Below are 69,106 nucleotides of genomic sequence, written 5' to 3' on the forward strand. Positions count from 1 at the left end.
CTGGCTTCCCATCACAGCCCGTATCAGATTCAAGGAAGTCGCTTTGGATAAATGCGTCCGCTAAATGCATAAATGTAACCTTTCAGAAATTTTTTGGAAAAAATATTTAACCTTTTAAAGAGAAAAGACATTCTCCAAAAAGGTTGAACAAATATTAAAAAAAAAAAATTTGCAAACCTTTTATTTTTTGCAAATATCTTTTCAACCTTTCAAAATGTTTTTGTATTTTTTTTTGAAGGGTTGAAAAAATATTTGCAAAAAAAAGGTTTGAAAGGTTAAAGATATAACACCATAAAAATATAGCACCATGTTGTGACTTAACTCTAAACGTGAGACAGGTTTACTTCCCAACATTTAGAATCCATAACTATGTCTCCCTTGCGCTTGTCTGTTCTGGGGGACTTATGGAAGAAATGGGAGGATTTATCATTTCATGAAATATCATTAAACAGACAATTTTTTTTCCAAGTTAGTCAATCTGTAGAAAAAGTCATACTTCATCAGAATTCATTGTTGTTTTCCTAGTTTTGGGACTGTGATTGAGTCTCTCAATCACTTGTGGCATTCGAAACCCACACCCCACCCCCCCCCCCCCCTCCTCAACCACACACACCCCCCTCCTCTCGCCGGGCACAAATCAACTATGAAGTGGCGATCGCAGTGACAGATGAACAAAGCTTCTACTTTCCCAGCGCCTGGGAACACCCCCGGCCGTCACACGAGGGCAGATTCATTCATTCATCGGAGGCTCGCAGGGCTCCCCGACGACCTCATGACCCCTGACCTCCCACAGCTCCCTCGAGACCTGCTGTAGGACACCAGTGCATCGCCCGCTCACAGCCAAACAACAACATGACCATCACATCTGAACAGAAGCAGGTTCAGCCCCAACACTGCTCTGGAGAACATGGGGAGGAGGCCGCTCTGGAGGACATGGGGAGGAGACCGCTCTGGAGAACATGGGGAGGAGGCTGGGGGAGGAGAAGACTGGTTAGGTCTTAACAGCTGGTCGTCACACAGCAATACAAGACTATCTTTAGACACAAGATGGTTCAAAGAAGACTCTCCAAAACTATCATATCATCTTTCCTGTCCTGTAATAGTTGTGTAAAAATCTGAATCAAGTTTATACGTGTTTCCTGGTGCTATAATGCTGGCATTGGAATCTGCCCTTTCCATTAAAACACTCCAAACAGCCGGTATGAACTGAAGTAGTTTGCTCTGGTGGTTTTTTTATTTAAAAAATTAGGCAAGATATGAAACACCTCACAGTGGTTGCCTGGGTGGGGGTCAGCATGATTCCAGGCTCGTAGGATTACCCACTGCGATGAAACTCTGAACACTGCCTCTCCAGTCCTCTGCTGCAGTCAAGTCCGTCTCACTTACAGCACTCATCCTCGCTGTGCATGTCAAGGTTACAGCACCCTCTTGTGGATGAATCATATAAATATCCTTTTGTAAGAGATGAACACGACTCCAAAAGTTAGCCAGAAAGTCATAGGTTTATTAGTTAGATTGTGAGGAGGATCTATGTTTTGAACAGCAGATCTCGTTGCGCTGTGTACCCCATCCTCCCCCCCCTCCACACACACATGTAGTAAGCTACCGCCACCGCCGACATGACAACCAGCAGCACCATGGGAACTGCGAGGAAGAGGAGCCAGACCGGAGACTCACTCACACCTGCGGGAGAGATACAGTTACAGAGAGACAGGTACCTGGGAGAGATACAGTTACAGAGAGACAGGTACCTGGGAGAGATACAGTTACAGAGAGACAGGTACCTGGGAGAGATACAGTTACAGAGAGACAGGTACCTGGGAGAGATAGTTACAGAGAGACAGGTACCTGGGAGACATGGGTAGAGAGAGACAGGTACAGGTACCTGGGAGAGAGTTACAGAGACAGGTAGTGAGACAGGTACCTGGGAGAGACCAATCACGTGATTGACTCAATCTAAAAAAGTGTAAGGGGTTGTGATGAACTTAGACCCCCCACCTCACCTCAGGAACCCTGACCCCAGTGACATCATGCCACGGACGCAGGGGCGAGGCACACTTACCATGGTCCTCCATGATGGACAGGGGAGAGACGGAGGTCATCCAGGTCTCCTCGTCCCCTTCAGGCTGGCCAGCCCCATACTCCAGGTCACTCGGGGAATAATCTCTATACAGCTGGTCTCCTGGAGTCTCCACCTGGTCTCCCGGAGTCTCCACCTGGTCTCCCGGAGTCTCCACCTGGTCTCCCGGAGTCTCCACCTGGTCTCCTGGACCGCCCCGTCCATACAGCTGCTCTCCTGGGGAATCACCTCCATCCTGCTGGTCTCCCAGCCCGTCAGTCTCCACCTCGTACAAGATGGAGTGGAGAAGTTCTGAGGGGAACATGGAGTCGTTTGAATACAACTGTAGGCTTGGAGTGTTGATTCTAGGGCTGCAACAACGAATCGATTAAATCGATTATTTAAAGCGTTGGCAACGAATTTCATCGATTCGTTGTGTTGCGCGATTATTACGCCACTCAATATGTCGGAGATGTTTGAGTATTAAAAAAAGTTTCGTTGAGTGCGGAGCGGAGGTAGAGGAAAGGCCATCGGAGAGACGTTGTTGAGTAACGTTGTTCTGAAACACATGGCGGAGGCAGAGAAATCAGTACGACCCAAGTCATCCAAGGTGTGGGAGCATTTCACACTAAATACATCGAAACAGTGTGTTAATTGACCGAGGTGAAGTTAGTTTCATATTCGATATTCGTCTCACATTCGGAAGACGCTACTTTGCAGCATCTCGTTAGGGACCGGGTGAAAACAACCCATACCATTTTGAAAAACTTCATTTCAATGAAGTTTCAAATAAAATGATAGAAAATCACTTATCTTTGAAAATAGCTTAATCCACGCAAATTAAACTTTTTCAAAATTGTGTCAAAATCTAAAATATACACCAGATTATTCTAATAAAGTCTGGCCTACATCCACAACCTTTCAATTTTCAATAGTTTTAAACAACTCAAATAAATTGCTCATCTTGGAAAATAGTATTAAATCCACGCTAATATTAATAACTTTTTCAAAATGTTGTCCCTGTTGGTGCACATTCTGAAGATTTTTAGCACTGTGAATTTGCACTGTCAGTTCTGTTTTTGAATAAAGGGTTGGAAATGTATGCTTTTTTAACCGATTCATTGATTAATCGAAAAAATAATCGACAGATTAATCGATTATTAAAATAATAGTTAGTTGCAGCCATAGTTGATTCATTTGTATTCATATAGTGGATTCGTCACTTACATTATGATAGATCGATAGGAAACAGAAACAAGAATTCCATGAGTTCTGAGTTAAGCCTTGAATTGATATTCTCACCACCGTCTCAACATTAAGATGAGTAGTACAGTTGACGTTGAACCCTGGCCTTGGCCTATCATTCTGAAAGTCAGCTTAATTTTTCGGCCGTGGAGGTTGTACAATTTCGGTCAAAATTGGTGTGATACAGATCACCCGGATATCGCAGGAAAAAATTGCTAGCTACATACGAAATGTACACCCTGTGGCGTTTGTTCTGCAGCTAGTTCTTTGGAGCTAGCGACTAGCGAAACTAAGCTAACCAAAACTAGCGCTAGCTAACCAAAACTACTAGCTACGCTAGATAGCTGCACAACAAACACGCTCAAGGTGATTTCGCAGGCGTCGACTAGCTAGCCAGCCCTGGGCTGCGTTGCAACCATCTATATTTCTTACGTGCGTTTCCCAAACATGCTCGTAAGGAGTAGGCTAATCTATGCACTTTCAAGAGTTACGATTTTTTTTTTCAAGAGACACTTTAGCTACGATGTCTTTAGGAACGGCCCGTAAAACTAAGATTCGTCGTACGATGGATTCTCAACTTAGGTTTACGACGCTGTCGGGAAACGCACCCCAGGTCTGTTTGGGCGGGAGGGGGAACCAATGACAAGAGAATTCGATACAACACCGGTTTGTAACGTCATGCAAGCAGTGGCTAACTAGCGCTTGTGGAAGCCTACTTTCCGCCACAAAAACTACAATGTTTCCTAAATTAATGTAACCCGTGCAACGGAACCTTCCACTAGCCTACAAGCATTCCTTTCTGGAATGAAACGCACATTTTGACACCTTCCATGCTAGCACGCTAGAGCTAATAAATTCATTTTGCAGACGCTTTAAAAAGCGACTCGGTTATATTGAGGAATTATAACCGAGCCCAAACCACACCATTTACCAACCGCTTGCCTTACACTTGGGGGGGGCGCAGAATATTAATACCGTGGTGGTTATTTAACAGCATTATATCTCATAGGTGTGCTGGCCAATGCTTACCTGACTGGGCCAAGACTGTGCTCAACACCAGCAAAAACACACCACTATGAAGAAACATGTTTAGTCCCTCTCACACACACACCTCCTCTGCCCTCTTACATCGAGGTACAGCACTTCTGGGAAACAGCTGTCAGCTCATCATCAATCAACCAATCAAGATCAACTATTGCTACTTGAGACGTCATCCTCTCTATCTGCTGTTCTCTCTGTGCCGCTGATGGAGGTCAGAGGTGAGGTCGTTAGTGTGATCTGATACACCTGGAACAGGAGCGCGTTTCCCCCATAGATATATATAAAGGCCTTTATATCTATGGTTTCCCCTTCAAGACCTGTGGCTCCTCAGGTCAGACGCCTGCCCGGGTCAGACGCCTGCCCGGGTCAGACGCCTGCCCGGGTCAGACGCCTGCCCGGGTCAGACGCCTGCCCGGGTCGATCGTAAGAAATGAAAGTGTCAAAAATCAAACAGTCTGAGGAAAAATATATTTTAATATTTTATTCCTGTACTTGTGCACAGATATACAGGTTTCTTTCCTCCATGTTAAAACCCGTCTGAGAGAAAGAGGGAAGACCGCAGCTGCCCATTACAGTATATAGATCTCACATTTAACACGTTTACATTTAAAAAATATGTTAAAATTTCTCTGTGGTTCTTTCGACAGTAAATTAAGGCTGAAAAAGAAACGTATGCTTAGTGTGTAGACTGAGTATATGGTGTGTAAACAACAACTGAAAACATTAATTTTATATTTTCAGCATGAAAAAAGTATTAAGGTCGTAACAATAAAATGTTGCATAAAATGTTAATATGTCCTTCAAAGAAATGACTCACAAACACGTTACACTGGCTTTCCCTTGTCCTAACCTACATAAACAAAAGTAATGATTACAAGTAATAAGCTGAATCAAGGTTTTATTGCTAATTGTAATTTCTGGTGCAACAATGTTGGCACTGAAATCTGTTCTGTCCATTAAAACATTCCCTTCAACACAGAAGATGTGAGTTTAGAACCAGAAGGTTCCTTGGGTATATAAAAAATATTTCAAGAATTATTAATAAAAAGGTTTCCCTTTACTCATCTGAAGTATTAAATGAAATATTGAAAAACGAGGTGTGAATCTGAAATTCTAAAGAGTGAATATTTAATGTAGGCCCTAACAGACAGAACCTTTTCACTCTGAACTCACTTCCTGTTTCCCTTGCATAGTGCAGAGTTACACAGAGGACATACCCCACCTACAATCCAAACTACTGTTTCATTCTGAGTTCCCAGAGTATCTGAAAACCCTGGCACCACAGTCCAACAAGCCCAGCCCATCCCTCTCTCCTGTGGCCTGGCTAGGATGTTGATCTCCTGCTAGGATGTTGCTCATGTCGAGCTCCTGTGCTTCTGTGCGTTTCTGCTACAGCAGAATGGCTGGGATAGTTCTATGTACAGCATGGCTTTTAGAGTTGATCTCTGTCCCTCAATACCAACGACCTTCGACATGCAAACATGTATTCCTACAGACGGACAAATTAACAACGTGGGAAAAGAGGGGCTGGGGGGCACAGGGGCTGGGCGGCAGAGGGGCTGGGGGGCAGAGGGGCTGGGACATGAGCTGGAGAAGGAAACAGGTGGATGAATGGAGGGTAAACTATAGGTGAATAAGACAGGATGACGGACAGAGGGAGGGGAGGGCAGGGGGGGAGAGAGAGAAGGAGGGAGGGAGTCCCACTCCTAAACTGCCCTGGGAGGGGCACTAAGACCAGGGAGACGAGCTGACACGATTCTCCCTCCTCAGTCGTGCTTCTCTCCATGTCCATACACCTTCCTGAGGCTGGAGTCTAGCACGTAGTCCACACCCCTGGAGAGAGAGAGATGGAGAGAGAGAGTCTCAGTCTGGAGTTACACCTGTACCAGGACACCTTAACCACACCTGTACCCCAAACACACCTGTACCACACCTCAACCACAACCATACTAGGACCCTCAACTGGTGCGTTGCAACACTTAGAGACATGAATCTAATAACCCTAAACCCCTCCCACACACACAGCCAAACATCTAGCCAGACCTGTCTATGGGTGTGATGATGAAGGGGATGGTGGAGAGGCCGATGGCCGTGGTGGTCCACTTGCGTACGGGAAGGGGCCAGCGCGTGGCGCGGCCCAGCAGGAAGTGGGAGGCGGCACACACGCGGTTGATGGTGAACCCTGGCACTGCCACAGAGGCTAGGGCCTGCCAGACAAACGTGTCCACCACCGCCACCGCCACCCGCGTTGTCCGGCCTGGGGCATCGCCATGAGCCTGGGGGGGGGGGGTCAGAGGTCAGGGAATCGACAGACAGGAAGGAGCATGAAGGATGTGTGTGTGTGAGTGTACGTGTGTATACTGAGTGTGTGTGTGTGTGTGTGTACAGTATGTGCATCTCCTCACCTCAGCAGCCTTCCTGCCCTTGTCGACGGCATCCGTGGTAACATAGGCCGTTGCCACGGCGTAGCTCCCCCACACTGCGCTGATGGGCACCAGCGCACGGAACGCCTCACCCACCTCGTTAGCATAGCCTGGGACACACACACACACCAGGGTGAGTTCCGGCTAGCTTGTTTTGGTCTGGTCTAGGGGCCTAGTTTGTTAGGAATGCAGTAGGGAGAGATACTGTTTCATGTGACAGTGAGGGATAAAGATTCAGATTTCTTCCTGTCATTCAAATACTCTACTCAGCAATGTGTCAAGGTGAGTGTGTGTGTTTGTTTGTGACGGTGAGAGCGAATGAAGGGCAGAGATCAACAGAAAGAGAGAGAGGGAGACAGAAAGAGAGAGAGGGGGGGTTAGACACACACACACAGAGAGAGAGAGAGAGAGAGAGAGAGAGAGAGAGAGAGAGAGAGAGAGAGAGAGAGAGAGAGAGAGAGAGAGAGAGAGAGAGAGAGAGAGACAGCTGTGAGGGGGATGTCAGCATAGATCTACAGCTGGCCCTGGTCTGCATGGTTTAATATAGTAACAGCAGGTCTGAAAGTGACCCTGGCCCAGACCACTTTACTCTGCCCACAGAAAATGTCAATATGTTCTATAACTGGCACTGGTTTTTCCCTGTGCCAGTACAACTAGGGGGCTGACATCAATCCTACAAAATAACCAATATCAATATACTTTTGACCAGGCTGAGAAACTAGGCTAAAGATTTCCTAGCCAACTGATTACATCTGCTTGGCGTGGCTGGTTGTGACAGGGTAGGCTACTTCCTGGTTAGGCTCAATAACTCCTCAGTCAACACTTCACCTTACAGTTGTATCCGCGTAAAAACATCAACCAAGTAAACATATATACGTAGCCAACATAAAACTAGTCTGGTTATACGCATTAACCAAAGTTACGGGTGCTGCGCTACATTCATCAGAAAGCAAGCTAGGATATCGGAGATCGTGCCTCTGAATACAGGAGTATTCCCTGCTTGGCGTTCGCTTCAAGGGTGTCAACCCAGCCGGCCTTGAATTGCTCTAGGTGTTGACTTAGCTAGCTAGTTTCGTCAGAGTCCATAGCGTGGGGCACCATAGACGCTTGGTCTCCCAGTTCCTACAGTCAGTGCCAGTGGCAACTGTAGGATGTCATATTACAAGCACTAATACTAATGTTGCTATCCCATTTCGATTATTTTACCCTGGATTTTAAATGCTATAGATATTTTACAACCAAGTCAAACTGACTTTCCAGCTTGCTTCCTCTCTTCGCTAGGAAAGCTCAAGCTATGTCCTTCGAGTTCCGCTCAGCAAACCAAGGACAACATCTCGATTCCGACAAACGAAAACAGACTACAGCATACATCAACATACCTAGGAAGCGGACCCATGTGTCACGATAAATATCCACCTCCTTGCTGGTTTTTATTTCAACTGGCTCCATGCTTTCTCTTTACTCCATCACCGTAGTACAGACTAGTTCAATTCCAGTGCATTGACTGATCGTCCCACAACTACAGATTGTGGGAGCGTCTGCAAGTTGTTTAACTGTTTCACAGAGAGATCTTCAAAATTAGCCAAGAGAAACCTACTTTTTCTTGAATTATTATAATAAACATTCATTATGATAGGTTCTAAAATATTACTAGTAATTTTGCTGTAATTTTCGATGTAAGAAGGCACGAGGTTGAAACTTAACGTCCCAAGAACGTAATTGTGAGAGAGTCTCTAATAATTTGACGAATCCATAGTCTGAGCACCCGGTAGTTTGCGGATAGAAAAATGTGATTTAGCGGTCATTCTGCTTTGATTAGATTATGATATGGTTAATAACACTATCCAGTGCAAATTAAACATGACGATTTATGTTAATATACTTGCCTGTGTTTTCATGAATTACATGTTAACTGTTATATCAGCTTGATTACGCGGACATTTAGTCTAATATGTATGTGATGCGAAACTGGTTTATCGGTTAGGAATTGTTCTGCTTGCTAGGAAATATTGGGCTACCAGTTGTCCTTGAAAAGCCTAGCACGTCCAAAAAAAAGAACAAAAATATATAATAAATAACTGCATCAGTGGCCATACATAGCCTACTTCACAACAGCATATTTGTCTAGAAAGATTTCATGAAGATGAATGTGTCTCTCATCATCTGCTGGAATAAATAAAATGCGGACAAGCGTGTCAATTTGAGTGGCAGTCGAATAAGCAAACGATAGGACGCCAAACCGATAAACCAATGGCAAGGATGCGAACATGTTATGGGTGGGATTATAGATAACGATGGCCGCCTCCACAAGCAAATTTTGCAGAGAAATCAGAGTACTGCATTTGATCTGTGTTCATCAAACCATGGCTTCAAAAATACTTTGGATGCTTGTCTTGTTTTCTCTTGCTTTAGGTCAGTGTTTTGCCGACGATGGTCATCATGAAATGGAGGAGTTTCTTAAAAGGGAACACTCGCTGTCCAAGCCCTACCAAGGTATGTTGGCTATCTGTATTGTCCAACTGAATGAGAATGTTCGAGAGCTTCAATGCATTCCCGCTAGTGTTTCCTGAAAACTATATTTCCTACCCATGCAAAATATTGCAGTCTGACTTTTGTGTTGCGTATACAAGCGTACACTCATTGACGAAATTAAGATTTAAATTAGTGATTCCAAGTCAGTTTATAGTTGTGTTGAAGACTGCTGTCAATGTCAGCTTACCCAACGGTCCCGAGAGAACAGCTACACACTATGGACTCCTCCGCCTTTAATACCTCGTCCGTTATCAGAGCTATTTATGACTTTATGAGTTTCACGTCAGTTTTATTTTTCTTCAAGACTCCCCGCCTTGTTGACAGCTGTCAATGTGATGATTTGTTTGTTGAGGCGTGGGGTCTTTTGGCTCTTCCCACTGGGAGTTGATGGGCGATGCCATGGTTACCACGGATCAGGTGCGGTTAACACCTGACCTCCAGAGCCGACAGGGGGCGGTGTGGAGCCGCATTGTGAGTACATTACTACACTCATGCTGTCGAGAAACACAGGTACAGCCAGGCAAAAACAATAATAAAAGTAATCCATAAAACGGTTAAGTTACAGATAAGATAATGAACATATGAAACATTATGATATTGTTTGGCTGATGAAATAGAAACCTCCCTCCTTTGTCTCTCTCTGCGCGTGTTCCGTCTGTCTCCAGCCCTGCCGTCTCAGAGACTGGGAGCTACAGGTGCACTTCAAGATTCACGGCCAAGGAAAGAAGAATCTGAATGGGGATGGCCTGGCTATTTGGTACACCAAGGAACGCATGCAGAACGGTAAAGACATTTACACTTCTGACTGAAACACAGTCCTCTACCCGGGACACATGTTCCGTAATGGCCACCACATCACCTGACCCTACAAGAGGAAAGACAGGCATGTGTGTTCTGCACAGGTCCTGTGTTTGGGAACAAGGATAACTTCACGGGTCTGGGTGTGTTTGTGGATACGTACCCCAACGAGGAGAAGCACCTGGAGGTAGGAGATTACCAGCACACTCATAACACTGATATATTATATTATAAAGTCATATATTTACACACTTTCATCCAAAGATGGTGCATGTGGAGAGTGCAGCTGAAAATCAAGGATCAGAAGTGCACAGTTCTCGAAGGGCTTTTGGTGAATCAAGGAAGAGTCTTGTTTACCAGACACCGTTTAAAGTACCATCTCAGCTACCAAGTGTGGTTCCACAGAGAGATAATACCACAGAGTAGTATTCAGTTGTAGAAGATTAGAGTTCTTTCATCAGGGGACATAACTCTCCATAGCATGTCTTTATTTCTGCCTGTGATATTCATGATATTCTAGATGTTCAGGACTCTTGCATAAAGTGCTGAGGTGTTGCATGTGTCACTTCCTGTCTAATCTAAGTCAACATGTCCTGTGGTGAATAGAGCAGGGTCTTGAGTTCAGTAAAACCACATCCCCCACCACTCAGACACACACACACACTTACACACTCACAGACAGACACACACAGACACACACACACACACACACACACACACTGCAGCCGGAGAGGTAGAACAGCCAGCCTGCCCCAGACCAGGTTAGTTTCCCAGCTGAAGTTGCCATAGTAACTGAGCTCCAGCCATGTTGAAATTGCTTTGTGGAGCCGAACCATGACACGTGTAAATGAGACTAACCGACACAAGCCTGGCTCGTTTGGTAAACCAGCTTCATGGAACAGCCAGGCTAGACTTGTGTAAACATGTTTTGAGTTGTGCTCCTTGTCTTTCTTACGCAACCTCATGGAAACAGGCGCAGAAGAAGAGATACACCCCTCGCACACAGGTACCACATCTGTAAACCCCCTGTCCCTAGACCTTACCCCCTGTCCCCACGGGCCCTACCCTTTGAGGCCCTCCAATCAGCATGCTGCCTCTTCCCTCCCAGTCTAGTGGGCTCATGTTGTGGTTTTGTGGTTGCTGTTATTGTTTATTACTAATTATTCACTGGTTACGTCTTGATGCTGTGTGGTTAGAGGTATTCCATCTGATTGGTATGTGTGGTGATTATCAGACATGCATAGAAAGTTTGTTGCTTGCTTTGTTCATAAAAATGTGAATTCCCCCCCCCCCCCCCCCCCCCCCCCCTCCCTCCAGAGGATCTTCCCCTTTGTGCTGGCCATGGTAGGAAACGGCAGTGTGAGTTATGACCACGAGCATGACGGTCGTCCTACAGAGCTGGGTGGCTGTAACGCCATGGTGCGCAACCTCAATCACGACACCTTCCTCTTCATCAGATACGTACGCAGGAGGCTCACGGTGAGAGCTCACACACACACACACACACACGCTCTCACACACATGGTACAATCACACACTGACACACAAGATACACAACTTTCATTTATCCTATAACTAAAATAACCCAACACGGGGATTAGCTGTCATGCAGTGTAGGGGTGTTTATCCTGGAGAGCGGTCCTGAAATAGATGCTAGCTTCTTTACACACACGACATGCAGCAAACAGGCCAGAACTCTCACACGCGTGTCAGCTGTATAGTGAACCAGACATGGCAACTAGTCAACAAGTACTGGACTCACGCTGCACTGAGATGTTCCTATGTACTCCAACTCTCTTTGTCTCCCTCTCTTTCTCTCCCTTCACTCCTTCTCTCTTCCTCGCTCCCTCTCTCTTCCTTTATCTCTACACCCTCCTCTCTCCTTCCTCCTTCTGTGTCTTCTTCTGTCTCTCTCTCTCTCTCTCCATCCCCCCTCCCCCCTCCCGTAGATCATGATTGACATCGAGGGCCAGCATGACTGGAGAGACTGTCTGGATGTGCCGGGGGTCAACTTGCCTCAGGGTTACTACTTCGGAGCGTCCGCCATGACTGGAGACCTGTCAGGTGATGATCACCCTCCTCCCTCATGATCTCATCATCATGATGTCACTTCCTTGACAGATAATCATGATGTTGTTTCCTTTACAGACAATCACAATGTCACTTCCTTTACAGACAATCACAATGTCACTTCCTTTACAGACAATCACAATGTCACTTCCTTTACAGACAATCACAATGTCACTTCCTTTACAGACAATCACAATGTCACTTCCTTTACAGACAATCATGATATCATTTCCTTGAAGCTGTACCAGCTGACCGTGGTTCGCAGCCTGAAGGAGGAAGAGGAGGAGGAAGAGGAGATCACCATACCCAGTGTAGACAACATGGATCTGTTACGATGTACGACTCACTCAGACCCACCCCTGGGAGGAAGGGCTCGAAGATCTCACATGAGTCTCTGTGACTCCCGCTTCATTATTTTTGTATTTCTCTCCATATTTTATCTTTTTGTGTTTGTATCCCCCTCTCGCTTTGTCTCTCTCTCTCTCTCTCTCTCCCTGCTCCAGTGGGTCAGGAAGAAGAAGGGATGAGCAGTGTGGCCATGTTCTTCATGATCCTGTTCTCCCTGCTGGGGGTGTTCCTGCTGGTGGTTGTGAGCCTGGTGGTGTACAGCCACTGGAGCGAGAGCCGACGCAAGCGCTTCTACTGAGGAGGGAGAGAGAGAGATGGAGGAAGAGAGAGATGGAGGAAGAGAGATGGAGAACGAGAGAGATGGAGGACGAGAGAGATGGCGGACGAGAGAGATGGAGGATGAGAGAGATGGAGGAAGAGAGAGATGGAGGAAGAGAGGGGTGACCTTCCTCCACCACTACAGCTGGGTCAGATCTGGACGGAGATGTTGAATGAGTGAGCGGTCTCCAGAGGAGTCCTCCAGACAGACTCACCCTGAGAGACCTGCTCCCCCACACCATGCGGTGTCCAGAGGAGGCCTCCAGACAGACTCACCCTGAGAGACCTGCTCCCCCACACCATGCGGTCTCCAGAGGAGGCCTCCAGACAGACTCACCCTGAGAGACCTGCTCCCCCACACCATGCGGTCTCCAGAGGAGGCCTCCAGACAGACTCACCCTGACAGACCTGCTCCCCCACACCATGCGGTTTCTCCAGCCCACAGAACAGCCACGGTCTGCAGTCTCTAACGATTCCTGTTCCCACCCTCCACCAACCAGGCCTTATACTCCACACTTACACACGCAGACAGATGAAGCGTTTACAGCTGGTTGACTTTGTGTTCAGGAGCCTCCAGGGCACCAGGGCCCCAGGGCCCCAGGGCACCAGGGCCCCAGGGCACCAGGGCTGGCTAGATACCGTCTCTAGCCTCTTTGACAAATCTCTCCTCTGCCTTCATTTGTAAAGCTGACTGGTGAGCCAGGAGACTCCTGGCACACCTGGCTCCTGGTCTGTAAGGATCCGTGTGTCATGGATACATGTTCATCACAGACCTGCCAGGTGGTTTGTTATATATTCATTCAGCAGATGCTGAGGGGGGGGGGGGGGGCGGGGGGGCTCAACCCGTGACCTCTTGATCTGTAAATGTTCGACCACTGAGCTACACCCACCGTAGTCTCAATGATCCTACAGTGCTGGGGTCAATCTGAATGTACATTGTTAGTGTAGTGTGCATGAAGGTCATCTTTTGGCATCCTGTGTTCCGGTGAGACTTTGATTAATTTATTCAATTTTAAGTTTATTTGACGTTGTTGTGATGTTATTGCTTTAGCCACAGCTTGTCTGACTCCTTTATACTTTTTTTTCAATATGCCGTTAAACACATCCTTGCACACGCTACTTAGATTAAAATAGTATGAGTTTGTACTTTGCATTTGACAGGTGAGGGGTCCCTGGTAGAGCTGATATTATGTTCCCGGGTTCCTAGCGTTAGGAAATCTGTTTTATTAACTATTTATCTACAGTAACAAGCAAATACGTTCACGTGTAGTCATATTTCCACAGAAGCCTGGGTATTTAAACACTTAGGACACACACTGGAGTCTCACCTGGTCATCTGTACCTGCATCAGGCATGCTATCAAACAGATATAACATGATCTTTCATTTATGCGAATGGAGATATTTATGTTGTTATTATGTACACTTTGCCTTGCCTTTTCTCTCTCCATATTGTACGACTTGCATGTCTGTCCCATGTTGTAAACCACTGTGTGTGTGTGTGTGTGTGTGTGTGTGTGTGTGTGTGTGTGTGTGTGTGTGTGTGTGTGTGTGTGTCTAAACCCAGAAGTATCTTGTTTACCTTCCTGATGTTCCACTAAACAAACATCTGCCAATAAATTCCAACGACCTGCACGGTGAGAGCCCAGCTTCCCCCCGCTCCTCCTACAGTCCCCCCCCTGCTCCTGGAACAGGAGGAGAAGGCAGTGTGATGTAGGTTAAGTACATTGTTCTGACCCCATCTAGGTAGTCCAGTCTAGATTATGTTATCTGAACAGGGTGCTGACACACAGCGGAGATGTAACTCACCCCAGACAAGCCCTCTGAGCATGTCCAGCTACTCCAGCACGTGTTCATGAAGGGTTTTCCAACTGTTTTGTTGCAGAACTGAAGCTGTACTTTCTAAGACTGTGTTGTATTTTTCTGGTGAGGGAGGGGTGTGAAGCAGGCTTCATGAACAACATCATGACTGGGTCATTAGGACTTGCATCCCTGAAGGCTTGTTTCAGTCTCAAGGGGAAACAAGGAAACTCAAATAACAGCAAGAGATGACAAACCAAGAACAGAGCCTCGGTTGTGCCGATGTTTATTTTTATTATAAAAATAAAATATAAATGATGAGCCAAGAGCACACATCAGATCCCGTGCTAAATCAAAGCATCAAATGTATTATTATGATTCATTATCCACTCTTAGTTTGGCTTGATCTGAGTGATAAAAAAAAACATGAAAGGGGATGCCCTTTTACACGTCCACCTTTTCCTCAAGCATTGGTATTTTTCTTTGTTTTGGCAACAAACAAAAAAAAATAGAAAAATGAAATGATCATCTTTCAGCTCACACAAATCAAACAACATCGACAGGACACTTTCCATCTATGGTTTAAAAGAGAAAAATGCGCGAGAAAAAAATACATCAAACAAACGTGTTTACAAATTTAACAGAGCAACCTAGTTTATAGGATAATAGTGTGTGTACATTGTTGTCTTTATCATTAGGCCTATGTGAAATGCAAGGACAGTGCAGCTATTGTTAGGTAGATAATTCGGGTTTAGCTAGACTTATTCCGGTTTGGCTAGGTTAACGATAAATTCTGTGCTAAATTCTCCACTCAATTTCGTTACATGATCCAGATCGCCTACATTAGGTCAAGTTACACGTTTATTGAGGGTAGAAGGCAACAAAAATATCAGTCAACGGAAAGTCCTCGGGATGGAAAATTAGGACATCTAAGGTGTTGTTTACAAAGACAACAAGGGCGCCTTGACAAGTCAAGCACACAAGAGAACTGGCCAGAGACCATGGGGATGAAGACGAGAAAAAAACATGTAAAAGATAGATTAAATAGTCATACGTTCAACAAAACCTTTGCATTCGACACTCTCCTTCAGCTAACACAATAAACAACGTGTTATCTCCGTGACAAGCATGAGTATTACTCTTAACATATTAGAATGACAACAGACTGGATTTATATCCAATGTCACAATGTACTAACAAAAAACAAAGGATACATTTACGCACCAGTGGTACTGTAGCAACATACAAACATCGTTTTATATTTTTTTGTTTTCTTAAACAAAGACAAATATACCAAACGTGGTACAGTGCGACATTTACAGATATTAATATTGCTTCAACTGGCAACCACAGACAAACAACAGATAGGTATTGCAGCATATCAGTGGGTTTTAGTTTTTTTGCATAGCCTACTTAGATACAGCACAGAGGCGCAGAACAGGACAGATAGAAGGGCTGGATGAGGAAAGAAACAGGCTTTGGATGGTAAGCTAAACAAACGGCTTGGGGCTTTTCTCAGTGGATTGCACCACTTGTGCCACATCACGGACGTGATACACACAGTCCACACACTCTTAGCTGTACACATGACCAGAAGGCATCAGCACGGTGTCCGCTATATCGAGCTGTTCTTTCGAACAGAACCCCCCAGAGTACGCCGTGCGGTGCGTCTCCGGGGCCGTGCGGTACGCCGTGCGGTGCGTCTCCGGGGCTGTGCTACACGGCTGTGTGCTGGGACGTTAATTCCCGTCTGAAAATAACAAACTACAGCGCTGCGGGGGTTTCTAGCTCCAGTCCCTGTGGCCAGGCGCAGGGCCCGGGGTGTCTGTACACGGTCTACATGGAAGCAACCCAGACTGGCTAGGGTTACACAGTCTGGAGCTAGCTAGGAACCACACACACCTGCTAGCTAGCTCAAGAACCACATTCCTCTTGGAGCCCATCTTCTTGAGACAGCAGAGAGGTAGGAGATGGGGGATGACAACAGGGACAAAGGAGAGAGAGGGAGAGAGAGAAAAAAAAAGATAGGGGTATCAAGCACCTCTGTGAACATTAAACAAAACGGAAAATTGGATGTCAAATAAAAGCTGTATTTTGACAATATACAATCATATATAATTGCCTGTCATTCACACGTGCACCAGCACAACAGACACGCTGTTTAAACAATGACACTACGTTCAATTAGCGTCACTACCAGCAGAGAATGGATGTTGTTTGTCCATGATTGACTAAATAGCCCTTTAACTAGGTAAACATGAGAAAGCCAGAGAGACAAATATGTTTGGCAATGATAGTGCATGTTAACAGGTTGAGCACAGAGACTGTAAAAATACTCCCCCCCCTCAAACACACTCACACTTACCAATTCAACACAGCAACGCCCTCCCCATTTCATCATTTAACATTCGAACACAATGAACTCAAAGCATTATCTCAAAAGACATCCAATCCAAAAAAACAAAACATAATAATACTACAGGGAGCAGCTATATAAATGTCTGTTTATCTGAAACTCATTCAACATGCTCTCAGGTCATATTAAACCAGCTAACCTGGAATAAAGTATTGAATCAAAGAATAGAGCCCACCCCAGGATTGGACAGATCAACTTAGCTGGAGGGTTTTAGAGGCTCTCAGCCCTGCCATCAGAGACCGCTGGAGGGTTTCAGAGGCTCTCAGCCCTGCTCCAGAGGCCGCTGGAGGGTTTTAGAGGCTCTCAGCCCTGCCATCAGAGACCGCTGGAGGGTTTTAGAGGCTCTCAGCCCTGCTCCGGAGGCCGCTGGAGGGTTTTAGAGGCTCTCAGCCCTGCTCCAGAGGCCGCTGGAGGGTTTTAGAGGCTCGTCACACAGCCAGAGCTTCTCTCAGACCTTTCCAGCGTCTCCAAACCACATCCTGTCATCGCAGAGACAGACCCCACCACACTAGCCTAACAGCCTCTGAGCCCTGCTGCTAACGCTAACCTAACAGCTTCTGAGGCCTGACCCTGCTGCTAACGCTAGCCTAACAGCCTCTGAGGCCTGACCCTGCCCAACATGTACACTGTTTGCCCCCTTCCACTTCCACTTCCCCTACCCCCGCCTCCCTCCCCCCTCCTCCGCTCTGAAGAGAGGTATGCTCGTACCACACTCGCTCCACTCAACCCTTACCCAACCTCTCCCCCCCAGGTGTGTGTGCTGGGCGGGGCTAACTCAGGGGGGGCGGGGCTAACTCAGGGCAGCAGGCCCTCTCTAAGCCCCTGGTGCTCCACAACAACATGATGAAACCAGAGACCAGCCAGCTAAACTTAACTCGGCGCACACACCAGGGACACGCGCGCATGAGTGTGAGGCTGTACCAAAACAGCAGTTGGAAACTTGGTTTGGCCTTATAGGCGATCACTTGTGTGTTTTGCTGTAAGACATTTTTCAAGTGATCTACAACTATGATTGAGAGACGTGCTACGTCACCAGCTAACCTACAAACAAACCCTGTGTTCTCACTAGGTTCCCTACATGACCTTAAGCCCAGTGAGTGTGTGTTTGCTAGACCTCAGGGCACTTTGATATGCCAAATATGTCCACACACTGACCAATCCCATAATATTCTTCCACTATACTCTTAAGCAGCCCCAAGTTTACAGCTTTGTCACCGTTAACCTTTATTATAATGGCATTGATTAAAGCCTGTAAATATACAGTAAATACAAACAGAAAAATGCGTGAAAGAATGATGAGTGGTGCTTGGAGGACGGCCTCTCTACATCAGTCCCTGATCTGTGTGTCTGCAAGTCTGTCAGCCCTTCATACACAGCTGTCCTCCCCACACTGCTGTACATCACCGCCCACACACACACCCTTACATCACCTCCCACAGGCAACACAACCGTACAGATACACACACACTCTCAGGGTTATTAATAGAGCAGGCAGAGCGCTGTCAGAGTGCTGTCAGAGCATCAGCAGCCAGTCTGGGATGGACTCTAGTCCCCTGGACCTCCCCCATCAAATAGTCTGGTCCTCCCTCCCCTCCACCCTATCCTCTCCCCCCTCCCTCCCTCCCTCCCCTCCCCTCCTCACCAGCCTGGCTGACCCCTGAACACACACTGGCAGACACGAGGCACAGTGTGTCTGTGTGAGAGGGGTCTGGTGTTGTTGAGTTCAGACAGAGGGAGAGAGAGAGAGAGAGAGAGAGAGAGAGAGAGAGAGAGACACAGCCTGCCTGTAGTCCCCCCGTCCTCTATTCTGGACAAGGCCAGAGAGGGAAGAAGACAGTCTGGAGTGACATCACCATGCAGCTGTGGCCCATATTACACACACACACACACAGAGCTTTGGAAGAAATAAGATGAGCCAGTGTTGTGTCTCTGGCCAGACTTTCTGATCTGGTGAAACTGGTCTTTGTCTCAAATGTGAGGGTGGGTGAGGATCAACTGTTAGCAGAGGCACAAAACAACAAACAAACAGTTACTTCCTTGAATCAGAGCAACTTGGGCTTGTCATCATCATCATCACCGTCGGCGACGTTCTCAAACGTCACAGTTGTAAACCACCACCAGGGGGCGTCAGCAGAGCGCTCTGCGGCCGCGTCACTTCCTGGCGACGGCGATGATGAGGATGCTGAGCGCGTCGCCGCGGCAACGCCCCCCCCCCCAGCTTTGCCCCGGCCGCCCTGGCAGGTCACACCAGCCGGTCCCCCCCGCTGGGGACGGGGCTGGGGGCGGGGCCAGGGCTGGGGGCGTGGTCTTTGTGTCTGAGGGCGTGCCGGTGTTCGGAAGAGCAGCAGCCGTTGCCCCCGGCGCCCTGGCACGCGCTGGCGTCCTCGTCCACCTCGTCCAGGCGGCACACGCACACCTCGATCCCAGAGTCGCCCGTCACGTGTCGGCGCCGAGTCACCAGCTCCTCCTCCTCGTCCAATGGGGCTTCGGTATCCTCCTCCTCCGGGGATTCCGATTGGCTGGCGGCCCCGGCTACTTCCTGCTCCGGTGTTGATGAAGTTGAGGCTAGCTCCGCCTCCACTAGGGGCTCCAGTACCACGGAAGCTTCTGATTGGCTGGCAGTGGCAGGCAGAAGGATGATGGGCGTGGTCTCGGGGGGGATCTCTGAGTAGGGTGGGGGTGGGGTCGGGGGGTGACCTACGACCTCCTCATAGTCTGGGAGCTTACAGTCCGTCCAGAACCCTGGAGACAGGACAGATGAAGCAACCTTGTTACCACTGACCCCCTATGCAGTGTGTGTGTGTGTGTGTGTGTGTACAGTGTGTGTGTACTCACGCAGGTTGAGGGGCGGGGGTGTGATGAAGGAGCTAGAGGCTCCCTGATAGGCCATCAGACTGATCTCTCTCTGCCTCTGTTCCTGCTGCAGACGCATCTTCACACGCCGGTGACGGTACGCACAGCAGCAGCTCAACATGATGATGAGAGTCCACACCAGCCAGAACCCTGCACACACACACACCGCATATACACACACACACACAGCATAGAGACACACACAGCATATATACACACATACATATACACACACACAGCATGGAGACACACACACAGCTCGTCAAATAAGCTCTGACCAAAATAGCATGTCCAATATCTGACACCAAAGTTGACTTTAATACACTTTCATAAATCAGTATCGGGTGTGGAATAATCTCACATTTCAACTGCAACATGTCTAACAAGACAAACACTAATGTGTTTACAACAGACAGAACCAATATCCAGTGTTTAAGTCGTGAGTGCGGGTGCAGAAGCTGTGCTTGGGAACTGAATAGCTGTGAGAGGCACCTACACCAGAGCTCGTAGTAGTAAGTGCAGCACTCCGTCTCTCCGCAGCAGTACCCCATCTCACAACGGTACTGCTCGTTGTTCACCCCGAAACAGAACTCCTTCCCCTGCGCACACACAGGATGTCCACACGGTTATATACAAGGCGAACCACCCCACACACACACGGTAGCAACATGCACATAGCTCTACGTATATTAGCACGACGGTTTCCCACATCTTCGAAATAACTCTGTTATTGTTAATTACATGTGTATGTTGGAAAGGACAAAGACCGCTAGTTGGAAACAGCAGGATCATGGATTCCAAGGTGCCTGTACTTATTCCGAACAGCGAATCAATTTGAACAAGGGGAAACGGACGTGGGATTGTGTGGGCTTTTTTATATATATGTGTAGCTATCGAAAGGGTGTCCATTTTCTCAAGAAGATTTTTGTTGAGCTAAAAACGACAAACAATTCAGACCAACATCAAACCAACGTTTTAAAAAGAGCGTGGGAGTACTCAACAACTGACAATACACTGGCACAATTACTTGTACTAAGAATATTATACACATTAGTCAAGTAATAATGTCATCTCATCAAAATAATTTGTCGTTGGGCGTATAAATTTAGTAGCTTCAGAGAAGACACGTTGAATGGCAGTTTTTTTTACCATGTATTGCACGATAATTATATCCAGTACTGTAGCTTCTGATCACAAAACATTAGCGTTTACCAAATGTAATGTCATTATCGGTTACATGGATATTAGCGAGAAAACAATCGATCTAACTACAAAACAAGAGGGAGTTAACTTCCCTGGTCGGGTTGTCTCGTCTTGATTGACGTCTTCTCAGTTCTAGGGAACTGGAGGTGGCTAACTATAACTAGCAACGACGTTATACATTTTATATTAATGATTACATAAAGTATTTCGATATTGGTGTGGTTTAGAATCAACAATCTAGCCTTGCCAAAGTTAACGTCGCTAAAAGTTGGGGTTAAACAGATAGTCTAGCTAACGAGCTGTGCCCAAAGTTCCTTTCGCTATGTGGGAAAACAAAAACGCACAATAGAAGGCCTACTCCCAGCTGCGACCACGGCCTCGATTAAAACAGCTGCCGCTCTATGGGCGCAGACTCTAGCTTACCTGCACCAAACATGTCCCGGTACAAAGCAGACCTATAAGGGATCCCAGTGTTTTCTGCGGCATTTTCTGGGTTTTTGGCCGGTATCACGACTGAAATCATTAAGCAATTTATCCTGAACGCAAATGAACAGTCAATTCCAACCGTTACGTATTCGACATGTTCAGTCCCCGGTCGGAAGACGGATACTGATGATTCCAGCAGCATGAAACAGCGGGTGTTGATTACTAGCCACTAGAGGGCGATGTGGTGTCGTGATGCAAACACCGCACACAGCAGGTTAGAAATAGTAAATAGGATTAAATCAAACTGAAAATAATTACACATTAAACTGATCAATCGTGACTTGAAGCGACATGATATCAGTATTAGTATACAAAGTTGCACGAAGTAGCTAGAGCTAATTGCCTGGGAGAACTGTAGCTACAGTAAGTGGTTTAAGGCATCTTATTTTGGTGTCCTGGAGTGTGCTAGTACTGCTTTGCAACAAGGAAAGCATTCAACAGTAGTATGTACATAAAAAAATACAGTGTATTAATGTATTATAATACCATATATGATTTACATAATGTCTTAATCAGACATACTAAACTTGTGTGCTGTTACTTTAGGACTAGTAGTGGCAAGGTACGCCCCTTAGTCATTGTTTATGTGTACGTCACGGCTGCTATAGTTACGGATTGCTTCGCAGCTGTGCTGATCTAATCCATTCGATCTGAACAAGACCTACACCAGTAGAGCTACCATGGTAAGTTACTTAGTTAGAGCTACTGAAGTCTTCCTTGTTTTTGAGAAGAGACTTGTCATAAACTAAAGCTGGCTCGTAGTAACAGCATATAACTAAGTTATAGTAGCGGTACAGTAGCTAGCAAGTTGGGTTTATTACAGTAGGCGTATACAGCTTTCTTCGTTAGCGTACTAGGCTTACGTAATACTGCACTAACCGTGAGTCCTCCTAGTTAACATAGGGTTGATGTTTTTTAATTAACTTAAGTTGTCTACATCCCTATTGTCAAATCGTAATTTTATGTAAACTATGCGGTGGCAAACGCATAACTAGTTCATGCTGTCTGTGACAGCCAATCCAATTGTTGATGAATAAATTAGAATAACTGTCTGAAATTGATGTTTATCAAGTGCGTGCGGGTTTAACATAGCACTGGTTCATCCTTAAATAGATTCCCTCCGTTTTCATCATGCCGCCCTCATATTCCCAATTTAGTGGCTTGTGCCTTATTAGCCAAGTTTAACAGTTGTTTATCAAACCCTGCAATAGAGCAATCCGCTACAACGTGACTATAGATCTAGCTAGCCTGCTGTTAAATAGGTTATCTAGCTGGCTCCTGAAGTGCAGACACATCAGTCTGCATCTTAATGCCTCTAAGGGCTGAGCCAAAGCCTCAATCTCGCGCCACCAGGAGCACAATCCACTTGGCCCGCACGCGCCTCATCACAGCCGTCCAATCAGAACTTGTCTCCTCAAGACTATATAGAGGCAAGCCATGTTAGCCAAGAGACTAGAGGCTAAATCTGTGCTTAGTGCTTCTTGTTGTATGTGTGTCACTGCAACACACCTGTGCACACCTGAGCTCCTGTTCCTTATAAATCTATCTGTGACAATCCGAGCCAATCAGAGCTACGCCTCACCTGATTGGTGTTCGGCTGGTGTGTCATGTTCTCTGGAGGAATCCTTCCATTCATCCCACATCACTCCAGAAGTATATTGTTTACATGTTACATTCACATTTGATCCATTTAGTCATTTAGCAGATGCTCTTATCCAGAGCGACTTACAGTAAGTACAGGGACATTTCCCCTGAGGCAAGTAGGGGGAAGTGCCTTGCCCAAGGACACGTCGTCATTTGGCACAGCTGAGAATCGAACCGGCAACCTTCTGATTACTAACCGCTCAGCCACCCCATTCCATCCAAAGCGTGGTGCAGAATCGAACCGGCCACCTTCTGATTACTAACCGCTCAGCCACCCCATTCCATCCAAAGCGTGGTGCAGATACTGAAAGCACAGGAGAAGTTAAAGGATCAGAAGTGCATATCTCTAAAAGTGTTTCGGTGGAGTCCAGTAGCGGTCTATATTGAGCAGAGCCAGTGCAGATGAATCCAGACCTCAGCCTCCAGGTGTGCTGCAGACCTCAGCCTCCAGGTGTGCTCCAGACCTCAGCCTCCAGGTGTGCTGCAGACCTCAGCCTCCAGGTGTGCTGCAGACCTCAGCCTCCAGGTGTGCTCCAGACCTCAGCCTCCAGGTGTGCTCCAGACCTCAGCCTCCAGGTGTGCTGCAGACCTCAGCCTTCAGGTGTGCTCCAGACCTCAGCCTCCAGGTGTGCTGCAGACCTCAGCCTCCAGGTGTGCTGCAGACCTCAGCCTTCAGGTGTGCTCCAGACCTCAGCCTCCAGGTGTGCTGCAGACCTCAGCCTCCAGGTGTGCTGCAGACCTCAGCCTCCAGGTGTGCTCCAGACCTCAGCCTCCAGGTGTGCTCCTCCGCAGGGCCTGCTGTCCATCCTGCGCAGGCTGAAACAGTCCCCTGACCAGGAGGTGCGGCTGCTGCTGCTGGGGCTGGACAACGCTGGCAAGACCACCCTGCTGAAGCAGCTGGCCTCCGAGGACATCAGCCACATCACCCCCACGCAGGTACACACACATGCAGGTACACACATGCAGGTACACACACACACACATGCAGGTACACACACATGCAGGTACACACACACACACATGCAGGTACACACACACACACACATGCAGGTACACACACACACACACACATGCAGGTACACACACACACACATGCAGGTACACACACATGCAGGTACACACACCCATCTGAGGTGCAGTACTGTGAGACGGGCCTCATCCTGTGTTCCAGGGCTTCAACATCAAGAGCGTCCAGTCTCAGGGCTTCAGGCTGAACGTGTGGGACATCGGAGGACAGAGGAAGATCAGGCCGTACTGGAGGAACTACTTTGAGAACACAGATGTTCTGGTAGGTTCTATCAGGAGGAACTAGAAACCTGATGTTCTGGTAGGAGTGTATGTCACATACATCACAGCAGGATTGAAGCAGTAGATTCTGTCATACTAATGTCTAGTTTGGTTTGGACAGATCTATGTGATCGACAGTTCAGATCGGAAGAGGTTTGAAGAGACCGGTCAGGTGAGTCTCTCTCACACAGGGGAGAGATACAGCTCTCTCTCTCTCTCTCTCTCTCTCTCTCTCTCTCTCTCTCTCTCTCTCTCTCTCTCTCTCTCTCTCTCTCTCTCTCTCTCTCTCTCTCTCTCTCTCTCTCTCTCTCTCTCTCTCTCTCTCTCTCTCTCTCTCTCTCTCTCTGTCTCTCTCACTCTTTCTCTCTCTCTCTCTCTCTCTCTCTCTCTCTCTCTCTCTCTCTCTCTCTCTGTCTCTGTCTCGCTCACTCTCTCTCGACCACCCGCCCTGGTCTGTGTGCAGGAGCTGGTGGAGCTTCTGGAGGAAGAGAAGTTGGGGGCGGTGCCTCTGTTGATCTTTGCTAACAAGCAGGACCTGCTGACGGCCGCGCCGGCGTCCGAGCTGGCCGAGGGGCTGAACCTCCACACCATCAGAGACAGAGTCTGGCAGATTCAGGCCTGCTCTGCTGTCTCCACGGAGGGGTTGCAGGTACACACACACACTCACACACACACACACACACACACACACTCACACACACACACACACACACTCACACACACACACACACACACACACACTCACACACACACACACACACACACACACTCACACACACACACACACACTCACACACACACACACACACACACACTCACACACACACACACTCACACACACACACACACACACTCACACACACACACTCACACACACACACACACTCACACACACACACACTTGTCAGATAGACATCATGTGACCCCTGGTTTGGCCACTCCCCCAGGACGGCATGACGTGGGTGTGTAAGAACATCTCAGTCAGGAAGAAATAACCTTGACAGCAGGAGCAGCTCATCTGACCTCCCACCAGCAGGGGGCGGCAGAGCGCTGAGTCCTGCTGAGCTACACTCCTGCCCTCGCTGGTTTACACTACCACATCCTGGTGACCAGATCCTGGACCAGTTGCATGTAGGTGTAAGGTATTGTCATGTAATTGGGCCTAAACTATATCGCTTGGTAACGTACGAAAAGTCAACAATGTTTATTATGTTATGACTGTTCCGTTAGCATGTTGTTATGGCCAGTGTTGCATTTCTGCTACATGAATTGTACATACTGTATATAAACAGATCTATAATTTCATTTGTTTGTTTTTTCCAGAAGGTTATGTCATGTACTTGATGAAAGTGGCCTCCATTTTGTAATAGGGGTTTAAAGCCTTGAGCATCAGAACATTGTTGTTTTTCCAAGAATAAACAACTAATTAGATACTTTACTGTGTGTGATGGAATAATTCAGTCGTTACAGTCGATTCATAATAATAAAGTGTGAATTTAGCAGATACTTTCAACCCATGTGGCCCACAGGGGTATTTGAACCTGTCATCTCTTCATCTGCAGTAGAGACGGGAAGTAACAAAATACAAATACCTGCACCTTTTTTCATTTCCTGGCTATCACGCCCAACAAATGTAAGCTAAAAATTCACGAGCACGACCCTTGAGAATGATCCAATCACAGTCCCTCCTCACAAGCCTCACATAAAGTAAATGCGCCAATTAGCAAACAGGTAGTAGTAATGGCTACTTTTTACCCCATACTTAAAGCCCACACTTATTTCCTTTAACTTGAGTGAAAAAGTGTAGTCAGTACTTCAACTTTTATCAGTCTTTTTAAACATGAGTATCTGTACTTCTACCTGAGTGAAGGATGTGTGTACTTCTACCTGAGTGAAGGATGTGTGTACTTCTACCTGAGTGAAGGATGTGTGTACTTCTACCTGAGTGAAGAAAGTGTGTACTTCTACCTGAGTGAAGGATGTGTGTACTTCTACCTGAGTGAAGGATGTGTGTACTTCTACCTGAGTGAAGGATGTGTGTACTTCTACCTGAGTGAAGAAAGTGTGTACTTCTACCTGAGTGAAGGATGTGTGTACTTCTACCTGAGTGAAGGATGTGTGTACTTCTACCTGAGTGAAGAAAGTGTGTACTTCTACCTGAGTGAAGGATGTGTGTACTTCTACCTGAGTGAAGGATGTGTGTACTTCTACCTGAGTGAAGGATGTGTGTACTTCTACCTGAGTGACGGATGTGTGTACTTCTACCTGAGTGACGGATGTGTGTACTTCTACCTGAGTGAAGGATGTCTGTACTTTTGCCACCTCTGGTCTGCAGTCAGCTGAGCTACACCCAACCCAACAGAGAATGATCGAGCAGAAAAAAATGAAGGCTGGGATGCACTTTTCCCATCTCAAAGCTAGAGGGCGTCATTTATCCATGGGTGGAAAAACTCAAGATCTGCTCTCCTGTTCTCTTCCTGTCGTCTTCCTGTCTACTTCCTGTCCTCTTCCTGTCTCCTTCATGTCCTCTTCCTCATTCCAACAGCATCAGCCTCTGACTGATAACAGCAACAAGAACAGGTTCATCATCATGGTGCTTCTGTTTTCAGGCTCAAAAAATATTATAAAGCATACTTACAAAGTAATAAGTACAAACATGCTTACAAATATTAAAGTTGTTAATAAGTATGAGATTATATAAAATCAGTACATTATCAGTACACTTACTATTACATATAATTTCAATAAAATGTCATAAGTAAAATATTGAGCTCTCATTTAATACATTTAAAAGTAGATTTACGTTAACCCTTTTTCAACTTATTAAAAAGTATCTTTCCAAACAACAACCCTGTATCTGTGTGTGATCATGAACAGGTGTGACGTTAACACAACTTTATTAGTGTAAAGGAAGTTGAAAACATTTCAAGCTTTGTAACATATAAATATAATATATCTCGCTTCAGCAAGAGGATCTGCCTTGTGCGTTAGAAGCACTCTACCATGAATGTAATCACTTTGGAATATCACAGTCATAATCTCAGAGTTTCACCTCGTAGAACTACTCGCGTTTTCTGCCTCGCTGTCCTTTCCTCAGTAAAACAAATACCACGAAGCTGAACTCAGCAGCCGATGTCCACAGTGTCTCCACACTTCTCTCCAGCCAATGCAATAAATCACATAGAATACCTCAACCATTCAATTACCCAACTTCTCACCTTGTTCACCATGATTTACCGAGAGTCAATTGCAATTTTTTTCCCGCCACCTCCTATTTGCCTTTACTGGGTCCATGCTAATCGGACCAGGCTGACTGCTTCACTGTACTCCACACAGCATTTACATACTGCCCCTTTCCCCCACCTCTAATAGATCTCCAATACAATTTGCATTTATATAGCCCTCTTCATAGCAACATGATCTGGGTGCTTCGCCTTGATAAAGCCCCAGCGCTCTGAGAGTCCTGAGTGTGGTGGTGGCTCCTCAGCCCTGCTCCTCAGCCCTGCTCCTCAGCCCTGCTCCCCAGCCCTGCTCCTCAGCCCTGCTCCTCAGCCCTGCTCCCCAGCCCAGCTCCCCAGCCCTGCTCCTCAGCCCTGCTCCTCAGCCCTGCTCCCCAGCCCTGCTCCTCAGCCCTGCTCCCCAGCCCTGCTCCCCAGCCCTGCTCCCCAGCCCAGCTCCCCAGCCCTGCTCCTCAGCCCTGCTCCTCAGCCCTGCTCCCCAGCCCTGCTCCCCAGCCCAGCTCCTCAGCCCTGCTCCTCAGCCCTGCTCCCCAGCCCTGCTCCTCAGCCCTGCTCCTCAGCCCTGCTCCCCAGCCCTGCTCCTCAGCCCTGCTCCTCAGCCCAGCTCCTCAGCCCTGCTCCTCAGCCCAGCTCCCCAGCCCAGCTCCCCAGCCCTGCTCCCCAGCCCTGCTCCTCAGCCCAGCTCCCCAGCCCTGCTCCTCAGCCCAGCTCCTCAGCCCTGCTCCTCAGCCCTGCTCCCCAGCCCTGCTCCTCAGCCCTGCTCCCCAGGTAAGCGCGGCTGCTCTAACAGGACCAGGTGAGTAGACGCAGCAGGGACACCTGAAGGTGACTCCAGCTGTGTCCAGTGTCACAGCTTCACAGGAGATGCCTGACGTTTGAAAACACAACAAACTGGTTTTTTTAAATGGTGCCTGGAAGGTTTTGATGTCTGACGACGTCTCTCTTATAGCCCGATTCCCTAACCGCTCAGCCATCTGACATAAACTGTTGCAACTCATAAAACTCAAATGAAAGTTTTACCTCAGACTCTATTCCAGGGTTATAACAACATACGAGGTATCCAGAGGTTTAAGCTTAGGTAAGAAATACAGCACAATGATTCAGTGATTATTAAGTAATGCCCTCTTCTGGAAATATGCAGATGTCCCAGAGCAAATGAGTTGTGGTTGAGCCTGGCTGATATTCAGACAGCGTCCTCAGGCCTGGTGGGTTGTGTGTACGACCTGGACTTTCCTGGATCTGGATCCCTTTATGTTTGGTTACAGAGAACATGTGTTAATACCACGGCAAGGGTTAGGGTTAGCGTTAATGCAAAACACGACCGGGATGACTGTAAGCCTTGCCTGTGTCTTCCGGGATGACTGTAAGCCTTGCCTGTGTCTTCCGGGATGACTGTAAGCCTTGCCTGTGTCTTCCGGGATGACGGTAAGCCCTTGCCTGTGTCTTCCGGGATGACTGTAAGCCTTGCCTGTGTCTTCCGGGATGACTGTAAGCCTTGCCTGTGTCTTCCGGGATGACTGTAAGCCTTGCCTGTGTCTTCCGGGATTGACTGTAAGCCTTGCCTGTGTCTTCCGGGATGACTGTAAGCCTTGCCTGTGTCTTCCGGGATGACTGTAAGCCTTGCCTGTGTCCTTCCGGGATGACCTGTGAAGCCTTGCCTGTGTCTCGGGATGACTGTAAGCCCTTGCCTGTGTCTTCCGGGATGACTGTAAGCCTTGACTGTGCTCTTCCGGGGATGACTGTAAGCCTTGCCTGTGTCTCCGGGATGACTGTAAGCCTTGCCTGATGGTCCTTCGGGAATGACTGTAAGCCTTGCCTGTGTCTTCCGGGATGACTGTAAGCCTTGCCTGTGTCTTCCGGGATGACTGTAAGCCTTGCCTGTGTCTTCCGGGATGACTGTAAGCCTTGCCTGTGTCTTCCGGGACAGGCTGGTGTAGAGAAACATCCTCTGACGACGGAAGGATTATGCATTAACTTACCCTCGTTCCAGAAACACGAGGAAATGCTGGTCTGCTGTGAGAGAGACGTCAGCAAGCTGTCTCACTCTGCAGCCATTAACTATTATACAAATTCAAGAAATGTTTTTGACCTAGATAGAGAGATAGAGGTTAATTAGGCGAACAGACAGCAAAGACAGGGGGGAAGACATGCAGAATGGCACAAGCCGGAATCGAACCCAGGTCGCTGCATTAAGGCTTCTGTCTCTATGGTTTGTGCTCTACCCAGTAACCCTCTATTGTTTAATAATTAACATCTGATCTCGCTGAGTGTAATCTTCAAACTGATGGAACACAACCAGTTGCCCTGACAACCAGGACTCTAACTCTCTACTTCCAAATTCCCCCACAGGATGTTAATCCGACTGCAGAGTGGAGGGAAACCAGCACCAGTAAATCCCACTGAACATCGAAGCTTTTCCCAAATCAGAGAAGAGAGCAATCAGCCCTGGTTACCTCCGGCGCTAACCTCGCTGAGGAGAGAGGCGATCAGGCCTGCAGTAGGCCATAAATCATGGGACTTTCCCAGCTCCTCACCCCAGCACACAGGCCTCCCACTCAGGGAAACAAAGGACAGAAAGACAGATTGACCAGTGGGGCCCAAAGAAAAGAGAGATGTTTCCTTTGTGAGTCTGATTAAAGTGTCAGGTCTCTAACTGTAGTTATCGGATGTGCTCCTTCAGATCAGAAATATTGACCAAGGGTAAAAACAGACACCTATTTCTTTCACCCTCGCTCTTTCCAAATGATTCTGGAGAGAGTTTGACACTATGACTAGGCTGGTGTGTGTGTGTGTGTATGTGTGTGTGTGTGTGTGTGGGGGGGGGGGGGGGGGGGGGGGGGGGGGGGGGCGGTATATGTGTGTGTGTGTGTATGTGTGTATGTGTGTGTGTGTGTGTGAGGCTGGGCATGGGGGCAGCAGGGGGCTCGTTTCCCAAGCACAGCCCTGGTGATCAAACAGCAGAGCGCCGGATGATAAAACAAACAAATGTCAGCATTCCTCCAGCAGCCACTTTGATGTGAGACTCTCCTGGGAAGTTACTACCCTGCCCTCCTCCTCTCCTCCTCCTCCTCTCCTCCTCCTCCTCCTCCCCTCCCTCCTCCCCTCCTCCTCTCCTCCTCCTCCTCTCCTCCCTCTCCTCTCCTCTCCTCCTCCTCCTCCTCCTCCTCCTCTCCTCCTCCTCCCCTCCTCTCTCTCCTTCTCCTCTCCTCCTCTTCCTCCTCCCTCTTCGTATCTGTAGACCTTCAGCCACCTCTAATCTAACCCAGGGGCCATAAAGATGGGGGTTCAGTGTGAGTGTTGGAGTGGGGTGTTGGGGGGGGGGGGCTAGGGGGGGGTTCACACCTCTGTCGGGTGGGGGGACCCAGAGTGCATGGTGAGGTCGGGAGGGAGCCTCCCAGTAGGGGGGTCTGCATGTGTTTGATGCTGGGGAGGCAGATAGCGGGGGGGGGGGGGGCAGCCAAAACGCCGTCTCCTGCCCCAGGGTCATATTTCCTGTGTGACGCTGCAGGAATGTTGTGATGCTGAGACGAGCAGCCAGCGTGTCGTCCACACCCCCCTCAGCGCTGGCGCTCCTCTCCTTGAGCCATCCACAGATCAGGTACACGAACCCTTCTGAGATGTTATGTTATTGTAATGCTCTTCCTGCTTGGGCTCATGTGTGAGCCTGTTATTAACTGATGTGTCACTTCATTTAAAATTCTATTACATATCATGAGCTGCTTCTGCCCCCCCCCCCCCTTCCCTCTAATTCACCAATCACAGCTCATCTGATTGAGGCTGACAGGAAGCTGACTCAGCTGCGCTGCTGGAACACAGAGCTGTCTGAACCCCTGCTGCTGCGAGGCCAGGTCAAAGGTCGTGTTCTTGAACCCTCCCCGACCCCCTGACCCCCTGACCCCAGACTGCTCTGCTCTCGGAAGGAAACTGGAAAAGACTTTCCATCGCTCATGTAGCGAGATGCCCTCCCTCCCCCTCCTCCCCCCCTGACTGATCACACTCCTCCTCCTCCCCTCCTCCTCCCCCCCCCCCCGGTCTGTGTGTCTCCTCAGCCCTCATGATTTGACTCTTTATCACCTCTCGCTGAGAGAGAATTCTCCACATCATCCGTCATTAGGGCCACACAATGACAGGCTCGTCACAGACGCATGGGAGGAATGGATTTATACATCTGACTCAATCCAGCGGCTTACTTTACTGTAACAGATCCAATATTCCTCAATGAGGCGGGCGATATCCATGAGTGCCAGATGAGATGGGATGATGTATTGCAGGGTGTTAATGGCTTTCTGAAGGCTCGGCCTGGCCAACGCTACTGTGGAGGGAAGGGGCAGCGATGTACACAACCCAAACATGAGTGGTCCTGGATCAACCTCCTCGTCATGTTACTCTCCCCCCTCTCTCCTCCAGGTGACTGTGTTGGGCTAAACACTTGCTCTCTCAGCCTCTCTCCTCCAGGTGACTGTGTTGGGCTAAACACTTGCTCTCTCACCCTCTCTCCTCCAGGTGACTGTGTTGGGCTAAACACTTGCTCTCTCACCCTCTTTCCTCCAGGTGACTGTGTTGGGCTAAACACTTGCTCTCTCACCCTCTCTCCTCCAGGTGACTGTGTTGGGCTAAACACTTGCTCTCTCCCCCTCTCTCCTCCAGTGACTGTGTTGGGCTAAACACTTGCTCTCTCACCCTCTCTCCTCCAGGTGACTGTGTTGGGCTAAACACTTGCTCTCTCACCCTCTCTCCTCCAGGTGACTGTGTTGGGCTAAACACTTGCTCTCTCACCCTCTCTCCTCCAGGTGACTGTGTTGGGCTAAACACTTGCTCTCTCACCCTCTCTCCTCCAGGTGACTGTGTTGGGCTAAACACTTGCTCTCTCACCCTCTCTCCTCCAGGTAACTGTGTTGGGCTAAACACTTGCTCTCTCACCCCTCTCTCCTCCAGGTGACTGTGTTGGGCTAAACACTTGCTCTCTCACCCTCTCTCCTCCAGGTAACTGTGTTGGGCCTGACAGCAGTTCCTCTCTGTGATAACCTGACTGCCAGGAGTACTGTGGCTGAAGACTAACCCTGCATACTAACTAGATCTACTAACCATGTATACTAACTAGATCTACTAACCATGTAAACTAACTAGATCTACTAACCCTGCATACTAACTAGATCTACTAACCCTGCATACTAACTCTCTGTATTAACCCTTTTTACCTGTAATTTTTTATAAATTTTTCGTCTTTCCAGCTGCAACGCCACAAATTCCCCTCTGGGATGAATTAAGGACGACTACTTCTTTTACTTCTTAAACATTTTAGCATCTTTAGGTTTTAGGTTCTTTGAGTTTTCCTTCAGCGTTTTAGCTTGTGTTGTAATGCAAGAGGATGCTCCTGAATCTATCTGGGTCTGATACGGTCATCCGTAGTTACACAACAGCAGATATGAACAGTGACAATGTGCTCAATAATACTTGTGTATTTCTCTGTTTATGACTCTCTGGGTGGGAAATTGAGAGAGAGAGAGAGAGAGAGAGAGAGAGAGAGAGAGAGAGAGAGATGCAGAGCGAAAGGGAAATATTGTTTGTGTTTTTGTTTTGTTTAAATATCTTCCTGTTTTTAATGGCTTGTGTTTGAGTTTCGTTTGAGCATCTATATGTGTGTGTGTGTGTGTGTGTGTATGTGTGTAAAAAAACAGAGCGAGAACGGGAGAGAGGTTGAAAGAGAGTATTCTCAATTTCCCTCTAAAAAGAAAATTCATTTGCAATTGCTAATGTAATGTCATCGTTGTGTTTACTGAGCGTGGATGATGTATAGCGGATGTTGCATTGAGTGAGACTGCTTAATGATGCATAGAATTAAGTCTGCGGCTTTCAGCTGAGCTCCCCTCTCTCTCGTACCCTGCACTCTCCCACTGCCTCTCTCTCTCACACACACACAATCTGCTTCTCTCTCTCTCTCTCTCTCTCTGCCTCAGTCTCTCCCCCCCTCTCCCTCTCTCTCTCTCTCTCTCTCTCTCTCTGTGCAGCGGTCCCCCTCTTCTCCTTCTTCTCCATCCCTCTCTCCCGGTGAATGCTGAGAAGCGGGCTGTCTCGGACTGGTGGCCACACGTTGCTCTGTGCTCTGTCGCCTCACTCCATCAATCACCGGGGAGGGCGCGAGCGAGGGAGCAGGGAGGGAGAGAGACAGGGAACACAGAATAAAAAGAGATATTGATAAAAAGCCGAGAAAGAACACACACAGAGTATGTGGACACGTGAAGAATCAACCCGATAAAACGAGGAAACGGAAAGTAAAACAAAACGGCGTAGGAGCTGTAATTAATGAATGAATACATAACGGCAGCTTAAAATAGATGTGGTTTTTTAATACCGCTAGCAGACTGTGAATATTGCAGCCGAGTGGTGTAATATTTGGCTGTGTCGGTGATTATAACTGTGGCTCTAGTGATGATAATGGTTATGATTATGATCGTGATGATGATGGTGATGATAGTGCTTACGGTAATTGTAGTCCTTTGTCATGATGGTTATGACCTGTGAGAGATCTCTAACTGGCAGTTAGGATTCTAGGGAAGAACCGGGGTACAGCTGGAGGGGTGACTAGGCAGCATCTGAAACGACCTCAAAAACGATGTGAATGAGGCGGTGATGATCCACACTGAGCGGTCATAAACATGCCGGAGTTGAAGGACAGGATCCTCTTTATGATTTTTCAAACCTAAAGGGCCTTTTTGTGTAAGAAAGGTTGTTTTCCTGTGATTTTTCACACTTTCACACTCACGAACTAGACTGGTGTTGAGGCTCTGAATTAATTTCACAGAGACTCTGAAATATGTCAAACAACGCCAGCTTATAACTCCCATGTCCTTGGTTTGTTTCATGCTTGGAACTGACAAACACAGCACCAGCTTGACAGTATAGCGGCAATATCCTAACCAGAGTTTTAGGGGCCTATAAAACATTTCAGCGCTGTTTTAAGTCGAGTTATGTGTGAATATATGACTGGACATCTGTGACAGCTAAAACGCCTGGAAACACTTCGCTCTCGCTGAACGACTTTCAGTTTGGTTATGAGATCTGGACTCTCCATCACATTTTTACTGTCATTTTAACTGTTGAAGGGACAAACACTGTGCTCAGACACTGGTCCAATCGGAACACAGCAGAAAACAAGCGATAGCTAGCAAACTATAGGTTGGCTGCTTCTCCCTATTTCACAGTAGTGAACCACAGCAGCCGGAACCGAGCGGAGCAGCACTGAGCCGGTCTGGTTATGCAGCCAGCGCCGGTGGGGCACGACCAGGACAATGTCGAGGAAATTGACCTGGCCCGGTGCCAGTGTGGTTCTGTTTGGCGCTACCGTGTGAAATAGGTGCGAGGCGCCAGGAAGAGACACCATGCTCCAACCCGCAGTCGGCCTCGAGTCAGATAACACGACCTCTGGAGAAACTTGGTGCTAAATTAAAAACCTTTATATTACGGGTTTGTTTGTTTGTTGGGGGGGAAGTAGGCCTATGAATTATCTGTCCACACTAGACAACCTGTTGCAGTGTCAAACGTCTGAATAAACAATCTGAATCTTTCCCGTGTCACGTGACTATAAGTATTGTAACGATGTCATAACGCAGCTGTGAGAACATTCTGGAAACTTTCCGCTGATGCAGCAGCCTGTCTGTGAGAGAGAGGCGAGGGAGGCACGAGTTAAATGAACAATTCTCTCCTTAATCGACAACACAAGATAGGATATTCTTCTATAAAAATGAAATGCCAAAATATTTTGGGGGGTTCAGCTGTGCTTTACTCAAACGGTTTTGAAAATATGTATCATAAATCACTGCGGTTAACAATCTAAACAGTATTTATGAAAGGAAATGAGGCAGTGAATTCCATCATTTGTCAGAATTGTGCCAGCACTCACTGTAAGGACATCTGCTGGACGAGTTCTTATTTATCTGTTAACCCACTGTCTGGTCTGGTCCGGATGTGTGTGTACGTGTGTGTGTCTGTGTGTGTGTGTACGTGTGTGTGTATGTACGTGTGTGTGTGTGTGGTATAGGGACATAGCAGCCAGGTGTACTATGAGAACGTCAACTATCCCTCCTCACTGAGGAACCAGTTCTGTTGGTTTGCTTGTTGATTTTCCCCTTTTCACACACACGTACACACACGTCCCTTCCTCCTCTCTCTCTCTCTCTCTCTCTCTCTCTCTCTCTCTCTCTCTCTCTCTCTCTCTCTCTCTCTCTCCCTCTCTCCCTCTCTACCTCTCTCTCTCTCTCTCTCTCTCTCTCTCTCTCTCTCTCCCTCTCTCCCTCTCTCCCTCTCTCTCTCTCTCTCCCTCACTCCATTGCTTCATCGTGATCCAGCTGTCTACCTCATTCATCATTCCGCCACACTCCCCGTGCAGAATTATTATTTCTTTGATGTGTTACTAGTTGAAAACAAATCCATTTTGCTGCCCATCAATTTATCATTTGGGATGGGGAGTCACACTCCAGTTGTAGGGGCAACCGCCTTTTCCCAAATGCAACTCCGCTGGATGGTGTGTGAGTATGTGTGTGTGTTAAAGAAATTGTGTGTTTTAGCTTTTAGCCCTGATCAGAGAAGAGGGAGGGAGGGAGGGAGGGAGGGAGGGAGGGAGGGAGGGAGGGAGGGAGGGAGGGAGGGAGGGAGGGAGGGAGGGAGGGAGGGAGGGAGGGAGGGAGGGAGGGAGGGAGGTGGAGAGAAGAGAGAGAGTGAGAAGTGAGGTGGAGAGGGAGTGAGGTGGAGAGGGAGTGAGGTGGAGAGGGAGGTGCAGAGGGAGGGAGGGAGGTGCAGAGGGAGGGAGGGAGGTGCGGAGGGAGGGGGAGAGCAAGGGCTGTCCTCTTCCACTCACCCTCCCTCACCTAACGTCTGTGATAATTTATCACTCCTCCTAGCTTGGCTGACAAACTATTTGCAGGAAAATGAGTTTTTCCGCTACGGATTTGTCCTCTGGGAATGGAAAGGGGAGCGGCAGTGTTTTTATTCCTTCACGCACACACACACACACATACACAAACACACACAAACACACATTCTCTCTGACTGAGGTCTCCAGTATTTATGGGGGGGTTTAAGATAAATGAGGTAAATTAATAGAGTCACTGAGGGAACAGATCAGCTTTCACACCAGCAGATCTGCCAGTGACACACAGGGGAGAGATACAGCACTCTCTCTCTCTTTCCATCTCTCTGTCTCTGTTTTCCTCTCTCTCTCTTTCCATCTCTCTGTCTCTGTCTCTGTTTTCCTCTCTCTCTCTTTGTTTCTCTTTTTCGTACTCTTTGTCTCTGTTTCAACCTCTCTTTTTCTTTTTGAGTGTCTTTCTCTTTCTCATTTTCTTACGGTGCCTCTCTCTCTCTCTCTGATGTCTCTCTCTCTCTCTCTCTCTCTGATCTCTCTCTCTCTCCATCTTGAGATCCCACCTTCTTTTCCCTCTATGTTCTGTCCTCCCCCGTCCTCCCCCTTCCTCCCCCTTCCTCCCCTGAACCCAGTGTTTCTGTCTGAGTGTTTCTGTCTGAGTGTTTCAGTCTGAAAACATGAAACACTCAGACAAACAGATACGCAGATACTTATACACACACTACACCACACTACACACATTACACCACACTACACACACTACACCACACTACACACACTACACACACTACACCACACTACACACACTACACCACACTACACACATTACACCACACTACACACAATACACCACACTACACACAATACACCACACTACACACACTACACCACACTACACACACTACACCACACTACACACACTACACACACTACACACACTACAGACACTACACACACTACACCACACTACACCACACTACATTTGTGTGTGTGTCTGTTTGAGAGCATGTGAGTTTGGGTGTGTGTGTCTGTGTTTGAATGTGTGTAAGTGAGTTAGTATGTGTGAGTGAGTGAGTGTTTGTGTGAGAGAGTGTGGTTGTGAGACAGTGAGAGAGAGCGAGAGAGAGAGAGAGAGAGAGAGAGAGAGAGAGAGAGAGAGAGAGAGAGAGAGAGAGAGAGAGAGGAGTGAGTGAGTGCGGTTACCATAATCACCTAGCTTGACCCGGGTCACTGCCTTCCAATCTTACTTTCAACCTCATCAACCAAGATATTGACAATGTGCTTGACGGAGAATTACATGACAATAAAGCCCTAATTACATCGCTATTACTCTGGCCTGTGTGATCATCTAACGGCTTGTCCACAGGTCATCACAGCAGTACCTCTGAGGTGGGGGCCGAGTGAGAGAGAGAGAGACAGAGAGAGAGAGAGAGACAGAGAGAGAGAGAGAGAGAGAGAGAGAGAGAGAGAGAGAGAGAGAGAGAGAGAGAGAGAGAGAGAGAGAGAGAGAAAGAGGTTGGGGAGGGTGGGGGTGAGGGTGGGGGTGGGCGGCGGTGGGCGGGGGTGGGCGGGGGGCGGGGGTGGGTGGGGGTGGGTGGGGGTGGGGGTGGGTGAGATATACATACATATATATTTTTGTCATATATATGTATACAATAAAAAAATAAAAATAATGTGTACTTTTATTTTCTATGCTGACTTTGCGGCTGTTGCCCCGAGTCCAGAATTACTGAATATTATAATGTTCATACGACAAATATATCTCTTTGGCTTTGGATATGGTCATACAGAAGCCCTCTGGGCGAAACAGGACACACTCGTGTTCAGGTGTACATGTGATCACACCACCACACACAGTCACACACGCGTGTTCAGGTGTACATGTGATCACACCACCACACACAGTCACACACGCGTGTTCAGGTGTACATGTGATCACTCCACTACACACAGTCATTTGGTCAAAAACAACGTACAAACAAAGAGCGGATCTATGATTGTGATGTCAAATCAGAGGTGCAGTCTCACAGGAAGCAGTCAGTTCACCAAGAGGTGATGTGAAATCAGAGGTGCAGTCTCACAGGAAGCAGTCAGTTCACCAAGAGGTGATGTCAAATCAGAGGTGCAGTCTCACAGGAAGCAGTCAGTTCACCAAGAGGTGATGTCAAATCAGAGGTGCAGTCTCACAGGAAGCAGTCAGTTCACCAAGAGGTGATGTCAAATCAGAGGTGCAGTCTCACAGGAAGCAGTCAATTCACCAAGAGATAATCCCGTTCTGGTGGCGAAATACAAACTAACTGGATTGTGTGAACTGTCCCTGCAGAGTGTCTCTCTGGAGGGGAATATCTAAGCGGGCTAGTAATCTGATGGTTGCCAGTTCGATTCCTGGCCGTGCCAAATGACGTTGTGTCCTTGGGCAAGGCACTTCACCCTACTTGGCTTGGGGGGAATGTCCCTGTACTTACTGTAAGTCGCTCTGGATAAGAGCGTCTGTTAAATGACTAAATGTAGATGTAGTATCTCCCCCTCCAGACAGCACATCTCCTCTCCGCTGCAACGTTAGTGTTTGCAGTGAGTGGATCACCTGAACTACAATTCCCAAGAGTCCCTTCTCAAACAGCCCTGACTGAACACACTACTGCCTCGCTCCCGCTGTGATAGCAGTCTCCATGGAAACCACAAGTCTGATTGACAGGCACTAGCAGGGGGTCTGCCAATCTATTTGACCATCAGAGTCTCTCTCTTTTTTCTTTCTGTCTCTTCTCCATCTCTCTTCACTTCTCTCTCTCTCCTCTCTCTTCACTTCTCTCTCTCTCCTCTCTCTTCACTTCTCTCTCTCTCCTCTCTCTTCATTTCTCTTTCTCTTCTCCCGTCTCTCTCTGTCTTTAAAACAAAAAGGACAGGTTTAGTGGTGGTTTTAATGAGAGACGATCTAAATAGAGAGCATCAAAAGTTAGTTTTCTCTCTGGTTCCTGTTCACCAGACAGCAGCCAGGCCTGGTGAACTGCCTAAAGAACCGTAGCTTCTTCACCTCTCATGACACCAAACACACACAACGATCAGGGCAAAGTACTGTACATATTTACTATTGAGGCGGGACTTACATCTGCGCAATTGCAGCTTAGGTGAGGGCCGAGCAGGGGGAGGGGGGAGCTCTCTGGACAGCTCCACCCGGATGGCTGGGGGTTATTGTGCCGGGGACAACAGCCGTCACGCTGAGCTGCTGAGGGGCTGGACGGTAGCAGCCATCAGGCCCAGAACCTGGGGGGGCAGAGAACAGAGGAACAGGGAGATCTAGGGTGAAGGGAGGCAGGGGGGAGGTGAGGGGGGAGGGGAGAGGAGGGGGGAGGTGTTGTGTTTGGGTGGGTGAAGACAGGGTCTGGGGTCAGAGGGGAAATCCAAAGAGGAAATGGGAGGCTTGGGGAACAATGTAGAGGGCTGTCCTGAACACACCAAGCAGAAGGTTCACCAAGCAGAGGAGGACGAGCACAGAGAGACGAGGCAGAGCAGAGGCAGAGCAGAAGCAGGGCAGAGGCAGGGCGGAGGCAGGAGGACGCAGGAGGAGGTGAGGGAGAGACACGGCAGAGCAGAGGCAGGGCAGAGGCAGGGCGGAGGCAGGAGGACGCAGGAGGAGGTGAGGGAGAGACACGGCAGAGCAGGGTAAGCGGTGCACCAGGACACTAGCAGGACGGAGCAGGCAAGGTGAGCAACACCTCTGCTCTCCCCTGAGAGAACCTGAACCACCTGAACACTTTGTCTCTCCAACATGGGATATGACTGTTCAGTCTCCTGTGAGTACTAGTCTTAGTTTGTCTTAACAAGATCTCCAGGGAACTTTTCAGGAGTCCAGGGAGCGCTCATTCCCAGGCAGGGGGTCCCCTCCAACTTTTAGGGAACATTCTTTTTACGTTTTACTGGATGCTTTCTGGTCAGTTAAATAATGAGTAAACTAACGATGAAGTGATGAAAATTGAACAAGGGCTGTTGAGACTTGTGGATTATCCAGGTTTAATAACAACATTTACACGTTCAAATGGTTGTATTTGGTGGATTAGTTCGCAGGACCAAAGTGTTTGCACAGGGGTAGTCTTGGCCTAATGGAATCATCAATATTGAGACGTTTCTTTAGCTATTATCATCTAATTATCTGGCTCATCTCGAGTCGCTGACCACAAAGAGACAAGCGTGAGGGTAGATTTATAAAAGTTGCTATTAAGTGGGCTTTAACGTGGGGCCATTCATCTTGCAGAGCGCGTGGAGTGACAAGCGGAGCCTCGAGGAGAGAGAGGAGCAATGCATCACGCAGGGAGCGGCACGGGATACTGGCGCGCGCACCGAACAGGCATAATCGGCGAATCACCGAATTCACTTTTCCAGTCAAATTACACCTAAATGGGCAGGTGGGCTTCGGAAAAACGACGCGTGCAAGACCAATCACTTGCATTTAGTTTGTTGTCGGTGGAATTTATAATCTTTGACAATAATGTTGTCATGGACGTACCTATTTAGTCAAGGCCACCTGAAAAGACAAACGACAACACATTCCTCTGATGGCTTTAGGCCTAATTCTTTCATGGAGAAGAGTTGATTAATGTAAATGTAGACTTGAATGTTTTAAGTCTATGGCACAGCCAACAATAACATATGGACTTAAGTTTCCTCAATAATACAACTAAGTCCAACTAAGACCTTTTTGACATATAAATTACTTGTAGGCTAACCTATAACCGTTCATTGGTAGCGAAGGGCTATTAGGCATTATTAGGCATATTAGTTAGTTCTGAAGGGCCTGCCAGAGGGTACTCCCTCAACATCACTTCAATATGCATTTTAAACTTCAACTGTAACCGGTCTAGTTAATGATGAGGTGTTTGACAACGTCCTTGCTTTGTGAATGAGCGCTGTGCTGACCCGATGCCCCCTGGTTGGCACCTGTCGCCGCGAGGTGAACTTTGTTGTAGGAACAGCACATCCCCGGAGGAACCGAATCCGGAGGCACCCGTGGCAACCGTCAACAAGACACACCCAGCGCGGTTTGGGTTGGGCATCAATATTGATCATCTTACCTCCCGAAAAAAAAACATGCATTGGATGATTGAGTTTGCGGTTTGCCTGTTGAATGTCTCAGTTTGATGCACAGATGAAAGCTAGAGATGGTGCACACAATATCTCTCGGTGATACAACCCACAGAGGTGTTATGGTGTTAGATATAGGCCTCTTTCTAAATAATTTTGCAAAGTAAACGATGTAACAGTGCAAGTTAGATTTAAACGAAGTTATAATATTTGTATTTATTTATTGTGTGGACATGCCATCTAACAGCGTCTCACTGACTGCAAATTCGAGAAATTATGCGAAACCTTCTCAGCACGTCTTGTTTGAAAGTGTTCAAAGGGTTAGATCTATGCCTTTTGTACTTATTTACATTTACACTAATAGTTTGACATTGTCATTTGTTTTTGCGGACATCATAATCCGTCACGTTGGTCCGTATCAAACTGTTTCAACCATAGGGCCAACCTGTTAGGAAAGGTGTTTAGATTTTTGTCCACTTTCTCGTTGATTTTTTTACCAGCTCCAATTAAGCAAAATTATTTAGGGAAACTATCTTTTCTGGGCGAAATACTTTTCTCTCACGTTAAAAAACGTTTCTTAGCTAAATTATAGATTAAATATGTATCACTTTTTATAGGGCTGTATTATAAAGAATTATTTGGAAATTTGGTTTATCAACAAAATGTCACATAAATAGCCATTGCTCTAATAAAATTAATGTGATAGATTATCTTCATCATTCTTTTTTTTAAATTTTAAAATTGTTATATTTTATTAGTGTTCAGAATCTCACATATACATAGTTCAATGTTTCAGATTCTATGTATACGGCAAACAGTATACTTATTTTCTTACTATTCAAGTATAGCATCTTCATCATTCTTATTATGAGCCTGGAAAAAACCTAAAGAAACGCGGCCTACCTGTAATGAAGAGAGATGATAACAAATGTATGTTCCATTAGGCCAATCCATTTGATTTGATAACGTTTAGGTGGTAGCCTATTTAATGATTTGATACATTTTATGTTGTTGATAAAATAATATTTGTATTGAGATTCATAAAGACATGGGCGGTGTAGTGTAGCCCTAAGCAGCCCAGGCAGGACCCTACAATTAAGCCCTATTAGCCTACAGTTTACACTTTTCCGATCACGATACCATCTTAAAGTTTAAATCCCTTGTTAAACTCCTGATAACCTCTCTTTCCTCAGTTTTGTTCCCGGGGCAATTTCCCCTCTCGTTCTCTCTCCACTTTACAGAGGAATTCTCCGCTTCAATCCTATATGTTAGGATTCGCTTTAGTCTCTTGACAGTTTTATTTATTTCAAAACACTGACCCTTTTGTCACGGAGCAAGACCAATGTAATGGTGTTTACATTGCGCGACCGGCAATAGAGATGGAGAATTCAATCAATTGCGGTCTTTGAGGAGATAAGAATTTGAGTCGCATTGAAGTTGAATCGATTTAATGCGGGTTCGAGAATAAAACTGCTTGCTTTATTAAAAGGGCCATATTTGTAAAAAAATATATATATTTCTCTTTTATTTTTCACTTGTCCAGCTTTGCTAATTTCTCGTCAGAGAAAACTAAATTGGTGCCACGAGCCATATGGTTAAGTAAACCCAACGTCTCCGCTAGACACACTAGTGGCGGGTGACGCGACATGGGGGCATGAATGAGCGTCATTAGAGGTGTTAAGTTTGTTTTACAAGCTCGTGAGAACAACATTAACAGTGTTACAACGCAGAGGGGCACCGGCGCCCTGTTGTGAAGAACCACGCGCATATTTCACGGATTCAATCCGATTGAGGTTTGAATGGATGACATATATATACAGTAGAGGAGATGTCTCGTAGGCTTACAGTAAAGCCGACAACACAGACCCGAAGTACTGTAGGCCACAGTGGACTGTTACATGGGCTACTTAAATGTATGTCGGCCTACATCATGTAGGCTATGGTCTTGAGCTCATTTGACCCCGAGGAGTGAAAGTACATTGTGTCTGACCGGTAGACTCAGCACAGTTTAGTCTGAAACCAGAAAGTCTAAGGAGCTTAGAGGGATATAGAGAGCCATCACGTAACACTGTCTGACTCATCTCCCAAGAACAAAACAATAATAACTAAGAAAAGGCGCCATGCTAAGGTAGATGAAATATCTTTAGGACAAAGGGGGTTTCGTGAAGAATCATGTAGCCTACGGCTTCGAGGACGGATCTCTTCACACATTTTGAGAAAATGTCAGCAATTATAACTTATAACTAAATAAACAACATTAAAATCTGCCTTAAGTAGCTACAAGAATAAAAGTATCATATTGTAACAACGTTAAAATAATTGTTGTCATATTGTACGTATTATAATGATATAAAGGCCAACCAGGCGCTGAAAGTATAGGCGACATCAGAATGGACGGTATAATCTAATCCCTGCATAATTAAACCAATGTTTTAACGCCCTAACAAGGTTATTATGGCATTCCCTTGGAAAAACACCCTTCAGCCTCAATCAGTTAATGGCTGTAGGTTTTGCATGCTGCTGAGTTTATAAGCTGAAATATCTCAACACTCTTCTTTATGACCAACAATCAGCAGACTAGATGATCAACGGCAACGTGTCATGTTGAAACATAAATTGTGACGGATCAAGCACCACACTGTGTGAAAAAACTGTTCTCCACATGAACCCGATTCCGCAGACCGCCGGAAATGGTGTCACATCTTGTACACAATCTAATCAAAGTGGAGCTGTCGCTGGAGGTGAATGAAAACAAACCGACTCCTTGACGAGTGTTTCCGTACGTTGCTGTTTCACACAGTCAGTGTGTTGTGTTGGGTGGAATGCCACTGAAAACACGAAATCACCCATCCATGTGGATAGGGAGGAGAGCCACCCTCTTTCCACAAAGACACACCCCCGCCTCTGTTCTACTACACCCCCTTGCAATCCATCAACCAATGGCGGAAGCGCACAGTCTCCACTTCTCGCCCATGAGAGCGTCCGTTGGATAAAACCTCGCAGAGAACACGATTGGCAGGTCTTAAACATCTCATAGGCTACTGCTAATGTTGAGACAAAATCACTCCTGAATCTTTATCAGCTAGTGTTGGATCTTCTCACGGCCGAGGTTACGGCTACATTTCCTCCAGTTGGGTCCGTAACAGTGGATAATAAGGATATCTTCTCTGAAAACTGCATTTGTCTACATATTAAAGGTAACTGTTTACTCTAACCGGAGCTCTAAATGATTAAAGCAATGATGACCACTGCGTTTATGTGCTGAAAATATAATCGTCCTAGTGTTGCCACTATTTCGCTCGGTTGTTGAAATGTCAAACAAAAAGGTTTTTCCTGATAACTTACAGTTGTAGCCGAGACATTATCTTGATATGACGCATGAACCATCTTGTGTCTGAAACGTTTCTTTCAAAGATAGCCTAAATAATATGAAAGTAATGGTTAGTGTATTGTACACTATGGAAATCAAAATATATATTTTTTATCTATTTTGAGTGGTTTAAAGAATGGGTGTCAGGGACTCGCAAAAAGGTTATCACGCCGATTATTTTTTAATGGGGCAAAATCGGAAAACAGCGCAGTCCTGTCCAGAACCCCTTATTAACTATGACAATATCCTCTTGCAGCGCATTTTAAGAGTGCACTCAGGAACACGCATGCATCGCGAGGCCCCACATGGACTAAAAACGTCTTATTAACCGGGAGAGCGCGTGGACACCTACAGAGAGAGACCTCAGAGATATGTCCAACTCCAACGGACGAGGTAAAAAACCATAACCGACACGCGAAGTTATAATGTTTTAGATGTAAAGAAACGCATGTATTCTGGAGTCAAATTCGAACAAAACAATTTGACAATGTAGCCCACAAAGTTAAAATAGTTTTTGCTCTAATTTCATACGTGTCATGAAAGTTATTGGTCCATACTGTGGGCCTTAATATTACAATAAATATGCTACTAACGGCTACAGCTGAAAGAAAATAGGCTATATAATTTCATGATAAACTCTGACTCAGTCCTTAAATTATGTTTGAACGTAATGAGCTGTCAATTTTGCGGTATTATATTTCTATTGAAGAGCTGTCGACTCCTAACCTCCTCACATTATTTATGGAGGGCTTCGGTCAACAAACTGTTCTTTTAGATACAGGGTTCTAAATGATTTAAGTGAATAAGACAACGAGTGAAATGTGTGAAATCAATTATTTAGGAACTATAAGCTCACTGAGGTTACCTATAAACTATATACATACTTATTTTTTTGTGAAATATAATCTATTATATTAAAGAAGAGAAACACTTGAAGTTGTACTGACCTCGTGCGTACAGCTCTCGTGAAGCTCTGCACCGGCCTGTGTTCCTCTCTGTTATTGTCTCGTGAACCTTGCACACATTTATGATTGAGTACATCATAACTACTTGTCGCACTATTAACTGCCAAGGCCTTTCTGGAACCTAGTCAACATAAAATGGCTCAAGGAAAAGCCAACCTCACTAAATTAATATTCACGTTCACAACAAACATTGTCCAACTCGCAGTGAAAATTCGGAAGCCTCTTCAGGCAGTATAGAGAGGCCCAACAAGAGTAAATTATTCTAAAAGGTTCCCATAGTTTTCTAATGCTTTCTCTATGGGAAGCATTTAGAAAGTTAATTGGAGGTTAGTTTAGCTGTCAGATATAAATTTGGGGCAACCCGCGGTCATTGTCACTTCAATTGGGTCAATGATGGAACGGTGGGGGGCAGAATCGTGTGGTTTGTTTACGTTTCACCCAGTCACCCCGCGGCATAAATTATGACACTCTCTATCGTCTCTGCCGCGCCATCTTTTCTCGCGTCATCATATAAAGTTGGCAACTACTTAAGTTGTGCAAGATATGAATAGTCTTTAAAAACAGGCTGGAGGTTGTTATCCATGTGAGATAATCTTACCATGTCCATTTAACCTAATACCGTAGGCTATATGATGTGTTAGGCTCTAAACTATAATAAACACGCAAATCATTCGAATCTCAACAGTATTTAGATACCAATAGCCTGAAATATAAATTTGAAATATTTAATTGCATTTGTTTTCATAAAGGTTTCACAATGGTGTAGCCATGAAGGTGGCTAACTTGGAGAGCTTTTAGGATAATTTTGAGTTGGAGGAGAAACTGAGACAAGGAACTCAGAGTGGTGATTTTGTTTCCTAAAATCTCTGTAATTATATTGCATTTAAAATAAACGTCCAATGCGTGTTGTGTGTGTGTGTGTGTGTGTGTGTGTACGCGCACTCACTCTTTGTGCTCTTTGTGTGTATGTGTGTGTGTGGCGTTGTAGTAGCAAAAGCGTGCGTCTGCATTGCGTCTGCTCCTGTGTGTGTTTATTCCCCTGGGGTAGTCTTTAATATCCTGCAGGTTGGTGAAGCTTGGCGAGTAGGTTTTTTACACACTCCGCTAGCACCGTTAATAGCGCTCCCCACCCAGACCCGTCCGCCTGCCGTTTGATGTGGAAATGAAAGCTGGGAAAGAGCGAGAGCAGAGACTGAATGGGTTAAATTAAAAGCAATGGGGTTCTTACAAAGTCACTGATGCAGGCTGTAGAACACAGAGGCTGCTGACGACAACAGAAAAAGTACTTTTGAAAAACGTCCCCAGTTGCGTTTACTAAAATGTTTAAGAGAATAGGCCTACGTCGATTTTTGATTTTATACAGACTAAATTAAATTGCCATGGCTAAAAAGCGATATCCCCTGATGCTGTGTATGAAATTCATTTGAACAGGCATGTTCTTTACCCTTACAGCCAAAAACTAAATCAATAAAAGTCGCCTATAGCTTGGAAACCTTTATCATGAGAAGCAGAACTGTAGACTTACGCGTTAGATATTTTTATTTATTTATTTGGCGCCACGTCATAGAAAAGTGTTTATTTTTTATTTTTTTAAATCCTTATAACAAATGTTATTCTCAAGAACTACTTTTATATGTAAGCTATACAGGATGTAAATTGGTCCACTGCGCACTATAGGCCTAACCTCTAGAAACCGTCTGCAGTTGAAACAAAAGTAGCCTATGTCTTGTTCAGTTGAACGGAAAAAACATTTAGAAAATAATTATCCTAAAAGAGAAGTAATTAATTTGAAGAAGAATTTGTTTTCTATTGGATGATTTCATAAAATGTGTAATTAAAGTTATTACCGTTGGTAAAATTGATCAAAGGCTTATTCTAATTATGTTAGAAGTTATCTGTCTCATTCTTTAAGCCTTTCAGATCATTTGTGTGGTTTGATCCTTCTCCTATCTCGCCTATAAACTAATTTCACATTTAAATGGATAACGTTGTGAAAAAAACAACGAACAAATAAATATAGGTTACAATATAAAATATCAAATTGTCCATAAATGTCTTTTTTGCGTAAACGAAGCAGTATAGGCCACCTCTCACCTCGCGAGTCATGACTATCCTGCTCTCGCACCCTTCTGTGTTCCAGGCTGGCTGGAGAGAAGGATCTAGAACTCAGAAGGATCTAGAACTCAGAAGGATCTAGAACTCAGAAGGATCTAGAGCTCAGAACCGGGACTCAGAACGTCTAGAATGTGGAAGACTTGCACTGAGCTGTCTAAACCAGAGGCAGTCAAATTTCTAGCTAGATCCGACTTATTTGGTCAGTTATTCTCTTTTATTACAATTTTACCACAATAACTAAATCTATGCATGTCGAAAAATGTCAAACTCTTAACATCAAGTAATCGTCCCGCTGTTTTTTCAAAGTCCATTGAAGTTCGGTAACCTATAACGTTTGATCAACGGAATTTCCCTAATCCAGCGTTTGCGTTATCGCGTTATTTCTGTTTATTGTGTTTGTGTGTGCATTACCGACATCCTCTATATATTAGACTATTTATTGTCCCACGTTTCATGTTCACGAAAACTTCGACCAAACTATAATAACCCGCTATTCACTAAGTTAATTGCAAAATATATATAGCGCTTGGTAGAAATGTTTTATGAAAAGCTTATAGACACTTTTGTGATTTTTGTTTTGTGGTAAACCAGAATAGTTTTGTAGAAATATCTACAAGTTAATGGTCATTGGCTTACCTCCCTGCAGTGTATTCCTGAAAATGTTGGTCTGGATTGGTTATTATCTGCAGTAATATTAATAAATGTGTGTGTGTATGTGTGTGCGTGTGTTTTAGGATACATGGGAGTGTGTGTGTTTGCACCCGCTCGTATGTTTTTGAGTTTGTGTGTGTATCTAAGCATGTTTGTGTCTGAGTGTGTGTTTGTACCTGAGTGTGTGTTTGTGCCTGAGTGTGTGTTTATGTCTGAGTGTGTGCGCATGTCTGTGTTTTCTCAACGAGAAGCTCACACACACAGACACATGGATGTACAGTGTGTGACTGGGGGTCAGATGGCTGAGCGGTGAGGGAATCGGGCTAGTAATCCGAAGGTTGCCAGTTCAATTCCCGGTCATGCCAACTGACGTTGTGTCCTTGGGCAAGGCACTTCACCCTACTTGCCTCGGGGGGGAATGTCCCTGTACTTACTGTAAGTCGCTCTGGATAAGAGCGTCTGCTAAATGACTAAATGTAAATGATGTTAATGTGTGTTCATCCCCCCCCTCCCCCAGGTCATGGGGGTCTTAACCAACTAGGAGGAATGTTTGTGAACGGCCGTCCTCTCCCTGAGGTGATCCGGCAGCGCATCGTGGACATGGCCCACCAGGGCGTCCGGCCCTGCGACATCTCACGCCAGCTCCGTGTCAGCCACGGCTGCGTCAGCAAGATCCTGGGACGGTGAGAAACCTGGCGGCCCACGCCTCAAACCTGGCAGCCCACGCCTCAAACCTGGCAGCCCACGCCTCAAACCTGGCAGCCCATGCCTCAAACCTGGCAGCCCACGCCTCAAACCTGGCGGGCCGTGCCCCAAACCTGGCGGCCCACGCCCCACACCTGGCAGCCCACGCCTCAAACCTGGCGCCCCTGGTCTGTTAATGTCCTGCTCTCACCAGGCCAGACACTGACGTCACATGACTCTCCTGTACTCTGCACTGGAGCCACGAACGAGCACCCTCTCACAGTCTAACATCACCACGGCAACATCAGCCTACCTCAGGCCTCGGTCTAATGATTGACAGCACATTCTAGACACACTGTCCTCCCTGCGTGTCATTTATAGACTAAATAAACAATCTCAACCAAGGTGTGGCCAACATTCATCTGATAGGTATTGCTCAGTGGCGAGAGGGTGAAGATGTATAAGATATATAAAGACAGTATTTGATGTCTAGCGATGGGCCTAGCTCCGTGGTAGAGCGCAGACCAAGAGGTTTACGGTTCAAATCCCCCGTGCATCCCCGTCATTGTGGATGAAAGCAGAGCGAACACCTTTTATTACGTCTCCACATGTACCTGGAACCCACTGGCTTGGTGTAACACACGTGTGTTTGTGTGTGTGTGTGTGTGTAATGTGTGTGTCTCCTCAGTTACTACGAGACTGGCAGCATCAAGCCGGGTGTGATCGGGGGCTCCAAGCCCAAGGTGGCCACGCCCAAGGTGGTGGATAAGATCGCAGAGTACAAGCGTCAGAACCCCACCATGTTCGCCTGGGAGATCAGAGACCGTCTGCTGGCCGAGGGCGTCTGTGACAGCGACACCGTGCCCAGTGTCAGCTCCATCAACAGGTACGCACTCACCTGGGGAGCCCCTCATCCACTCACCTGGGGAGCCCTCATCCACTCACCCACTCACCTGGGGAGCCCCTCATCCACTCACCTGGGGAGCCCCTCATCCACTCACCTGGGGAGCCCTCATCCACTCACCCACTCACCTGGGGAGCCCCTCACCCACTCACCTGGGGAGCCCCTCACCCACTCACCTGGGGAGCCCCTCACCCACTCACCTGGGGAGCCCCTCACCCACTCACCTGGGGAGCCCTCACCCACTCACCTGGGGAGCCCCTCATCCACTCACCTGGGGAGCCCTCACCCACTCACCTGGGGAACCCCTCACCCACTCACCTGGGGAGCCCCTCACCCACTCACCTGGGGAGCCCTCATCCACTCACCTGGGGAGCCCCTCACCCACTCACCTGGGGAGCCCTCATCCACTCACCTGGGGAGCCCCTCATCCACTCACCTGGGGAGCCCCTCATCCACTCACCTGGGGAACCCCTCATCCACTCACCTGGGGAGCCCCTCATCCACTCACCCACTCACCTGGGGAGCGCCTCATCCACTCACCTGGGGAGCCCCTCACCCACTCACGTGGGGAGCCCCTCATCCACTCACCCACTCACCCGGGGAGCCCCTCATCCACTCACCTGGGGAGCCTCTCATCCACTCACCTGGGGAGCCCCTCATCCACTCACCTGGGGAGCCCTCATCCACTCATCCACTCACCTGGGGAGCCCCTCATCCACTCACCTGGGGAGCCCCTCATCCCCTCACCCACTCACCTGGGGAGCGCCTCACCCACTCACCTGGGGAGCGCCTCACCCACTCAGTTTTACCCACCCTATGAAGTTGTTTGTGATGTTGCACTTTACTATATTAGAGATCTTAGTCTGTATAATTTAATGATCACGCATATAGTTATTTCCATTCTTTGGATTGCAATTTTTATATATTACATGATATACCACATTACAGTCTTAACGCCTACATTTAACACTACTACAGTTTTGTGTGTTAATAATCCCAGTCCTTTATTCCAGAATAATCCGAACAAAGGTACAACAGCCGTTCAATCTGCCTATGGACGGGAAGGTCTTGAGTCCAGGACACACACTCAGTAAGTCTACACACACACACACACGCACACACTCTTACTAAGTCAGACACACACACAGACACCATAATGTTCAGCATTATAATCTGGTTGAAGGGATCAAGACTAAAGATACTCTATGTTTAATGGTCTGTAAGATTAAGCACTGGTCCTAATGGTAACAATAATATGGGAGTAATAATAGTTTCATAACCCCCTTCTCTCTCTCCCCCCTCTCTCCCCCCCCCCCTCTCCCCCCCCCTCTCCCCCCCCTCTCCCCCTCCCCCTCCCCCTCCCTCCCTCTCTCTCTCTCCCTCTCTCCCTCCCTCCCTCCCTCCCTCCCTCCCTCCCTCCCTCCCCCTCTCTCTCTCTCTCTCCCTCCCTCCCTCCCTCCCTCCCTCCCTCCCTCCCTCCCTCCCTCCCTCCCTCCCTCCCTCCCTCCCTCCCTCCCTCCCTCCCTCCCTCCCTCCCTCCCTCCCTCCCTCTCTCTCTCTCTCCCTCCCTCCTCCAGTCCCCAGTTCAGCCGTCACCCCTCCAGAGTCTCCCCACTCGGACTCTCTGGGCTCCACCTACTCCATCAGCGGCCTGCTGGGGATCTCCCAGCCTACAGGAGAGGGCAAGCGCAGCCACGACGACAGTGAGTGACCCGGGCACCCACACACACACACACCTGCCAAGATACACAGAGCCCACACACACAAGCTGGTCACTTTAGAGACTTAATGACCTTTGGAAATGTCATTCTCCCTCCTTCTTTTATTTCTCTGCCCCCTCCCGCCTCCCCCCTCTCTCTGTACCAGGTGACCAGGAGAGCTGTCGTCACAGTGTGGACTCCCAGGGTAGTGGGGGGGTTCCGAGGAAGCTCCTGAGACCAGACCACTTCCCCCCACAGCACCTGGACTGTGGCTTCGACCGACACCCCTTCCCCCCAGACTCCTTCAGCTCCGCAGCCTCCAGCAAGCCAGACCAGGTACACACCTCCTCCCTTTCTCTGTCTCTCCTTCTTCCTTTCTCTGTCTCTTTCTACCTGTCTCTTTCCCTCTCTCTCTCTCTCTCTCTCCCGCCGCTCTCCCCCTCTCCCCCTCTCCCCCTCTCCCTCTCTCCCTCTCTCTCGCACACACAGGCAGTGTCCTATTAAAGAATATTGATGTTTGCCGTAAACTGAAGACATTCGCCGCAGCACACAAACACACAGTCCTTCACGCGCTAATATGCTGCTGTCACACACTTGCACTAATGGATAATCTCCTTCTCTCTCCCTCTCTCTCTTCCTCTCGCCATCCTTCCCATCTCTTTCTCTCTTCCCTTACTCCCTCCCTCCCTCCCCCCCCCACCCCCCCCCCCCCCCACCCCTCCCCCCCTCCTCCAGCCTCTGTACCCTCTGTCGCTCATCAGTGGCAGTGTCGAAGACGGCAAGACCAGCCTCTCATCATCGAGCGCCGCTATTGGTCGTAATCTGGGAGCCCATCAGGGCTACACTGTAGTGGGAGGTGAGCTTCCTGCCCCCCGGCCCCCTGTCCAGACACCAGAGACACACCTGAACACACAGACTGACCAACCAGGGTGGAGCGATGGCACACCTGAACACACCTGACACACCCCGACAGAGGTGGCGTCAGTGTGCTGACAGGAGGCGTCCTGGGGAGGGGCGATCACTGTCTGCTCTGCTCTCATCTGTTAGCTTGTATCTGCTGAAGCAGAGGCCAATTAATTTGGCTTATTATCAGCAACTGCCCAAAGCCTCTCTGGTTTAATGCTGAACAGCTGCAGAGCTGTTTTCCCCTCACACCCCAGATTCAGAACTCACTCCATCATTCTCCCTCTCTGACGTTAATTCGAATCAACATCTAATTGTGTATTTGTTTATCCATTCATTTTTCTATCATTTAATTCCATTTATTCCATTTTCCTCATCTCCCTCCTCCCCTTCACCCCCATTGGCTCCGCCCAAACAGACCCTTTGCAGCCCCTCCCACTTTGTCTGAAACAGGAAATGTCCCCGGAAGTGACAAGCACAAGCCCCTCCCCCAACCTGGCGGCTCATAGCTCCGCCTTCCTGGAGTTGCAGTGTCTCCAGGCTCCTGTCGCTAGCAGCTGCAGCTTCCCTCACACCTTCAACTCATTTTCCCATCATGCACCAGTGTACGGCCAGATCAGCAGCCAGAGTGTCATGTCAGGTAACCTCATCTCAGACATCCTCCTACGTGTCACTTCCTATCATCCATCTCACTTCCTGTCACCACGTGTCACTTCCTGTCACCACATTTCACTTCCGGTCACTGTTTGATTTATTTAGCAGACGCTTTTATTTAAATGATGTAGAAAATAGAACGTATAGAAACTACAGTAGAAGATCAAGGATCAGAAGTGTCTCGTTCTAAACTCAAATCTACTTCAACTACAATATTACATAAAAAACAATTCAAAAAACGTCATACCTTACTGTAAGTGCAACAACAAACAATGTAGTGGGTGTCCTCTCACATGTGACAGTGGTACACAAAATGCTTAATGTGTTGTTGTGTCACCTGTGCTTCATGTGTTGTGTTGTTGTGTCTGCAGGGCGGGACATGGTTAGCTCCACCCTGCCGGGGTACCCCCCCCACATCCCCTCCGGAGGCCAGACAGGGTACTCCTCCTCCGCCATCACCGGCATGGTGGCAGGTGAGCCTCCAACCAGGCAGCAGAGGTGGCTCGAGGACTGGGTCTCAGACTGATGGTCCTGAGAGGGAGAGAGGGAGAGAGAGGCAGGAAGAGAGAGAGGCAGGGAGAGAGGGGGAGGGAGAGAGGGAGAGAGAGGCAGGGAGAGAGGGAGTGAGGGGGAGAGAGAGGCAGGGAGAGAGAGGCAGGGAGAGAGAGAGAGAGAGAGAGAGAGAGAGAGAGAGAGAGAGAGAGAGAGAGAGAGAGAGAGAGAGAGAGAGAGAGAGAGAGCTGTGTGGAGGTCTGGGGGGCAGGTCAGCAGATTAGCAGAGAGGCAGGGCTGGTAAATGAGTAGCCTGTTGGGCTGGTGAACTGCATGCTGGGACAGGCAGCCAGGCCCGCGGGGTACGGGGAGCAGGCTGGGGGTTCCACCCTGCTGCACCCACCCCCACACAGCCCCTCCGACCACACATCGCCATGGGAACGGGGGGCCCACCCGCGGGGGAGAGGGAGGGGGCGGTGGCGGGGGGGCAGGGGGGGTGCATAGGGTGGCAGAGTAGGTCTGCCTGGGTGCAGGACGAGTGGATGTCTTTGTGGTGTGTGTGTGTGTAGTGTGATGTGTTTAGTGTGTGTGTGGGAGTAAGTGTGTGGTGTGTGTGTGTGTATGGTGTGATGTGTGTGTGAGTGTGGCGTGTGTGTGTGGTGTGATGTGCCTTTTTTATTTGAAGTCTGCCCTTCGAAGCGCGAAATGAGAGGCTCTGATTTATTATTTTTCTCCTGGGCTTGCTGTGAGGAAACGTTCATACACAATTACTCACAGGAGGGGGGGTCACAGGGGGGGCAGGGATTCAATCCAGCCAACATAATTACCAATTAGATATTGGAATGTTAAAAAAGGAGAAAAGAAGAGAAGGGGGTAGAGACAGGGAAAGCTGGAAAGAATGAAGAAGGTAGTGAGGGATGGAGAGGAGGAGAGGAAGGGAGGGAGGGGGAGCGTTAAGGAGAGGAAGAGGAGGCGGAGGAGGAGGAGGTGTGGACAGAGGGACAGGAAAGAGTTAAGTAGGAGGAGGAGGAGGAGGAGGAGGAGGAGGGAAGCGTTAAGGAGGACGCTGAGACTAGTCACACGCACCAGTGAGCGAAGGGGAGCTGCCCCGCCTCCACCTGGCCTGCAGATTAATGGTTTACAAGCTGCTCTAACCGTCGCTGAATCACAGGCCCAGCAGACGCCTGCGGAGGGGCAAACTGCCCCGTGCGAACACTAAAGAACATTCTAGAGATCCGGGCACTCTGCTGAAGAATAAACCAGATTCATTCTGTCCCTGCGTTACTCTTCATTGCTGCAAGGGTGTTGAAACAGCAGTGTGTGTAAGGTGTGTGTGTGTATACAGAATGTGTGTGTAAGGTGTGTGTATACAGTGTGTGTGTGTGTGTGTGTATCTCCAGCGTGTGTGTGTGACCTCCAGCTTGTCTGTCCTCCAGGAGCAGACTATTCGGGGCAGTCCTACACACCCTATACCTCCTACAGCGAAGCCTGGAGGTTTAACTCCAGCATTCTGGGTGAGTCTGGGCCTCAGCGCCCCCCCCCCCCATCTCACCTACAGAGGGAGGCAGCTCCACCAGAGCACAGAGAGGCAGCTCCACCAGAGCACAGAGAGGCAGCTCCACCAGAGCACAGAGAGGCAGCTCCACCAGAGCACAGAGGCAGCTCCACCAGAGCAGAGGGAGGCAGCTCCACCAGAGCACAGAGAGGCAGCTCCACCAGAGCACAGGGAGGCAGCTCCACCAGAGCACAGGGAGGCAGCTCCACCAGAGCACAGAGAGGCAGCTCCACCAGAGCAGAGGGAGGCAGCTCCACCAGAGCACAGAGAGGCAGCTCCACCAGAGCAGAGGGAGGCAGCTCCACCAGAGCAGAGGGAGGCAGCTCCACCAGAGCAGGGAGGCAGCTCCACCAGAGCACAGGGAGGCAGCTCCACCAGAGCACAGAGGCAGCTCCACCAGAGCAGAGGGAGGCAGCTCCACCAGAGCAGGGAGGCAGCTCCACCAGAGCACAGGGAGGCAGCTCCACCAGAGCACAGGGAGGCAGCTCCACCAGAGCAGAGGGAGGCAGCTCCACCAGAGCAGAGGGAGGCAGCTCCACCAGAGCAGGGAGGCAGCTCCACCAGAGCACAGGGAGGCAGCTCCACCAGAGCACAGGGAGGCAGCTCCACCAGAGCACAGGGAGGCAGCTTCACCAGAGCAGAGGGAGGCAGCTTCACCAGAGCAGAGGGAGGCTGAACTCACAGTATTCTGGGAAAATCTGAATGGGTTGTAGGGGGATGGAGTACAGAGCTCTCATAAGATATTATAATAATTTCCTGAAAGCATCTTAACTCTTGTGTTATCTTCGGGTCATTCTGACCCATCAGTCATTGTGACCCACCATCGTATTGCGACAATTTTACAGCATACAAAAACAAAGTGAAGCATTATTTTTATTTGTTTTTGTATTGGGTAAAATTGGGTAAACACAACGATGGTTCGTTATGAACCTTTGGGTCATGTGACCCGAAGGCAGCACAAGGGTTAATATAGAACACGTTCTTTTACAGTGTATATTTTGCACAAGTTAGTCAGAATTCAGAGGTGAAAACTGAGAAGTGTGTGTCGGTCTCAGGTCACAATACCAGTACGACACTGTCTCACATAGTTACTCAATAACCAGGAGGTAGGCTCATTGCCACGGTTACCTGGGCTGGTCGGGCCAATCAGAGCCAGCCACAGTCACAAGGAGGGATGTCACCTTGAATCAGCTAGTTTCTCTGGTAATCAACGAGACACGGGACCTAGATTCACCTGGAGAGGAGAGAGAGGGAGGAGGGAGGAGGGAGAGGGAGAGAGGGAGAGACTAAAAGAAAGAAAGTATGAGGAAAAAGGAGAGAAACAGTATCAGACACATAAAACAGACACACACACACAGTCAGACACAACACTGTATCCAGTTTTCCCCTCACAGGACAAACAATCAGCGCAGTGAGATTTCCGGCTGAACCATCTGCTGTTGTGATGTGTGTGAGGGGATCAGCTCTGATCTGGGCTCCACATTGTGTCCATCAAAGCCAGCAGCTCCAGTCCCCGCCACTGCTTAACTCCCTCTGTCGCCCCCTGCAGGATCCCCCTACTACTACAGCACAGCCTCGCGCAGTGGACCCCCCTCCTCCGCCGCCTACGACCACCTCTAGCTCCTCCCACGCATGGGGGGCACAGGAAGTACCCTGGACCAGTACAGGAAGGAGGAGAAAGGGACAGGAAGTACATCGGAGCTGGACAGGAAGGAGGAGGAGGTGACAGGAAGCTGAGGACAAGGGGACCAGGAAGTAGCAGGCAGGAGGACCAAGACAGGAAGCAGGAACAGGAGGACCAGGACAGGAAGTAGGAAGTGAGGAGACAGGAACCTGAGGGAGGAGGGATAGTACGCTATTGATGCATTCCACGCCAGCACAAGACAGCTGAACTTGTCTGCAGAGTTCAGACTGAACCAGCACAACAGACTATCACAGCATCAGGCTCTTTTTTTGACATTTTCAGGTATAACTTGGAACACAAACCGGTTTACACATGCTGTCACTGTAATTCATCCACAAGCATTGTGTCAAATATTTTAAATTTACATTTGACTCATTTAGCAGTCGCTTTTTATCTAAAGCAACATACAATTGGTGCATACAAAAGATGACAAGTGAAAATAAAGCATATGCGCTTGTCTAGGGTGCATGGATTTGATCCTATGAACATTCAGCCTTTATGGCTCATTTTCAACACTGGAAAGACCTCCACTGAGGTGGATTTAATCCCAGACTTCTGTCCCAGAATGTGAGTACTAAACGAACTCTGGAAAAGGACCATGACTTCCTGGTGACATCAATGTTGGGTTGTTGCTGTGGTGACAGCTGCTAGTGTTGTTGCTATTTGCATTTAGTTTACAAAACTCTCCATGACGATGTGATCACGTGATTTCTCATCTCCTCAGTGCAGGTGTGTTTCCAAGGTTTCTCCTTCTGTTTGATACACTTACATTTCAGTGTCAGAGCTTCCATTCAAAATTTTTAAAAACAACAGAGGTAAATACACTGGATGACAGTATCATAACAACAGGCTTGTTAACAGATCCAGCCATCTTATGTTCTGCTTTCCGACGCTCGCCCGCCGAACCACAGCCTTCACGAGAGTGAGATGGAGAGAGTTAACTGCGTCATGTTAGAATGCCCTCGTGAGGCCCTGTGTTGTCTGATCGATGTGGGGCTTCTATGGCAATATGTAAATACTGTATAAACTGCTCCGTAGGAAGAATTGCAATTTTATTATAAGGTTGATTTGTGGGAAGGAATAGTTTGGGGATCAATGGTTTAAATATCTGAAAAACATTAAACTCTTGAAATAATTTTTTCCTTTAATGATATTTCGAGTTTGTTGTCATGCTGATGTTTCGTAAGAACTGTGACTATTTTTTTCTTATACTGGTATTAATATTATTGAAGATGTAAATAATGAATTTCTAAAGATTATTTTAATTAAAATAAAGCATGACAAACTTGTTTACTTCGCTGTTTACTGTTTGTTATTTTTGATTAATTTAGGTTATCATTCATTTTTGCTCCTACACAATGTGAAAAACAGTTGGACAAAAAACAGAAATATTTCAAGTTGTTTCACAAATGTAGCCTATTTGAGAAGCAAGTCATAGTTCTGCAATATTACAGAGCGGGAGATGAAGGTTGTAGTCCTCTCGCGCAGAACTGGGGGAAAAGACGATGTTGTTATGAAACTTTGCTATTGGGTGTCCAGAAAGATCCATTTGCTTTTGTTAAATTTAAAGGTAAACATTTAGATTTTTGAATTATAAAACTAAACTAAAAAGGGCCAATGTGTAGGTTATTATTATAACTAAAATAATGAACGATTGCCACAATGATAAAAGCCCATAACAATAATAATAGTTATTAATAGTCGAACTATCAATAATAATCGCAGTGCATATTTTCATTATTAGCCATTATTGTTCTTTTTTATATTTAATTTATTATTATTGAGACTATTACTTTGTAATTTGCTCAAATCTGTATAGCTGCATATTTTCAGCAACTCAGCGAATTACAGAAAACGCACGAGGACGAAAGCAATGATCCTGAAAACATGCGCATCTGTTTAATTTCTTTTTTTATTTTCTGCATCATGTAGTTTTATTTGCAATTATTTCTCCCCCTTTTGCAGCCTCATTATTATACCGCGGTAACGAGGCTACGGTTCGACGGTGCCGCGGCCCACCTGGACCAGCAGTCAAAGGCGCGCGCTGGACTTGATGGATAGCCTCTTGTAAGCTTCGCGTGAGGCGCGGGACCACACCTCGTGGTGAAGCCCAGCGAGTTCAGTGTTCCAGCAGGCCTTCAAAAACGCAAACAAAATTAATTTAATTTAATCCAAAACGGTCATTTCTATTTTCCTCTTTCTAAACTGACTTCTGTGGTGATTTAAAAACCTAGACGAACCCGTTTCTGCGGTAGCCTATTCGCAAGTGCTTTTAAATTATTGAGACACTTTAGCAATTGTAATTGGCGTTTTTCTACATACGCTGAACAGTAGGACAATATAAACACGATGTGATCGATTGATTCAAGTGTGTTCTGCAACGTTAACGCCCCGCGCCGTTTTTTGGGTTTAATACGAGCTGAGCCCCGTACTTCCTGTCCTTAATCTATCACAAAACTATCAAACCATATCTAGGAACCACGAAATCAAATCAAATTAAGGTTATGGGCTGACTTTGGAGAAAATGGTTTTAAGTACACAATATCAGTGATAAGTGGCGAACCTCACAATGCAATCAGGCCAGGATGTCACATCTGACGGAGACGAAACCTGACATCTTAGTGTTTACTGTATCCACTTCCCTTCTTTCTTTCTCTCTCTCTCTCTCTCACTTCTCTTCCTTTTATTTCATCATTATTTCTTTCTCTGTGTCTGTATTCCTCCCTTCTTTCATTCCCTCATTCTCTTTAATCTCTCCCTCTCTACTTTCCATCGATGAAAACCCCTGAAACCTAGAAAGCCGTCTTCTGTCCTGTCCACAGACCCAGACGCGCTCTGTGGTGTTCCAACATACACAGGCCATCAACTTACTCTTTTTTTCAGTTCCCTGTGCAAGCATGCAGAAATATGCTACACACACACACACACACACACACACACACACACACACACACACACACACACACACACACACAGAGGAGCTTTAAAGTAAATGCTCCCGCTGTTTTCTGGAGCGGTGTTAAAATGAGGCAATCCCTTCAAAGCACCACACTCAGATTCCAGAGCCTTCAGCGCCAGGAGAATAACGACTGCAAATGTTAAACATTAACAATCGCACAGCCAGAGCAGAAAAAACAACATTATACTGACCCAAACAATCCCATCAGAAACACCCTCTCCTCTCTCACCCTCTCTACCCCTCTCTTTTTCTTTCCATCTCCCCCTCTCTCTTTCCATCTCTACCTCTTCCCCTACCCATCCACCGCCTTCCCTCTCCCTCAGGGGGACAGAGGGCCTATTAGGGTGAGGGTTTTGGCCCACAGTGCTGCTAGTAATGAGCCCTGCTGCACAATACAGCCACCCGACCAGAACAGCTGACTGGGCCAGGGTCGGGGGGGGCGGGGGGGTGAGGAGGAGGGGAGGGGTGAGGAGGAGGAGGAGGGGGGTGTGGGGTGTGGGTTAAACATACACAGGGACAATGTGGTGTCAGGTTGTCTGGATGTGTGTATGAGTGTGTGTGTGTGTGTATGAGTGTGTGTGTGTGTATGAGCGTGTGTGTGTGTGTGTGAGCGTGTGTGCGACAGCACAACCGCTCACAGACCATGGTTTCAACTGAAACAGGAAGTAGTGTGCACCAATAGGAGGAGTGACGACTCGGCGCTGGTCCACTCTAGTCAGCTGGAAACCAACATTACCCCCTCCCCCCTCTCCCCCTCTCCTCATCCCCCCTCCCCCCTCTCCCTCTCTCCTCATCCCTCTCCCCAGACTCCAGCCCACCCGCTCATACAGGACAGGAGCATTGTGCCTGTGACAGTGTTTGTCCGGCCGGCTGAAAGGCAGGAGGCTGTTGTTTTAGAGGCAGAAAGGCGTCTGGCGAGGCAGGACTCCAGGGCCTGTTGTCTCTCGCCTGCCCCAGTGAGTGGAGCCATTGTGTCGGGGAGAAAAGCACTTAACCCAGATTGTATGAGTGAACACATCACCTCCGTTAATTGATCTGGATGGAGTTTGCTACATTAATGTGAACCCAGTTGGTCCCTTACATAAAGATCCCCTCTCTTCTGGGGCCCCTGGCCACCCCTCACCCCCAGCCTCCCCCCTCACCCCCAGCCTCCCCCATCAAAGTGAATAAACAGTTTAAAATGAGCGTATTGTTCTGGAATGTCATGTTCACTTCTGAGTGATAGTGTCCATGTCACGGACCGTCTCTCCCTCCCTCTCTGTCTCCCTCCCTCTCTGTCTCCCTCCCTCTCTCTCTCTCTCTCTCTCTCTCTCTCTCAAACAAAATGCAGAAGCACTTCGATTTAAATATCAGTTTGAACCACCATTTCTAGACTGTTTCGTCGTGGGAGTGAACACCTTGCCACACCTGAGGGGTTTCCATTCGCCGTTCCTGGAAGCTTCTGGAAGCGCGATCTGTCTGTTTGAGAGGAGAGCGACTGGAAGGCAAAGCAGCGGTCAAACAGGAGGAGCTGGGGAGGCCCTGAGAGGGAAACACAGGTGCCCTCTGTGTGACTGGCCTCACACACACACACACACCTATCTGCACACAGCCCTCAGGGCAGGAAGAACTATTGACTGAAGACATCAAGAGAAACGTACCTTTTAAAGCCACACACACACACACACACACACACACACACACACACACACACAGGTACCTAAGGTGACTCACAGCAGGATAGGATCTGTGTGGTATCAAGTGCTGCCCCCAGGTGTGGATATGAACTCTGGGCTTGGGGGCAGAGCCAAACAAGAGTGGCACAGTTCTTTGTTAGTGTGCGGGCCCTAAACAGCTCTCCTGGTCTAAACGCTCCATCTAACTTCCTAGGACGGCCTACAGCTGATGTGAATGACATCTACTATTACCCACCATCAATGACTTTGGACGCAGTGTTTTCATGTATCGAAGCAGACTTATAAAGTGTGTTTCTACGATGCTGAATCCTGAAAATGCAGCGTCAAATCAATTTCAATCATGTAGCACGTGCTTTTATCCAAAGCTACATTCAAATAGGTAGCAGAGGCAAGTAGATTCAGGAGAGGCAGTTGAGGCAGTCTTGGATGAGTCAGTTAGAGGCAAGAGAGTATGTAGAAGAGGGCAAAGTCAGGTCAAGCATTAACATGCCCTCAAGCCAGGCACTTTACCTTAACTGTTCCTGTAAGAGGCCCCTTCAGTATGAGCGCTGACGTTCTCCAGGGCAGCGACGCTGGTCCTGAGTGGGTCCCTGTGGGTCTGGCTCTACTGGGCAGGCTGAATGAACATGTCTGGGATAAGGAGGGGGACAGATGTAGAGGACACACAGACCGCAGGCGCTGCTGGGACTGTCTGGGATGAGGACAGGAGGGAGGAAGACAACATGCTCTACCTACAGGAGGGCACAGCTCAGTGGTTCGAGCATTCGACTGGATGTTCAACGGTACTATAAGTTGCCGTGGATATAAATGTCTTCTCAGTGAACACATTATTATCATGTTCTGAACATGTAGCTCAGTCTCTTCTTTGGTTTGTGTGTAGTGTAGTGTGTAGTATTTGTGTATGGTGAATAGTGTGTGGTCCTTCATCAGTTCATTAAGCAGATCCAGTGTGTGTGTGCATGCCTGGTGTGTGAGGTAGAGGAAAGAGAGAGAGGGAGAGAGAAAGGAGAAAGGAGAGAGGAGAGAGGAGAGGAGAAAGGAGAGAGGAGAGGAGAAAGGAGAGAGGAGAGGTGTAGTGGGAGCTTCCAGCTGAGGGAGTACTGAGGGAGAGGGAAGGTTGCTGAGGATGAAGATGACCCAGCAGCTAAACAGCATCATGGTGGACGAGCCAGATGGAGAATGTCTGTCAGGAGAGACATGGGGGGAAGGAGACAGAGAGGAGCAAACACTGCTGTGTGTCTGTGTGTGTCTGTTTATTAGAGGTTATAAAATATGGACAGAGTTCAAAACAGGATTAGTGCTGGGTGTGTGTGTGGGGCCTATGTGGTGTGTGTGTGGAGTGTGTGTGGTGTGTGTGTGGGGCCTATGTGGTGTGGTGTGTGTGTGTGGTGTGTGATGAATGTACGTGTGGAATGTTTGCACCAGGCTAAATGAGAGGCAGTGAGTGCTGGGCAGTGTTCAAAACAATATGAAGTGTTTGTGTGTGTGTCCCAGGGTGAGAGCAGCAGGGAGGGGAGAGAGGCTGGTCTGAGAGGGAGAGCAGGGCAGACCGAGGCCCGGGCGAGCCTCTAACGACCCCGGCGCTGGCCTGGTCCTTAATGAGCCAGCCAGGCCTGACCAGGGTACCACAGAGCTCACCAGACCAGGAGGGGGTGGAGGGTGTAGAGGGCGGAACAAAAAGCTCTCTGTGAAGGGTGCCCTCTGAACCCTGAAGCTGCTGCAGGGTCGAGTTCTCCTCCTCCTCCTCCTCCTCTCCTCTTCCCCCCCCCCTTCTCTCTACTTGTACTCCTTACCTCCTTTCCCAGCCTCTCCTGCTCTCCTCCTCATCTCCTCCCTCCACCCTCCTCCTCCTCTTCTCCTGTCTTGTCTACCGTTTGTTGGCGTGGAGGAGCAGGAATCTACAGGGAGGGTTGGGGGGGCTGGGGGACAGGGGGGGCTGGGGGGTAGGGGGGGCAGGGGGGCTGGGGGACATACAGCGAGGGCCCTCCTGAAACATCCGGCCTCCTCATTGTCACACTCTCCAGGACGACCTCAGCTGAAGATGTCCCAGAGAAAGAGCACACATGACCTCTGACCCCCCGGCCCAGAGCCGCCAGCAGGGGTCATTGCAGAGGTCACACTTCCCACCTGGAGCAGAGACACGGCCTGGCAACACCATGTAGCTCCGTAGTAACGCTGGGGTCAAACGTTCAAGTGTTGCTATGTAGTTCCAAGGTGTTAAATGTAACTTTAATGTACAGAGTTGTCTAGGATTTAAATGTGTAATTTAAAATGATTTCAACAGGATCCATTTCAGGATGAGCTGGATTAACTTCTGTTAGCTGCTGTTAGCTGCTCTGAAGTTAAGGAAGGGAAGCATCTGACAGATAAGTCCCAGATTAAAGTTTAAAAAATTATTTTACTAAAGAACGGCATTATAAAAATAAAAAATACAATGTATATCAGCAATATCAACAACAAAATAACGAAGTACCGGAACACATAAGCGAGTTTGACTCAAGTGGTCAACCATGTTGGATCCTTCATGTTAGATGTGGTGGTATGTGGCGCCCTCCTGTGGCCAACACCAGAAACACTGAGATGGAGATCAATACAGGGACTGAAGAGGAACACACTCCAGACAGTGTAGAAATGAAGGGGTGAAAGATGGAGGGGTGACAGATGGAGGGGTGGAGAGATGGAGGGATGGAGGGGTGGAGAGATGGAGGGATGGAAAGATGGAGGGGTGGAGAGATGGAGGGATGGAAAGATGGAGGGGTGGAGAGATGGAGGGATGGAAGGGTGGAGGGATGGAGGGCTGGAGAGATGAAGGTCATGACATCCTCTCTTCATAAACCAGTCCACGTTGATGAAACAAAAAGTATCAAAACGAGTTTTCAGAGGTTTAAAATGTTGGAGTTCTCACTTCTCTCCCAGACCCTTCAGTTGGGACTACAGTACCCACAGTTCTTAGCGGCGGCAGAGAGTTCTCCGGTCACACGTCGCGGGCCCGCCTGGGGATGATGATCCTACGGTAGGTTCGTCTCTCCGAGATGTTGCGTCGGACTCTCACCACGAGGGGAGGGGCCATCTCCAGGTCGAGGGAGGGGCTGGAGTGAGACTTCTTCAGCCCCCCCTCCACCTCCCCTCCCTCCCCCGCCTCCCCCTGGTTCTTGTACAGCTCCTTGTCGTAGAGCTCCAGCTGTTCTCTGAGGGGGGCGGGCTCTGTGAGGGGGGCGGGGTCTGTGAGGGGGGCGGGGTCTGTGAGGGGGGCGGGGTCTGTGGTCACGCTGTTCCAGGCCTTCAGGGTGACGATGTACGCCTCGTAACGACTCACCTACAATACAGAGAGACATCACACACACAGACAGGTACCAGACACACACACAGGTATCAGACACACACACACACACAGGTACCACACACACACACAGGTACCACACACACACACACAGGTACCAGACACACACACAGGTATCAGACACAAACACACAGGTACCAAACACACACAGGTACCACACACACACACAGGTACCACACACACACACACACACAGGTACCAGACACACACACAGGTATCAGACACACACACAGGTATCAGACACACACACAGGTATCAGACACAAACACACAGGTATCAGACACAAACACACAGGTACCAGACACACACACAGGTATCAGACACACAGGTACCAGACACACACACAGGTACCACACACACACACACACACAGGTACCACACACACACACACCTCGTGGGTGAGGTACTCGTCCCTGGCGCGGGTCTCCTCCAGCCAGCGAGCCCTGGAGGTGTGGCCTCTGCCCTCGCTGGCCTCCTGGTGGAGCCGGGTCAGGTCCTCCTGGAAGCTCTGCAGCATGGCAGCATGGGACTGCTGCTGACGCTCCTGAACACCACAACAACAACAACAACAACAACAACAAACTACATCAACAACAACAAACTACATCAACAACAACAAACTACATCAACAATATCAAGCAGGATGGTGTGTGTGTGTGTACCAGGGTGTGTGAGGACTGTGCAGAGGGCAGGATGGGCCTGTGGAAGCGTCTCTGGGAACCCACGGCAGCAGGGAAGGAGGGGGAGGAGTGAAGCGCTGACACCAGGTTGATCCTGCTCACCCACGAGGACATCTCTGCTGGGGAGCTGTGGAGGGGAGAGCATCTGAACATGCAGTACAGGAAGCACACACACTCACACAGCCAGCCCCTCGCTCACACACACACACACACCCTCGCTCACACATACTCACACAGTCAGCCCCTCGCTCACACACAGACACACTCACACCCTCGCTCACAGACACACACACACCCCCTGGCCTCCCAGTAACTCACGAGGCCTGGAAGAGGAACACCCTCCAGTCGGCGGTCTGCAGGCGGAACACGTGAGGTCTCTTGGTGTAGTGTGTCGCTCGCTCCCCCAGAGCGTGGTGGACACTAACCAGCTCCTCGGAGCTCTGCCAGTCCCTTCCATACTCATCCTGGGACAGAGACACAGAGAGAGAGAGAGAGAGAGAGAGAGAGAGAGAGAGAGAGAGAGAGAGACACACAGAGAGAGAGAGAGAGAGAGAGAGAGAGAGAGAGAGAGAGACAGAGAGAGAGAGAGAGAGACACAGAGAGAGAGAGAGAGACACAGAGAGAGAGAGAGAGAGAGAGAGAGAGAGAGAGAGAGAGAGAGAGAGAGAGAGAGAGAAAGAGACACAGAGAGAGAGAGAGAAAAGGAAAAAGAGAGATCCACAGAGAGGTATAAGAGGAAGAGGATAACGTGCAGAGAGTTAGCATCATTTATCCTTTTTCAGCAGCGAATATACTCATCTAGATGAAGGACAGGTATGGACTGATGACAGGAAGAGAGAGGAGGAAGAGAAGGAAACAACAAGAGAGAGAGAGAGGGAGGGAGGAAGAGAGGGAGGGTGAGGGAGGGAGAGAGGGAGGGTGAGGGAGAGAGGAAGAGAGGGAGGGTGAGGGAGGAGATCTGACCTTCTGTAAGTAGAGCACCATTCCCTTCAGCACGGCGTAGAAAGTCTTCCAGCTTCTTTTACCCCATGGAGCTGTCACACACACACACACACACATCAGAACTCATTCAAGATCTCAACAACACCCCTTTTCAAACCCTCTCTCTCTCTCTACTCTGGTTAAAACCACCCCCAACCCCTGTCTCCCCCCTGCCTCCCCTGCCTCTCCTGCCCCCTGCCTCTCCTCACTGCGTTTGCCGTCGATGTCGGCGTGAGCCTTGCGTTGCAGGAAGCCCTGTTTGAAGACGGAGGCCTTCTTGTCGTGGGGAACGTTCTGGAAAGGGTTGCTGCTGCAGCGGCGAGGCGCGTCCTCTCTCGAGTCCTCCTCCAACAACAACGAGCTCTTCAGTTCCTTCTCATTACTACGACAGCCACGAGGCACGGAGGAACGCAGGGATCAGAGGAATAACGAGGGAAAGACAGAGGGATGGAAGAGGCTGAATGATAAACAGATGAACAGGTAAATGAGTTGTAAAGGAGCTGATGGTTAGTAAACAACTCACACAGCCCATTCCAGTGGCTCACTCTTGATGGAGGTGAACAAGCTCTGAAACCCAGAGGCAGACAGACAGGTGAGCAGAGGACTGATACAGGCAGCTGAGCAGACCGACAGGTATACAGACAGACAGGTGGATAGGCCCCTCCTACCTTCACCAGCTCCTTGCTGAAGTTCCCTCCCTCGTTCATCCCTTCCAGGTTGGACACAAAGCCGGACGCAGTCATGGCCTTCCCTACGTTCTGGAGAGACGACAACATCAGCCTCACACAGTACACACAGGTAGACAGACAGGTAGGCAGACAGGTAGACATGACCCTGCAGACACACAGGTAGACACACAGGTAGACATGACCCTGCAGACACACAGGTAGACACACAGGTAGACATGACCCTGCAGACACACAGGTAGACATGACCCTGCAGATCTGAGTGAGGCTGAAGGGGACCATAATGAGGCTGAAGGGGACCTGAGTGAGGCTGGAGGGGGCCTGAGTGAGGCTGGAGGGGGTCTGAGTGAGGCTGGAGGGGGCCTAAATGAGGCTGGAGGGGACCTAAATGAGGCAGGACTCACCTGTCCGTGCAGGTCTGTGTTCAGCAGCATCACAGCGCAGGTGAGGGTCAACACCGCACCTGGGGAAGCAGTCATCAGGAACACCAGCAGGTCAGAGAGTGGTAGGTGACTGTTCACTGTGCTCTGGCTTTTAGCTCTGATCTGACTGTTTCCCCTGCTCTGACTGTTTCCCCTGCTCTGACCGTTTCCCCTGCTCTGACCGTTTCCCCTGCTCTGACTGTTTCCCCTGCTCTGACTGTTTCCCCTGCTCTGACTGTTTCACCTGCTCTGACTGTTCAGAATGTTGTGTTGCGATTGAAAGTGCCTGCTCTGTTCTGACTGTCTGGAATCATGCTAACAACCTTTGTGCTCTGGCTGGTTGTTCTGAAGGTCAGAGGTCAGAAGTGGGCTCACCAGAGGAGGGGAAGGTTTGAGGGTTACACTGGTAGTAGCGACAGGAGAAATGCTGCAGGACCCGTTCTCTTTCCTGGGTCTCTCCGATCAGAACCACCACCCTCAGAAAGGACCTGGAGGGGGAGGAGGGGTTAGAAGGGGGGGTGAAGGGGGAGAAGGGAGGAAGGACAGGGGAGGAGGAACATCACAGCTTACAGACAGGTAAACAGACAGGTAAACAGACAGGTAAACAGACAGGTAAACAGACTGGTAAACAGACAGGTAAACAGACAGGTAAACAGACAGGTAAACAGACAGGTAAACAGACTGGTAAACAGACAGGTAAACAGACAGGTAAACAGACAGGTAAACAGACAGGTAAACAGACAGGTAAACAGACTGGTAAACAGACTGGGAGGGCTTGAGGGAGTAATGCACATATGGCCTCTCACCTCAGAGCCTGGTCCAGGGTCTGGCCTGTGAAGTCAAAAAACTTGAGATATTCCTCCCCCACTGCATGGCTGAACTCATTACTGCAGGAAGGAGAGAGAGACAAACGGGTCTTATTCATTTTTTCCCCTCAAAAGGTTTAAAAAATATCATATTAAAAACCTCTTACTCTTTGTCCAGGTGT

The 69,106-nt window shown here is 48.1% G+C and overlaps 6 protein-coding genes across 9 annotated transcripts in view; 3 read left to right on the forward strand and 3 right to left on the reverse strand.

The window, feature by feature from the left end:
• Nucleotides 1-4,811: 4,811 nt before the first annotated feature.
• On the reverse strand, nt 4,812-8,290 carry mtfp1 (mitochondrial fission process 1). Its single transcript, XM_067258588.1, has 4 exons — nt 8,148-8,290; nt 6,751-6,878; nt 6,389-6,621; nt 4,812-6,178 (listed from the first exon to the last, which is right to left on the reverse strand). Exons 1-4 carry the CDS (start codon nt 8,215-8,217, stop codon nt 6,112-6,114), a joined length of 498 nt encoding a protein of 165 aa, XP_067114689.1. The 5' UTR covers nt 8,218-8,290; the 3' UTR covers nt 4,812-6,111.
• An 808-nt stretch (nt 8,291-9,098) lies between these two features.
• On the forward strand, nt 9,099-13,574 carry lman2la (lectin, mannose-binding 2-like a). Its single transcript, XM_067258582.1, has 9 exons — nt 9,099-9,261; nt 9,653-9,771; nt 9,966-10,083; nt 10,203-10,285; nt 11,072-11,104; nt 11,416-11,577; nt 12,048-12,162; nt 12,382-12,504; nt 12,672-13,574. Exons 1-9 carry the CDS (start codon nt 9,132-9,134, stop codon nt 12,812-12,814), a joined length of 1,026 nt encoding a protein of 341 aa, XP_067114683.1. The 5' UTR covers nt 9,099-9,131; the 3' UTR covers nt 12,815-13,574.
• Nucleotides 13,575-18,689: 5,115 nt separating this feature from the next.
• wbp1 (WW domain binding protein 1) lies at nt 18,690-21,676 on the reverse strand. The gene is made up of 4 exons (XM_067258584.1): nt 21,529-21,676; nt 20,399-20,501; nt 19,885-20,052; nt 18,690-19,791 (listed from the first exon to the last, which is right to left on the reverse strand). Exons 1-4 carry the CDS (start codon nt 21,589-21,591, stop codon nt 19,292-19,294), a joined length of 834 nt encoding a protein of 277 aa, XP_067114685.1. The 5' UTR covers nt 21,592-21,676; the 3' UTR covers nt 18,690-19,291.
• Nucleotides 21,677-22,247: 571 nt separating this feature from the next.
• Nucleotides 22,248-25,903, forward strand: LOC136964459 (ADP-ribosylation factor-like protein 3). Of its 2 annotated transcripts, XR_010879072.1 has the most exons (7): nt 22,248-22,274; nt 24,028-24,171; nt 24,407-24,523; nt 24,644-24,694; nt 24,986-25,171; nt 25,470-25,653; nt 25,846-25,903. XR_010879072.1 is itself a non-coding variant. In XM_067258586.1 (6 exons), exons 1-6 carry the CDS (start codon nt 22,272-22,274, stop codon nt 25,515-25,517), a joined length of 549 nt encoding a protein of 182 aa, XP_067114687.1. In that variant the 5' UTR covers nt 22,248-22,271; the 3' UTR covers nt 25,518-25,677. The 2 variants fall into 2 exon arrangements, 1 of the variants encoding a protein (XP_067114687.1); XM_067258586.1 differs by lacking the exon at nt 25,846-25,903 and having other exon boundaries at nt 25,470-25,677.
• Nucleotides 25,904-44,795: 18,892 nt separating this feature from the next.
• On the forward strand, nt 44,796-58,670 carry pax8 (paired box 8). Of its 3 annotated transcripts, none has more exons than XM_067258580.1 (12): nt 44,796-44,894; nt 45,324-45,460; nt 49,316-49,481; nt 50,171-50,368; nt 51,400-51,476; nt 51,964-52,089; nt 52,253-52,422; nt 52,822-52,942; nt 53,408-53,629; nt 54,015-54,116; nt 55,572-55,649; nt 57,240-58,670. In XM_067258580.1, exons 2-12 carry the CDS (start codon nt 45,439-45,441, stop codon nt 57,308-57,310), a joined length of 1,353 nt encoding a protein of 450 aa, XP_067114681.1. In that variant the 5' UTR covers nt 44,796-44,894; nt 45,324-45,438; the 3' UTR covers nt 57,311-58,670. The 3 variants fall into 3 exon arrangements, with proteins under 3 accessions (XP_067114681.1, XP_067114679.1, XP_067114680.1); XM_067258578.1 differs by lacking the exon at nt 45,324-45,460 and adding an exon at nt 48,196-48,346 and having other exon boundaries at nt 44,823-44,900; XM_067258579.1 differs by lacking the exon at nt 45,324-45,460 and adding an exon at nt 48,196-48,346 and having other exon boundaries at nt 44,823-44,900; nt 55,578-55,649.
• A 5,717-nt stretch (nt 58,671-64,387) lies between these two features.
• The window catches only part of LOC136964451 (PH and SEC7 domain-containing protein 4), a 5,270-nt gene continuing 551 nt past the window's right edge, over nt 64,388-69,106 (reverse strand). Inside the window, exons 1-12 of the mRNA XM_067258576.1 lie at nt 69,092-69,106; nt 68,925-69,005; nt 68,494-68,606; nt 68,101-68,159; nt 67,679-67,768; nt 67,534-67,577; nt 67,220-67,392; nt 66,993-67,063; nt 66,348-66,493; nt 66,012-66,156; nt 65,741-65,893; nt 64,388-65,325 (exon numbers count right to left, since the gene is read on the reverse strand). The exon at nt 69,092-69,106 is cut by the window's right edge and continues 551 nt beyond it. Of these exons, the coding sequence (XP_067114677.1) occupies nt 64,984-65,325; nt 65,741-65,893; nt 66,012-66,156; nt 66,348-66,493; nt 66,993-67,063; nt 67,220-67,392; nt 67,534-67,577; nt 67,679-67,768; nt 68,101-68,130 (1,194 nt within the window). The 5' untranslated portion in view covers nt 68,131-68,159; nt 68,494-68,606; nt 68,925-69,005; nt 69,092-69,106 and the 3' untranslated portion in view covers nt 64,388-64,983. The remainder of the gene's footprint in view (nt 65,326-65,740; nt 65,894-66,011; nt 66,157-66,347; nt 66,494-66,992; nt 67,064-67,219; nt 67,393-67,533; nt 67,578-67,678; nt 67,769-68,100; nt 68,160-68,493; nt 68,607-68,924; nt 69,006-69,091) is intronic.

This window comes from Osmerus mordax, chromosome 20, assembly GCF_038355195.1.
Source record: "Osmerus mordax isolate fOsmMor3 chromosome 20, fOsmMor3.pri, whole genome shotgun sequence".
In the NCBI taxonomy this organism is placed as follows: domain Eukaryota; kingdom Metazoa; phylum Chordata; class Actinopteri; order Osmeriformes; family Osmeridae; genus Osmerus; species Osmerus mordax.

Bases quoted from the DNA above. Each gene is read 5' to 3' on its own strand.
- mtfp1 (XM_067258588.1), bottom strand. From the start codon at position 8,217: ATGGAGCCAGTTGAAATAAAAACCAGCAAGGAGGTGGATATTTATCGT. The intron at 6,879-8,147 runs GTATGTTGATGT...TGTGTGTCCCAG, and splicing joins CACATGGGTCCGCTTCCTAG to GCTATGCTAACGAGGTGGGT. The intron at 6,179-6,388 runs GTCTGGCTAGAT...CTCTCTCTCCAG, and splicing joins ATCATCACACCCATAGACAG to GGGTGTGGACTACGTGCTAG.
- lman2la (XM_067258582.1), top strand. From the start codon at position 9,132: ATGGCTTCAAAAATACTTTGGATGCTTGTCTTGTTTTCTCTTGCTTTA. The intron at 9,772-9,965 runs GTGAGTACATTA...GTCTGTCTCCAG, and splicing joins GGGCGGTGTGGAGCCGCATT to CCCTGCCGTCTCAGAGACTG. The intron at 11,105-11,415 runs GTACCACATCTG...CCCTCCCTCCAG, and splicing joins GATACACCCCTCGCACACAG to AGGATCTTCCCCTTTGTGCT.
- wbp1 (XM_067258584.1), bottom strand. From the start codon at position 21,591: ATGCCGCAGAAAACACTGGGATCCCTTATAGGTCTGCTTTGTACCGGG. The intron at 20,053-20,398 runs GTAGGTGCCTCT...GTGTGTGTGCAG, and splicing joins TTACTACTACGAGCTCTGGT to GGTTCTGGCTGGTGTGGACT. The intron at 19,792-19,884 runs GTGAGTACACAC...TCCTGTCTCCAG, and splicing joins ACCCCCGCCCCTCAACCTGC to GGTTCTGGACGGACTGTAAG.
- LOC136964459 (XM_067258586.1), top strand. The intron at 24,524-24,643 runs GTAGGTTCTATC...TGGTTTGGACAG, and splicing joins TTGAGAACACAGATGTTCTG to ATCTATGTGATCGACAGTTC. The intron at 24,695-24,985 runs GTGAGTCTCTCT...GTCTGTGTGCAG, and splicing joins GGTTTGAAGAGACCGGTCAG to GAGCTGGTGGAGCTTCTGGA.
- pax8 (XM_067258578.1), top strand. From the start codon at position 48,277: ATGTGGAAGACTTGCACTGAGCTGTCTAAACCAGAGGCAGTCAAATTT. The intron at 48,347-49,315 runs GTCAGTTATTCT...CCCCTCCCCCAG, and splicing joins AGCTAGATCCGACTTATTTG to GTCATGGGGGTCTTAACCAA. The intron at 55,650-57,239 runs GTGAGTCTGGGC...CGCCCCCTGCAG, and splicing joins GTTTAACTCCAGCATTCTGG to GATCCCCCTACTACTACAGC.